This window comes from Melanotaenia boesemani, chromosome 7 (assembly GCF_017639745.1).
Source record: "Melanotaenia boesemani isolate fMelBoe1 chromosome 7, fMelBoe1.pri, whole genome shotgun sequence".
Taxonomy (NCBI): Eukaryota; Metazoa; Chordata; class Actinopteri; order Atheriniformes; family Melanotaeniidae; genus Melanotaenia; species Melanotaenia boesemani.
Window position 1 is genome coordinate 2,751,813 of NC_055688.1, and position 72,089 is coordinate 2,823,901.

The 72,089-nt window shown below is 40.2% G+C and overlaps 1 protein-coding gene and 1 long non-coding RNA gene across 2 annotated transcripts; both read left to right on the forward strand.

Annotated features, from left to right (window-relative positions):
* The first annotated feature begins 16,546 nt into the window (after positions 1-16,546).
* Positions 16,547-34,267, forward strand: LOC121643248. The gene is made up of 3 exons (XR_006011075.1): positions 16,547-16,717; positions 23,605-23,609; positions 34,256-34,267. It is a non-coding gene; the product is annotated as an uncharacterized LOC121643248 (long non-coding RNA).
* Positions 34,268-46,844: 12,577 nt separating this feature from the next.
* LOC121643508 lies at positions 46,845-60,726 on the forward strand. Its single transcript, XM_041990956.1, has 6 exons — positions 46,845-46,861; positions 47,694-47,890; positions 58,659-59,521; positions 59,786-59,941; positions 60,037-60,129; positions 60,396-60,726. Exons 1-6 carry the CDS (start codon positions 46,845-46,847, stop codon positions 60,720-60,722), a joined length of 1,653 nt encoding a protein of 550 aa, XP_041846890.1. The 3' UTR covers positions 60,723-60,726.
* The last annotated feature ends 11,363 nt before the right edge of the window (positions 60,727-72,089 follow it).

The following is a 72,089-nucleotide window of genomic DNA, read 5'->3' on the forward strand; positions in this document are numbered from 1 at the left end:
AAAAAAATAAAATAACATTTAAAAAAACACAAAAAAATTTAAAAATAAAAAAAATTAAGAAAAAAAATAAAAAAAACAATAAAAAATTAAAAAAAAAATAAACCCTCACACGGACTCTGCCTTGGCGTGGCGTGAGGGCTTCAGTGCTTCTTTTGTCCTCAAACATTCAGGAAAGGACTGCAGCAGGCAAAGCTTACTCCTGCCTTACCAAACAGAAGTAAGCTTTGCTTGCTGCAGTCCTTTCATGAAATTTTGAGGATCAACTAAGCCAAACTAAAGAGTCCCTGAAAAGGAAAAATGTGTTTTTAATGATTAAAAAACTTACCTAAAAATACTTATCAGTACACTTACCTGAAAACCTGTTTTGTAGACTCCAAACACTGAACACAACCACAAAGACGAAACCTGTAAAGAGAAGAACATTATCCAATGTCAAATAAATTTTTTAATAGATATAGAAATACACCCACTATGCTAAACAAATAATAGAGATTGGAAAACACACACACCATAGCCGTGGACACTCCCACTTACCTTCTGGACACACACAATTACTTTTAGGACACTTTCACTTACCTCGTACACACTCACACTTACCTTTAAGATGCCCAGTCATCACACACACACACTTACTAATCACACACTTAGTACCCTCAGTTTTTCTCAACGAACTTCAGTTCCCGAGATATGGCTTAGGAGACAAAAAATTGGAGAAAAAAACTTTAGAGGCTACACAATGAATTGGTTTTAAAGTATTATGTTTTATTTTTTCAAACATATTAGAAACACAAATGAACTTCTTCCAAAACATTTACTTATGCATGTTTCAAACTATAACTTTTTTCAAGAGTTTTCTTTGTACATCTTTCCAAAAAATACTTTTTACAAATTTTTCTTTGCACATCTTTCCGAAATACAGCTTCTTTTTAAAGTTTTATTTGAACATCTATCAGAAAATACAACTTTTTTTCAATGTTTTGTTTGCACATCTAGCCAAATTTTTAAATTGAGCAAAAGTTTTCTTTGAACATCTTGGAAAAAATGACATTTTCAAAGTGTTATTTGTACATCACCGAATAAATGAACTTTTTGACAGTTTTTCTGGTAGCTCTCTGAAAGAACGCAATTTTAAAAATTTTTTAAACAACAGATATCATACATAATTAACTTTTTGAAAAGTTAGCTCCAAACATATTACAAACATAATGTGTTTTTCACAAACTTTGCTTTCAGTATCTCACAAACATAATTACCTTTTTTAAACAAAAGTATGATTACCTATAAACCTCAAATTATTTCAAGTGTTACTATAACTTCACTTTTAAAATTTTCCTAAAACTTAAATTTTTGACTTCCACATATTAGCTTCACAGGTGCGCTTTTCAAACGTAAAAATGAGCTTTTAGCATTGCTTGTAAAAAACTAAAATTACACAAGTATTTTACACTTTCAAGATCACTTCTGTACACATAATTTCAATAAAACAAAATGTGGTCATCTGTGTTTTGGACCACCTTTCCAGAATAAAATACTCTTAAAAGTCTTTGGATAAAAAATACAATCAGTAATACCCATTCACAGTAGTCCAAATCACTTTACAGTGACATTTACAACAATGTTCAGGGCCTGAGCAATTCTTGCCTCTTCTTCCAGAATGACTTGTAGGAACGGGCAAGAAATTTTCCTTCCTACACTTCTCCACATACTCTTTATAGGCCACTTTTGGCTTGATAGATGTGTCCAAGTTCACAAAAGCAACTTCCTCTGCTAGCCACCTTTTCTTGATGTTTGCTGGCATAAAGATGCTTTCTGACTTCAAGAAGGGCTGCTCCATATCCTCGTCCTCAAGTTCTGGGGCCATTTCTTCCGTGAACTGGTCTTCTTCTGGGTCCCATGGCCATTTGGACAGAGGTTTCTGTCCTGGATTGGCTGTTAGTCTGTGGGGATGGTGTAATGCAGCTTCCAAACCGTCAACCCAAAGACCTTGGGGAAGAATGCGGTTAATTCTCCAAGGTCGCCTGAGTTGTTCCCATCTCAACTATGAGGTTCTTCAGTTTGTCATAGGAGATGTAGACACGATTTATTAGCATCCCCACACAAGAACAGAACACAAGAGTTAAAAAATGTTTCTCCTTTTCAAGGCTCTTGGGCATCCTCTCCAACACAATGCTCAGCCAGGGCTTTCCATGCTCACGATAGACCTCTAGGTTGCGGGCAAAAGTGAGCCCCCTTCTCTCCATCTCCATGGCGATGTCCCCTACTATGCTAGCTGCCTTAGCAAAGTAGGACGATTCCACAGACTCATGATGGACTTCAACGTAGTCACCGAACTTCCAGGTCGCTCTCTTCCCCCCACGCAGGTCCCGGTACTTGATGTCAGGGAAAAACTTTATTTTCAGGGACTCTAAGCCAACAGTCAGGCACTCATCCACATCCTTTCCTGACTGTGTGATGAGTTCCCTGGCTCTCTGAAATGTGAAAGGCCTTGGAAAGGACTGCCTGATGAATAAGTCTTTCACTAAGGCCTCCACAGTTATTGCCCCTTTGAGTTGGCCAGGACACTCTTCGCCTCTTAAGCAGACATGGGGAAGTTCTCGTTCTGCTGGTACAAGTCTTGCATGAGGAGAACCAGCAGAGTGGGACCAATGACACATGGCTCAGCACACAGTGTGTTGCTAAGGTGAAACACACATATGATGCGTAGTACCTGGAAAGAGTCTTTCGTCCAGTGGTGTAGTGGGGGTGGTGCTGTTAAAACTGCAGCAGAGTTGTACGCTCCGAGGCAGATGAATCCGCGCTGGTTTGTAGCGCTAAATTCGTGTAAGCTGTTAGTGCCGAGGGAAACGGATAAGGCCTGGTCAACGGCGCTTAAGGGGTGGCCGTAAAACATTTCCTCAAGTCCGAGTTCTAGCTGAAAAGCCTTCCACGATGGCTCAAAGCCACCCCTGTGGCAATTCCTGTCACCTAGCTGCCGAAGCTCATCGACAATATAGGTCGCACACTGGTGGACTACGCTCATGACACTTGGCTTTTCGGGATCGTGTTTGAAGGGAATGACAATGGTATAGTTTTTAAACAGTTCCTAAAGTCCTGGACCGTCAAAAAAGTACTTCTGGATTACTGCCTGTGGGAAGTTTGGTTTATATTTCGCAAAGTCTTCAAACAGAAGCACTTGCTCCATCCTGAGCGAATACCGACACTGCAATTTCCAGGCCAAGTCCTCCATGTGTTTGATGTAGTCTTCAGCCCTCGTGTCCATTGCTTTATGGTAATTGGGGTGGGAAATTCCGCAAGTGACGATGTTGCCACTGACCGGGTGACGGAATGCTGACTTGAGATGTACGTGAGGGCTGTAGACATACATTTGGAAGAATGTAATCTTGGGTCCAGGAAAAAGCCCCAGTAGTACTGGACTTAGGTCAAAGCGCTGATTGCTGATGCTTGTTTGGAGGTTCATTGCCTCGTGCATACCAAGACAGGTGAATGTTTTGGTATTTGGACCGATCAACTTCTCTAAGCCGCTCCGTGCCCAGAAAAGGGTTACATTGGGATCCTCATGCATGATGTTCATTCCGACAGGTAGGCTCAGCGAGCCGATCTTGTCCAAATCCACAATTTCAGCAAGTACAAGTTCCTCTGAACCCTTCTGGCCAAACTTGTACAGAATGGGGACCAAGTCCAAGGTTGGGTGACAGTTTGCTGTCTCCAGGGCATGGTCCAGGATACAAAAAACATATTTCTGTTCCTGTGGTGGCACACTGAACTTCCCTTTTTCTCTGAGTATGTTTTTTTGCATTGTTGGTCTGGCAAGATCTTCCAGTTGATGCACTCTGACATACTCCATGAAAATGGCATTCATGTTGTTGAGGATCCTGACAGTATCTTCCATTTTTTTGTCCTTGTCCAAAAGGGTGCGATCGAATGAATGCCTTGGAACAGCTACAATGTCCAAGTAATACCCCCCATCCAACATTCCCAGGTTGCAACTCAGAGTTCCACGCATGGCTCCCACAGCCATAGTTGTCATTCTTGGCAAGTCATAATGTTTCTTTATTAAATGCCAGCCGTTGTGAATGGTAAATTTGTTGTAAGGCGTCACGTTGAGGTATGGCATTGAGAGGTTAATGCCACTCATTTGCTCCAGCTGAATGAACGTCGAAGTCGTATGTGGGGAAAAAGGCTGACCTCTAAAATGTTCATGGTGGTAGCGTGTAGTGGGACAACTCCTCTGTCAAATCGTGCGCAGTGAAAGCATCGACCAATGACTGAGCATTCATTGTGGCGACATCATTGAATTCCATAGTGTAGCTGGTGAAATACAAGGACATTAAACATAAGTACAGTTAAGTGTATAACTGAGGTTTCAAAGGTAAGAACATGCATGCTTTATTATATTTCTATTTATTTAAATTAAATTAAACTATTTCATTTGTCACCTACCTTCTCTTTCTGTAACCGGTGAGTCAGGTTGTTGTGAGTCAGGTTGTTGTGAATCAAGTTGTTATCTCTACAATATTGAAATACATTAAATTGATTATACACATACATATACAAATACATTAAATCAATTTTTTTAAATTGATTGATTTTTTAATTGATTGTGATTTTTAAGAATTGGGATTTTCACCCCACAGTTTAAGACGACAGACCCCGGAAGACTACTTTATGGTAAGCTCTACCACACACTCTCACAATTCGGTTGCGGGCTCCTGGGGTTGTGCGGTGTATGGAACACAGGGCCTCCTTTCAGCTGACCCTCTGGGTGCCTGGGGATCCCCGGGGCACCCATTACCCTGGTGAGGGGCGGGAAGGCGGCAGCTTGCTGTGGCTGGTCCCTCTTACTCTCCTGGGGGGCACGGGGGCCGTAACAACCCGGGGGAGCGTTTAAGGCAGCAGCTCGCTGCGGCTGGTCCTCATCTTTCCCCCGGGGGGGCTCCTCAGTCCCCGAACGGACATGCTGGAGGGGGCCTTAACTGAATGCCATGGCGCTGGCTAATGGTGCTCTTCCGTCACCGAGTGCGCAATCCCAGACCCCCTGTTTAATTACATAAGGCAAAAAGGCTCTTAGCTCTAATTTTCACCATTAATCCAACTGCTTTTCGCAGCCAACTTTACAAATTGCCTACATAGTAGCACCTGCTAAATCTTGTGCCTTGCCCCGTATTTTATTCCCAACCCTAACCACTCGCTGTCAATGTCTAACCCTTAACCAAATCTTATGCCTTTCCCTGTATTTTAGCCCTAAACCTAACCACTCGCTCTCGGTAGCTAACCCTAAAAATAGCCACTTTGTTTCCTCCTTAAAGCTAATCTCAATAAATGAGGTTTAAACAGCACCTCCTGGATCTTATTACCTTCAGATGTTTTCACTCCAAAGGCCCAATTGGCCACATTTTACTGATGAAAACCAAATCCAAAATAATGTGCCAAACACTGGACGAAAAGTACCAAGATACGCAATGATCCAATACCGCCATCTGTCCGTAACTGTCGCAAATACGGACAAGATACGGGGAAATCCCCACCCCAACCCTCATGGATCCTATTTTTAGATCCCTCCAGATCCGGACCACTAAAGATCCAAAAACCCGGATTTTCATCCGTGAGGTATCCACAAGATGCGTGTTTATGTGATCCCTCGCGGATCCAATTTTAGATCTCCTCGGATACTGACCGCATCATTGGCGGATCATGTTCACAGATCACGGGAAATACGTCGAACATCCGTGACAGATGCCCACGGGGTATTTGCGGATTTTTCATTTATGCAATATGTCTGATTTAATAGTTCTCCTAATTATTCATATGGTTTGGCATGTAACCTTTCATGTAAAAGTACTAACCTAGTTCTTATCTTTTAAGATCTTAGCAGGCACGTTAAAATCACCCAGTCAGTTTCAAACATCACAATAGTTATAATGTGACAGTCTTTAATCTTGGTTTGTGTACCATCATCATGTTGTACAAATCATTTGACCAAATTACACATTACTATTTCAGCAAGCATTTATAAAATTACATTGTCAGATTAAGCTGTATAAAAAATATCAGCATTATTAACTGAACAGTGGGAACAGAATAGAATGAAGCAGTATAATAAATCAGGTGCATCTACATATCTGCATAGCTGAATGAAAACATGTCAGACATGAAAAACAGACCAATGTTTTTCTTTTTTTCTTAATTAAAGCACACAGTTTTATTTCAAATAAAAGGCTGCCCCTGGCTATAAACACCACTGGGCACTCTCCGGTGCACCATCCTGGAGGACATCTTTTGTAGGTCAACAAGGTGGTGCTGACACCTTTCTAACATGTCCGTGAGTCTCACTGCCCTCCATTCAGGTGGATACACTTTCCACATGCCTTTGTCTTGAGTGTCTTTCTCCTTGTCGCTCATCATGCATGCAGGCGCCCGTTCCAGGTATCTGTACTCCTCATTGGTTAAGATGAGCGAGCAGCAGATCGGCGTGAATTGAAAAGCTTTAACAGAAAACATTAGATATTACTCTCAATGGTGAATGACACTTAGAGGTCATTGAGAACACTTTTAAATGTATACATTAAAAAATGAACATTATAAAACATTTTTACTGCCTCTGCACTGCCAGAAACTTCATCTTTATGCATAGTTCATACAACACATTTCAGTTGTTGTATCCAGAGATAAAACTGCTGACTACAACACTGTAATGTGATACAAAAGCAAATCAGAAATCTGATGCATTCTAAAGGAACTTAAAAATAAATAAATCTATAAGTTATTCAACTCACTCTATGTCTTCGGTTGTTGAGAGCTTTGGCCCTCCGATCCTCTTCCACTTTGTCGTCTGACAATTTAGATTCCCTCCTGATGTTCTCAAAGTATCTGTTGCTCCTACGAACACAAAAAGTGACACATTAATATGTGAAAGATCTTTTCAACAAATTGTCTTTCTTTGGAGAGATAAGCATTATTTTTAGAAGTAACCTTAAACCAGTTTTAGAGTCATAACTTACTTCTGATCAAAGAGGTGTCACATTCCTCTTCATCTGCAGTTGTCCACAACATTGAATTTGTGACACCGGAGTTGTTCAGACGTGAACCTGCAGATTACATGACAGAAAACACAACAAAGCAACATGAAACATGACAAATACAAAATCTGCTCTGAACATTTGTTGGTGAATATGTAAAATCAAAGTGCCATTATTTTGTATCCGAGTCAATTTAAGATGGACTAAAGCATCATTAGTCTATGATCTGATGAATACGTAACCACTCAAGGTGATGCTGCATAGAAAATACATATCTTGTAATCAACTTACAGACTACTAAATGGTTTTAGATGTCTTACCTCTCATTTCCTCTGTATTTGTGCTAAAACAGCCAATATCACAAACAGATAAAATTTAGATCATGTGAGAAAAATATTTTGACAAACTTTTGAAACACCACATTACAGCGGCTTGTACAGCTGTTTTTTGTTTGTGCCTGTGTTTGCAGACATATTTTAACTAAGGCAGTGGCTCCATAAAGTTTAACATACAGCCTTTACCATTTTTTCCTAAAATAGGGACAATGTGTGGATATTTATCACAGTGGTTCTGAATGTTCAAAGCCTCTGGGGGGGTGGTCCCGGATCCCAGGTTGTAACAGTAGTAACAGTAGTAACAGTGTATGAAGATGCACGTTAGATCTGTTTTACTGAAATCTATGAAAACAACAAGGCTTAGTGAATAACTTACAGATGGGTTGTAGGAATCTGCTGCAGAGTTGCTGATGTTACTGCTCCTGCAGCCAATCTGTTCTCCACAGCTTCAGTCAGTTCAACCAGTTTCTCCATCACCTTGCCAACTTTCAGGTGTGCACTGCACACACCCTGAAACATTTGCAAGTGTGTTTTCCAACATGTCAGTTTTTGTAAACATTGGAACATCATTACAGAGACCAAAGCATATGAATCCCATGTTTCTAAGTCACTGAAGGGAACAAAGATTGGGAACAATGCTTGTTTCTATTGATTTTTTTTTTTTTTTTTTTTTTTTGCATATTAATATGCATTTATAATCTAATTATGAATGACTTTAGCAAAGCTAATTTCCATCTTTAGTCCCTTATTGTTTAAACCACTTCAGAAAAAGCATTTTTTATCATATGTACATAAATGTGCAGTGTGCTACATAAACTGTTGTGAGGTAGATGGTAAGATGCATGTGCAAAAGATTAGCAAAAAAGAAAAAAAGTGAATTCATGTCATTAGTATTTTTTATGCAGGGGTGGAAAAAGTACTGAAAAATTGTAATTAAGCTAAAGTATCTTTACTTTGCTTAAATTCTACTCAAGTAAAAGTTATAGTACACGCCAAAGATCGACTCGTAAAAAGTACTAAATTTAATCGAGTAAAAGTTACATAGTTACTTTAAATTATTTGATGTAAACAAAAGAAGAGTCATAAATCCAATCCAACACTGTTTTTAATAAACTTTTAAAACACTACAGTAAAAGAGAGAAAATAAAACCAAATCAAAGTATCCACGATGCTGAAAATGTTGAGCAATTCTTTAATAACAAAACTGTGCTCTTTTTTCTTTATATCACAAACATAAATAGTCAGTTGTCTAAATTAACAAACACTGACTGGTGATATAAGAAAATAAAGTGCCATGCCCCACAGAATATTCTGCCAAATGAAAACTACAACATTAGACTGTAAAGCACTTGCTCAGCTTGAGCAGGGGATGATTTTCAAAGTTTGTAGCATTAATCTGCTCTCTTCTCTCTGAACAACAAAGGCCGAAAGCTGTGGCCGGTGTTGAGTTTCAAAGAGTTTGTTTTTATTTTTGGAAAAGAGTTCAGAAGATCCATACGTTCTAGATGCAGTAATTTGAGTAAATATGTTACTTTGTTACTTTCCACCTCTATTTTTATGTAGTAATACATGTTTCTTCTCATGACCTTCTCATGTAGAGTTATATTATGGAGCTTTGGGACCACATGGGAACACCAAGATTTTTATTTTTTTATTTCATTTTATTTATTTTTTTTTTGGTGTGAAACAAGTTCGTAATTGACATCTAAATCAACATGTTGATATTCAAAAATAATACAATAACACAAGCAAAGAAATCACTGATTTGATGCCATAACATCACTGTGGAAAATACCAGGATTTCCTCTATCTGCCTACAATGTGAACAATGTACAATAAATATACAATGAAAAAAAAAAATCCATTTATTTATTTATTTATTGCTAATCATGGACATGTCCAAAACTCCAATTGTTATATATATATATATATATATATATATATATATAATTTTTTTTTTTTTTTTTACATAAAAAAGCAAATAATTAGTAAATAAGTCATTCAAACAAAATGTCATTTAAAGGGGTAAAAATGGACGAGGGACACCAGAGAAGACAAAATTCAGTTGTGTACGAGTTGGGTTATGGAATTTGTTATGTATTTTAAAATGTATACCTAATGCCCGACGACGTATCCAGGCGGAGGCGTTCGCGTCAGACCGTTTCTGATATTGGACACCTTGAAGGGAATTATCGCATTTATACCATGGTCACTTACGAAATAAATTAATATCAAATCAATTATTAATACGTTATTATTGTTTTTTACTGTTAAAATCGTAAGTTTTTCACAAGAAGCAGCTGAGTGGACTATTTAATATGGCTCGTTGTGACCCGTTTCCAAGACAACCAGCTCTGACATGGAACCTGCAGCTTGGTCGGCCGCAGTTGAGTGACACAAACATAACATTTCAGACGGCAGGTTCAGCTCTTACAGCTTGTGTGTGTCCAGAGGATGATGCAACATTTTGTTTCAAACAGCCAAAGTCCACAGATAGTTTCCTACATCGTTAAATGCCTGCAGGCTGCTTTCACAGCGACGCCCCGTCACAGACGTGATCTGACGTGTCTCGGCTCTAACACAGAACCTGCAGCCCAGTCGGTCATCTGTTGTATTAGACCTGATCAGTGGAGAGAAGGGAGATGATTGCTTAACCCCTTGAACCCTAGGGTTTTTGGAGGTGTAGTTTGCCTGAACAGACCTACCCAAATTAAATCAACAATAACTCTGCTATTTTCAGGTCAATATACATAACCTTGGTCTCAATGGATAGGTAAGACCCTATGGAATATTAATCCAGTGTCAGAAACATTGTGAATGTTAATATGCCTGTGCAAATTTGTCATGGCTCTGTGTATGTGTGTGTGAGTTTGCAGGTTGGGTTGAGCAGGTTGCCGTGGGGACGGAGGGCGGAGGCTGGAGCCTCAATTGACACCACCTGCAGATCGTCAGCCGGCTTGTTAGCCAGCTCTTCTCCCGGCTATTTAGAGTCATGCAGGAGCTCCAGTCTTCGCCAGATGGTCATTCAATGAAGCGTGGTAATCAGGCCTCTACCTACGATCTATCTTTGCCTTGTTCTTGGATTATTGACCTTGTCATTTTTTCTACAGACTAAGACCTTGATCCCCTCAGTTAACCTCAGCACCCAGGATTTGGCCTACTCCTCGCATCAAGCTACCTGCCTGCCTGCTCGCCCTGCCTGCAACCAAGCTCACAACACCATCCACAGATAACATCTCCTGGTTCACCCCTCCACAGTCAGTCTCACGCAGAAACACAGTAAGCCGCTGTCAAGCTGACACAACCCAGCACCTTTCCCTGCAATAACCCTCTGCCCTTTCCTTGGAAGAGTTGCCCGGACCTGGACCAAGCCACCAACACTTCTCATTAATAAACATTATCGCACCTTTCTCCCTGCTGTCTAAGTGTTCTGCTTTTGGGTCCACTTCCTGGTACCGCGGCTGCAGGCCGTGTCAAAATTGTGATAATCCATAGGTAAAAAAAAAAATGTCCTCGCCTAAATGTTTTTTTTTTTTTTTTTTTTTTTTTTTTTTTTTTTACACAGATGAAAACATCATGATAGAAATCATTCTGTGCATAAAAATACTACTGCATGGATTCAGCAACTCCTTGACTACAACTGTACAAAGTTTCATGAGAACAGAACAAAACTCATAGCTTTTATGCAGGTTTTAGTGTGGATAGAACCACTCTCCATTTGGCCACTTGGATACCCAAATTGTGCCAAATGGGGTTTTGTACGTTTTGGAAGAAAATCTGCCTACAAAACACCACTATAGGAGGCTGTGTGCATACAGTCCACCATTTGGCCCTAGCACAATATAAAACCAATAGAAACATAATGAGCTGTAACCTTTTTTTTTCCAGTTGAAACATATTTATTTTAATGGTGCACTATATAAACTGTCAAAAATAGAAAAAAAGAAACACCAAAGCAACGTGCAAAATGTAGTAACAAAACACAGTGAAGACAACTATGTACAGTCAGTATAAAAAATGAGAAATATGTCAGACAAAATAACCAAATGCCCTTTGCATTATATGTCTAATAAGCATAAAAATTGTTTAGATTTCATGAATTAAATATATGTAAATAAAGAGCAAAATAAGAACTGTTCTGTTCTAAATAAAGCCTCTCAAATATAATAATGTAATAAATAATGTAACAAAAAACAAGTGTGCAACATGTAAACACAAAATATGTGCCTTATCAGAGTGCAAAAACTGCAGACTAAAATAAAATAAAGAACAATCTGAAGAGTTTTATTTTTTAGGTGGAAGTCCCTGAAACAGTTCCTTCCTGGGGTGAGACAAAGTGGCACATTACATTTGATGCAATATAGTGGTGTTTTCACCGTTCTCCCCTGGGCCTTGCACTCCACACAGACTCTGCGAGCTTCACCAGCTCTTTCTCCAAAGTACATTGGCAGGCAGGTGGTGCTGAGGGTAGGCTGGGGGGCAGAAGCAGCATCTATTGCTTTAGCCTCCTCCCCTAGCTGCTTCAATAGGATTTCTCTAAATCTTTTCTATGTTATGGGGCTGTCACCCCTACCAATGGCCAACTGCTTGAAAAGGATGAAAGCGTTTACAATTGCGATGTCCAGAAAATGGTAAAAAAATGGCTTATATTATTTCATTGTCTTTCCATGCACAGAGTAGTACTGGATGAGGGCATCTGAAAGGTCCACGCCACCCATGTACTTATTATAATCCCTCACAGCATCAGGAATCATAATGTTCTTGATGTGCCACTGTCCAGCCTCCTTCACCCTCCTTTGTATTGTGTGTCCAGTATATGCCTTGTGTATTGAGCTGCACACAGTTACCTCCTTAGTGTCTTTCCATTTGACAAAGAGGAGGTTGTCCTTTCATAACCACCTCATGTCTCCCCTCTCAGCCTTCTTTGGCAAGGCATTTACATTTGTTTTAGGAAATCCAATGTGTGTCTGTCTTATGGTGCTGCAGGCCAGTGTGTTGTGGGCAGAAAGCTCATGGAAAAGTGCAGAGCTGGAATAAAAGTTATCCACATATAGATGGTAACCTTCTCCCAGCTGCTTGAAGTCCATCAAGTCCATTACAGAGGTGTAACTGAGGCCCTGGCCCCGAACATTTTCTGTTTTGCCTTGGTATACAAAGAAGTTCCAAGTGTAACCAGTTTGAGAATCTGCTAACACAAACAGTTTGTATCCAAACCTGGTGGGCTTGTCCTTCATGAACTTCCTGAAACCAATTCTGGCTTTACTAGCCATCATCCTCTCACTGATTGTAATTTCCCTCCCTGGTGGATAAAGGGAATTTCAGGCATGAATAATGTCATTATACAGGGGCCTTATTTTGAGTAGTCTGTCATAGGCTGATGTTCCTTTTCTTTTTTGGTTCTCTTCATCTTCAGTTATGCTGCAAAGATGAAGAGACCAAAAAAATGGACTCAAACCTGCCCCTGGTCATATGGCTCCTTGGAAAACAAAAGTTATGTGACCACTCTCTACGCCACATGTCAGATCTGGCATGCACCAGTACCAAACCAAAAAAAATGATAACTGCCAAGTATACATGTACTTCTTTTCCTGAGAAGGGAAACCAAGGAAATTTCATCCCTGCTGCTTTTCTTTTGTCTGCATTGGCTTTTGTGTTGTTCACTATGTTGTGCAGTAAACTGGAGGTAAAGAAAAGCTTGAAGAGGCTGAGCGGTGACCACGTTGCTGTAGTGTCAATTCTAGGCCCTACTGGATTTTTGAGTTGAAATTGGGAGGATGGTGGCTCCACATCTGGCTCCTCTGCATTATGCCACCTCTCCAGCACATCGTCAGATTTGGAAGCAGCCAGTTTTGGACGTTTGCCTGCAGCTCCACGCCTTGTCTGCCGGGTCGTCTTATGTTGTGTCGATGACCCAGTGATGGGTGATGGAGACATTGAATGTGATCTCTGTGTTGATAATGGGACTGAGGATCCACGTGAACAACGTGTAACAGGCCTTGAGGTGGATGCACATGTCTGGCTTTGCCGTCTAGTTGGAATAAACTCCTCTTCAAAATGGAAACAAAGAACATAGTAAGGAGCCAATTTACATTGGTTCATGAAAATAACGTACAACATCTACTGCCCAATAACATGAGAACATACTTCTACAATGTGCTGCTATTTAAAATGAAAAAGTTTAATGCACAAACCTTGAAGAAGGAGATTCCGCTTGAGTCTGGGTGGCTGCTGTACTTGAATGCTTGGACACAGCAGGGGTCTCCTCTTTGTCACTACCTTCTTTGCTACAACAATAGTTTTTTACAACAACTAAAAGCAAACAGACTATACTACAAATTTATTCAAAAGACAAAGAACATATATACCTACTCATAAACTGGATCCACGCTTGATAAATAAAAAGCCTCCTCATCTGAGTCATATATATCATCACCGCTGTCTTCAGAACTGGAAATCTCCACATCTCTGTATTTCCTCCAGAGCTTCTAACACGGTTTATTTGGTTTTTTGTCATTTCTTGGCCATGTCTATGGCTTTTACCCTTCGTTCTGAATGGATAAAAAGTTATAATGAAGCAAAGAAATGAACGCTGTTTGATATTCGCTCTTTCTGGTGCGCCCACGTGCGTAACTGCAGCAAAATGGCAATGATGCTCCTTTGTTTACGCGCAAGTATTTATACCTGACAGATAAAGTCTCGTTCAAGTGTAAGATATCGTTGGAAAGCTTGCGAGATGTAGAATTTGAACAAACTTTATTTACACTGTCAAGACCCACAACAAGACCACAAAATGGCTGTGAAAGGGAGCATATGACATGTTAGCGCATGACGAAGTTCCACCATTATAGTGTATATACCATCAGAGTGTGAATGGGTGAATGTGATGTATAATGTAAAGTGCTTTGGGTATCATTCCAGGTACAGTAAAGCGCTATATAAATACGGACCTTTTACCATTTAGACTGAAAATGAAAAAAGGTAAGGAAATAAAAAATATCGCTGTTTGTGAGAATAGCTTTGGGATTTGGTGTATTTGTTGATAAACATGCTATCTGATAAGGCTAGCTGTGATATGCGACGGTTAGCTTTGTGTTTGTTTTGAGACTGACGTGAGGGGCTTGGCGAATATCTTTTTATGCTTGGTATCATATGAAAGTGCAGCTTTTCTAGTTTCATTTGATACCCAATATGTTGGGGTGGAGTGAACGGATGACGCGTTGTGTTGCACTTTGTTTTGGGTGTTACTCGTTATGGTGGCGCTGTTGTTTGTGGCATACGTATCCTAAAGTTGTAATTAAACAAATTCTTTGTTGACTAAATGCACTTGGAGAGTTGATTAAGTGGCATTAGGTATTCTTCTTTAAGACACATTATAAATAAAATATCCTAACATCACTAAAGTAACTTTTTTACACACATGAACTTGTGTTTACACCCGTCAGGCTTAAGAGGTTAACTATGTTACGTGACACAAACATTTCAGAGAGCGGGTGCAGCTCTTACAGCTTGTGTGTGTCCAGAGGATGATACCACAATCTGTTTCAGTCACAGATAGTTTCCTAAATCGTTTTTATTGCAAGAAATATTATTCACCATTAACTCTGATCATTAAATGTGTATCAAGCCAGTAAGTCTAAATTAAATCGTTTTTATAATGTTATCCACCATTCACTCTGTATCAAGTAGTAAGGTAACCAAGACAGAAAGACAGGGGACGACCTATTTCAAATTAAATGCAACATTGTCGTTGATCGTGACGTTTCATAAAGATGTTGGCGTGTCATGTTTGAAGGACGGAGATTTAACGTTTGTGGACCCTGACCGCTGCTGGTTGGGACATTGCGGCCTGGACTGACGGAGCCCTGCACCTGCTTTCACAGCAATGTCTCACAGACATGATCTGGCGCGTCTGCAGCCCGGCATCTGAGTTTCTGTTGCCGTGGTTATAGTGAATAATAAATAAATAATTCAAACAAACTGTCTTTTAAAGGGGTAAAAATGGACGAGGGTCACCAGAGAGGGCAAAATTAAGTTGTGTATGAGTTGGGTTATGGGATTTGTTCCAGACGTATGTATGGAGGATATCTCATAGGATCTGTCACAGATACAAATGCAGAGAATATTCAAGGATTCAAGGAACTTTATTGTCATACCAGCTCACATTTATATGTTTATGGTACGAAATTAGAACTGAGGTCCCGGTTTGAGCCATAAAAAGGAGGGCAATAAGTAAAATAAAATAAGACATGACATATATAGGATGAATATAAATACAATATAAGCTAAATACAATAGAATATAAACAGCAAATTTTTAAATAAAAATAACAGTAAACACTAAGGAGCCCAGTTAGCATGTGCAGCCTAGATAAATATGTGCAAGTATGTATGTGCATGAGGTAGTGATAGTCCAAAGTATAGCACTTCTGATGTGCAGGGGAGGAGTAGGGTGCTTATCCTTCCTGAAGCCCACCACCATCTCCTTGGTCTTCTTCACATTGATGCAGAGGTTGTTTTCTCTGCACCACTGCACCAGGTGTTCCACCTCCTCTCTGTATTCCGACTCATCGTTGTTGTTGATGCGTCCCACAACCGCTGTGTCATCTGCAAACTTCACTATATGACAGCTGGGATGTCTCGCCGAGCAGTCATATGTCAGCAGAGTGAACAGGAGGGGGCTCAGCACACAGCCCTGAGGAGAGCCGGTGCTGAGGGTGATGGAGGAGGAGGTGGAGTTATGGATCCTGACAGTCTGAGGTCTGTTGGTCAGAAAGTCCAGGACCCAGTTCCCCAGTGTGTTACTCAGACTAAGGGTGGAGAGCTTCTGCACCAGTGTCAGTGGGATGATGGTGTTGAAGGCAGAGGAGAAGTCCAGGAAGAGCAGGCGGGCGTATGAGTTTCTGCTCTCCAGGTGGGTGAGGGTTGTGTGGACCACTGATGAGATGGCGTCATCAGTGGAGCGGTTCTTTCTGTATGCATACTGATGTGGGTCCACGGTGACGTTGATAGAGTCTTTGATGTGGGCCATAACCAGCCTCTCGAAGCACTTCATGACTACCGGGGTCAGGGCTGTGGGTCGGTAGTCATTCAGGCCTGTCACTGTGGGACACTTTGGGATACCATACACTAGGATTTCTTAAAGTTGCGTATATGGAGGGTATCCAATGCTAGGATCTATCACAGATGTGTATCCGCGGCATATCCTATACTAGGATTTATTATAGATGTGTATACGGAGGGTATCCTATAATAGGATCTTTTACAGACCGATCTTCCCGTATATACCCGGAAACAGTCCGGATATGCCGCGGATATGGAGACTTGTATCCTCTTGGATCTCTCCGGATCTTAGGTGTTTTTGTCCAGTGTCCAGAGTCCACAACTGATGATGTGTCCTAAATTTTCACTCATCCAACAGGGTATGTACCCAAGTTCAGCTTAAATTATAGTGCAAAAGACCTAAATGTCTGCAACTGCAAAGACTCTCCAAAACAGAGAAAGCCAAAATCCAGTAGCACTTTGCTCCCTTCACTGGCTCCTATACTTTTCTTTCTTCTCCTCTATTGGATGGACTCCACAGGAGATTGAGACCCAGAGTGACAGGCGGTGGCCTGTGCATTGCCTTTGGCTCCCTATCCAAACTGTTTCGGTTACTGAGCTGATTCAGGGGGAGTCATCGAGAAAAGATGCCAATCCCTAACCCTAACCCACAAGAAATAAGACCGTGAAAAATGACAGAGTGGGCTTGTACCAGCTACGCCTCCTCAGTAAAGCTTTATGTGCCGCGGGCTGATCTGGAGCGTGTAGTCCATGCCTCTATCTCGTGCTGTCGTGTCTTATACTACGTCTGGGCCAGGCCGTCATCCATCGCCTGCAGCTGGCTCAGAGCGCAATGGCTCGTTTGCTCTGAGGCTCACGGAAATATGAGCAAATAACTCCTGTTCTGGCCTCTTTGCTCTGACTCCCAGTTGTCTGCAGGATTCATTTTAAAGTCCTTTTGGTAGTTTTTAAATGTTTGAATGGGTAGCTCCTGCCTACCTTTCACAGCTTTCCTCTTCATGTCCCAAGTAGGGCAATGAGGAATATTTTTAAGTCTCTTCCGAAGACCCATCTGTTTGCTCTGGCTTTCAGCACAAGCTGAGCAGAATTCTGACATCTCTGGTCTTATCAGGTTTAATAGCTTAAGAGATTTTAATTGCGTGATTTACTCAGTGTATCTGTATTCTGTGTATTTTATAGTCAGAATGCACTGTGTACTATGTGCAGCACTTTGGGCGGAGGTGGCTGTTTTAAATCTGCTATATAAATAAACTTGACATTGGCATTGAGAAATATAATGTCTACAAATACTTGGTGATAATATTCAGGATATTAAATTAATTATTTTATACGTTTCCAGTCTGTTTCTATGGGGTAGTTTATAAGACCATACCACCTCTCTCTGCCTCCTCTCCTGCCTAGTGCTTAATAAAACATATAATTCTACAGTTTATATGATGAAATATCAAACATAAATAAAAATCACACTTTCAACAGCTTTGAGCTTTGAACAAAGAAAACAGCTTCTGGTCTATTATATTTTCTTTACTCCAGTGTGTTAAAGCACGGTAAGCAGTGTCTGCGAGTATGCAACATTAGTTACGGTGGAAATATCGGCTGGTTAAATACACAGAAGCTTTTATCAAGCTGGATGTCGGAGTCCACAATTTCCTGGGAGGAATCCAGAGGTCATGGTGATGGCCAGAGGTGGGTTGGAAATTAAATGATTGTGGGGAGGAAGCTGAATTTAGTAGCTCAACAGTAACAATGCAACTGAACAATGCTGAGTAGAAGAAAATGAAAGTTTCACACTGAAATCTACTGAGTGATGTAAAATGAATACTGCATCAGTATGCTGAGAACATAACGGACCATGTAAGCTCTAACAGTGCACAGGAGTTCTTTCGCTGCCTAATTACTTCTTAATCAAAGGTATAACGAAGATAAAAGTTACAAGTTTCCATCCACATCATTAAGCTTTCTCTTGATCTTGATATTTACACAGATAAATACATTTGGAGAAGGCTTAAAGGTACAAAGTGTGCCAACAAGCTCTTGATTAATCACTTGTTTCTTCTCTGGATGTTGTCTATCAAGCCAAACGTTCAAAGACACTGTCTCTTTACTTCACAGTGTTTTTTTCTCGACTCCAACTGAGATTTCGAGAGAGCTTTATTAACACGATTAATGGAGCTGCTGAGACCAGTCCCACCGACAACGTGTTGTTGTCAGGTTCTGCTTATATACCACTTTAATGAGGTTCCAGTGTAGTGCTTCCCACGGGAGAATAGCATCTCAATTAAACATAAGATCTTTTCTCCACAGAGTCTCCCATTTTACTTCCACTCACCCACATCAGGTGTGGCAGCATTTGTGTTCACTAGTCAGTAATGTTAGCACAGCCACACAGTGCACGTCTTCTTTTAGTTCCTCCTATTAAGTTCAGTGGTCTACACATTAGCATGGAATCCAACAGAAAATGAACGGAGGCACTGAAGAGGAGGACAGAAAGGAAACATTTGTTTGTAGTGACATGTGGAAGAAGCTGGCATATTATTACCAACATGAAGAAAATGTAATGACGTCAAACATCCTCAACAAGAGGAACTTCCACGAGACACATCCTAATGAGGAATAAGAAAAAAAGTCAGACATTTTAATTTTTTATAGGCTCAGCAGGCGGTACATTGTTAGACAAACCATGTGTCAGTGTGTTGATTCCACCCCCCACACTCCTCTTCCTTTTCTTCTATTTATTCCTTCTGAGCCCCTGCGGTGTGTTTTAACAAGGTTGTCGCTTTCTGAAGACTTTGTCCATCACTTTGTATCAAAAGCAGACACAGGCTGTAAAACCCACCTTCCCGACACACAGGTATCAGACATCAGCACACACACACAAACACACACACACACACACACACTTCACTCGGACAAATACACACCATGACATTATTGTGCAGAGATGCATTTTAAAACAGTTTAAATCAAAATATAATTCATTCCAGCACATGTATGAGTAACCATGCACAGTCCAAGGCTGCAGGCATTCATGTCCCAAATTTTATTCAGTGCACAAGGTTAATCGCACCTTGAGTTTGGCCTTCAATGCTTCAGTGATATCTCATAAAACAGAAGCAAGTATGGCCATATCTGAAGAACAGTTGTCCCTAAAAGTGTCTTTTAACTCACATGATTTGAAGATGGGTTTAACTGAAAGTCTGCTCAGAGTACTGAATCGTTGCATGCTTTAATTCTTCTGAGCAACTTTTAATTGCAAGTTTCTTAGCTCATATTTTTCCCAGGAGAGTCTGAGCGTCCTCCGCCGAGGCGAAACTCCCAGTGGACACTTCCTGTAACAAAACCAAATGACTCCAAAAATACAACAAAACACACAGAAGACAGCGGACACGTGAAAAACGAAAAATCCAATGCAAAGGCAGAAGCTCTTTCCAATGATTGGCTCAGTAAATAAATTCAAGCATTTTCATTGCTTTTTTAAGTTCTAGAATTTGAAGAGGATGACAACAGTAATACGGTGAGGAGTTTTTTCCGTATTGTCTGCTGTTAATATAAATGCAGCTGTATTGATGTGTGATGTGAACGCAGCAAAGTAATCAAATGTGGTTATTTATTTCTTCACAGAAATCAATGCAACACTTTGATGCATCTATCAGTGCTCATTGATTGAAGCCTTTCATCCTGTTTTCCTTTTATTCATAGTGTATGTGAGCAGGGAAAAAATAACCCACCCACATACACACAGGTTGGTGTTAATGAAATCAAATGATTATGTTTAATTAATTGTAAAGATGGATGTAGATATCCTTATTTAAACCTGAAAATCTCTGCTGCATGACCCCTTCCGATGACCCTCCCCCCTCACGCTGGGGTCTACCAGAAGTCTGGGAACCTTTTAACGTAGCATCTTAGATGTTCATTTGATTGCATTCTTGTAAACACAGGTCATTTCCCAGGGTTGGAATCACACAGGGGCTCTTAGGGAGCCTAATCTTTGGGCTTGCATCATGATTTACCAATTTACATGCACAACCATTTACACTATGCGAGTGCACGAGTCAGAAACAGATTTTTTTTAATGATTTTTAAAAATTATTTTAACAATTTTAAAATATTTAACAAGTTTTTACAACAGAGCAATAACTGATCAATGCCTTGGTTCCATGGAGTGGTATACAAAATACCTTTTTCTCTGTTTTATAGGTGGACTGTTCATTTATTTATGCACTAGTTGTCATGGCCCATGCTTATCCTCATTCCATGCTTCCTGATGACCATATTTGGACCACTGATTGTCACAGCTATTAGGACGGCGCAGCTGGAGGACATCAGGCCATCATCTCATCCCCATATAAACTCCACACGGACCTCCAGTCATCGCTGGATTATACTATTCATCATGGTAACCAGTCATGCACGCTATCTTGTCACTATCGTGTTTAACCTTACTAACTTGTAACCATCTCTCTCCCAAGAACCTTACCATGACCTCGTCCGCGTCACGGAGAATCCTGTCTGCCCGCTCCAGCCCGTCCTCCCAGCGAACCCTTCATATTCCTCTGCACAATTCCAATAAAGTGTTCTTTGATCATTCTCCGTGCTCTCCTCTCCTTGGATCCATACACCAAGCCCCTGACACTAGTGATCTTATTCTGTGTATAGTTGTTGATACAGCGTTTCATTTGTATGTCAATATAATGATGAAGATTTATCTAATTTTAAATCATTCTGCTGCTACAGCACAGAGATTTTACAAACAGAAACATCTCATTTCGGAACAATAATAATATGCAAGAACTTCAATAATATATATATATATATATATATATATATATATTATTGAAGTTATCCCTCAAAGTTGGTGCACACCAACATCAGGAAAAAGGAACATGAGAAACTGGAGAAATACCAAGGCCTGAAGAAGAACTTGAGAAGGCCTGGAAAGTGAAGGCAACAGTGGTGCCCGTGGTCATCGGAGCACTCGGGGCAGTAACCCCCAAACTGGAAGAGTGGCTACAACAGATCCCAGGACAAACCTCAGACATCCCGGTCCAGAAGACTGCAGTCCTAGGAACAGCCAAGATACTGCGCAGAACCCTCAAGCTCCCAGGCCTCTGGTAGAGGACCTGAGCTTGGATGGATGATATATATATTATATATTATATATATATAAACATATATATATATATATATATATATATATATATATAAATAGTCTGGAGCTATATAAATATTTCTTATATATATATATATATATATATATATATATTACTTTTAAAGACCTTTTTACTTAAAGACCTAATATATAGTATGTTTTATTATATTTCTTTAGTTTTTAATTCCCTTTTTGTCATAAAACCCCCAGATTTTTTTACTGAAGAAAAAACAGAATTATTTCCAAAAATAAAATCCAAACTGGAATATTTTATAAAAGATTATTACAATCTTGACTAGGTCAATAAGTTTTAAGAACATGGATTTTGAGGCATTATTACTTTTGATAATATGAACATTTATTTATAAAAAATTACACCAAAACAGTACTCATCATAAAAGTATTTTTTTTTCCTACTATCAGATGTTTACAACAACTTCAGACGGAACCATAGATATGAAATTTTTCTTGTGTTAATATTATTTTTTTTGTTTTGTTTTTATGCCCTTAGGCTTAAAAACCCCCTCTTGACCAAGAAAAAGCATAAAGAAAGCTCATTTAGCCTTTTGTCATTCAAACTTTACATGCGTGCAAACACACAGACAAAATACGTTCCCATCCACATGCACATACCACGTTTATGTGTATCCTAACAAACCAAGATTTTTGTCCTTTTCAGCTTTTTCACTGCCGAGCATTTTGCAAGGTAAGAAAAATAGGCCTCTATTGAAACTCTATGTAATTAACGTCTGCTGCACCTGGTGGCTGAGCGGGTGGAGTCATCCAACCTAAAACCCATTGTCCCTGTATTCTGGAGGTACAGAGTTAGATTTATTAGGTATTTTTGAGAAAAACGTTATCAAGTGTCGTGATAACAGTGTATGTGGGTATAATGGGAGTTAATTGGACCAAACTGGTCCTGAACGCAGTGTCAGTCTTGTACATATCTCCTCGTCTATACATCTTGCAAAAAAGTGATCATGGAATTAAAAACATGATAATCAAGGAAAAGTCCTTTTATAGAATTACCTTTAAAGTAAACTATACATTGAACTCAATAAGCAGAAAGTACTTCTTTTTTTTTTTGGTACAGCCCACACGTCTTCTTTCAGTTTTTGGTATTTTATAAGCTCCTTGGGCTTTTTCTTGTTGTCTTTCATGTTGCTGTAACTTGGGATATCTATCTGTTACTGCTTCCTTCTTCAGTAGTTTGTCAACCACCATGATGTCCAGTTTGTCATCACCACCACCACCACCAGCTTATCAGTCCAGGTCGAAAGTCTCACCGGAGCTTGGGTCTGGCATTCCTCGTTAGTTTTGGTGGCGTCTCTCACTTTAACTTTAGGACTTTCAACTCAAACTTGGTATAGGAGTTTCATGTAGTCAAACTCAAGCACTTGGTTATGACACTCCATGTATGTACCTGGAGTTGTGTCTGTGGTGGAAGACTTTGGCCACAGTGATGTTGATGGTTACTTCTTCAATCTTCTGATGAGTGGTAGCAGTTAGTACCACTTAGGTTTGAATCTGGAGGACTGGGTTTGAGTCTCTCAAGGCCCCTGAGCAAGGCACAAGCTTGCTCACTGGTAGCCAAAACATGGCAGCCCACTGTTCCCTAGACAATCTTCTCATATAAAAGATAGAGATATTTAAAGGATATGAAGCTAATAATGATATCTGTTGAAAGCTATATATATCATAAATTGTGATTTATTGTGAGTAGAACCATTGTGTGTTGTGTAAGTGATACTGTAATAGGACATAATGTGTAATATTATGCAGAACTGCTGTTAAAGTCAGTATTTAAGATGTTATTGACAAAAGGGTTTTGGACTAGATAAGTGCTCGCCTTCTTCCAAAACCATTTTTGAACTTTGAAAGCTTATTTTTCGTTTGTTTGTTTGTTTTTTTGTTGTTTTGTTGGTAAATTTTAGTTTGAAATAAAGAAAAAAAAGAAAAAAAATGCTTAATAAGTTGACTGATTCTCCTGACTTCCATTAGCTCCCTATAAATATAGGTTTTGTTTAAAAACCTTATTTCAGGCTTGGTTTTAATTTTCTCTTCAATAAACATTGTTCATTTATTCCTTAAAAAAAAAAAAAAAAAAAAAAACCTAAAAAAGCAGGACGCAGCCTGGTGCCCACGATTCCTCCCTAGTGGGTGGGGGTAGTTTGGGGATGTGGGAGGGATCTGGCTGGGTGGGGGTGACGGGGTGGGGCGGTTGTGTAGGCTGTAGCCTCGTCTTCCTCCTTCTTTCCGGACTGTATTGGTTCTGCTTGCTGCTGGTAGGGCTGGGTTTAAAAAAAAAAACGATTTATCAATTTGAATGGAAGGAAATTAAATAAATTCAATATCGATTCATAGAACTTGGAGATCGTCATGGAAACGTGCACAGCTGAACAAGCCGAATCTACGTTATTCTAGGAATTTCTGAGTCGTATTACCTGTTTGTGGTATTCTCTATAGGTTTTATAAACATCAACACGTTTTCTGAGATCTGAGCTGAATATTTAGAGCGACTCCGCTCAATGAAAGGTTTCATCATGACATTTAAAACGTTTCATTATGCTATGTTACTGTGTTGTTCTGGTTTTTCAGAAATGAATGTAGATGTGTCAGATCACACTATTACTGTAATCTGATTACTCCCAGAGTTTGATTGTCAAGTTAATGCACTCAGTGTTTTAAAAAAAACATTTATAGGAGGACGTCCAAGAAAAACAGGTGGTGCTACACAATTAGTTATAAATAAATCGATATCAAATAAATTCAGATTTAATCGAAACTGAATCAAAATAGGCTGCTGTGAATTGAATCGTTTCAGTGATGCCCCAGCTGCTGGTGGCCGGGACTCGAGGCCAATGATCACTCAGCACAACCACCCCTAATGTTTAATACACACACCAACACACCTACACAAACACACACACACACACCTACACACACCTACACACACACACATGCACACACACATATACTAGTTGCTGTTTGTGGTTTGATAGTTTCTCTTCTAACAGGGTCCTGTAGATGGTGTGCTGGTCTGTAGAAGCCTCCAGGATGTTTCCTGCTTCTCTCCAGGTGTAGCAGCTGTTTAGTTTCTCTGTTCCGCTTTGATTGCAGCTGCTGTGGTTTATTTTCTGACTTTTGTTCTTCCTTTTCCTTTCTTTTCTCATCCTATTTCTCCTCTGTTCACTTTTTTCCTTCTGCTGTTCCCCTAGTTTGGTCCAGCAGTTATAAGCAAAAACATATTAAAAAATAATAATAAAGAATAATATTTCAGATTCCAGGAGACTGAATCTAAAAGGCACCTCTTGCCAGAGTTAATTAGTTCAGAACAACACGGCAGCCAGACTTTCATTCTGCTGTCATGATGCTGGACAGGACAGGCAAAAAAAACACAAAGTAAATCTAGAGATGGGCAAAATGCATGGCTGAATTCCCCAGTCTGGATTAATAAAGTAAAAAATAATATTATTAAAGCTTGTGGGGGTCCATCCCATGCAGGGGTTTATCCTTCCATGAAGGTTCCTCCTCTTTCACACAGCATTTCTGTTGCCTAAAGCATTCACTTAGTAGTTCATCACCATGGATGAAACAGGAGTCAGGTGAGAAGAAAAAATATCAAAGAGAAATCACTGATTTGTTTTAATGATCAATTTGAAAATGTCAGAAGATTTAAAAGATGTAGAGACTGGTGTGAATGTACTACTGTCCATTAAAGTGCCTTTACTTTCAAACCTCAGGAACTATTCACACCTGATTTTATTCAGTCTGCAAGATCAAACCTGTCTTTAGTTCATGCTGAATGCTTCCCAGACTGATCTGGTTGAATCCAGCAAAAAAAAAAAAACAAACAAACAAATAAATGAGCCAAGTAAGCAGGCAAGATACGGAGATGCAGTCTAACTGGAAGGAGCAACAAAATGACCTGCAGCTGTCGGATCTTGTTGCATTGACTGCCTTTAACATGAAAACAATGTGAGAAAATTGGGAAACGTTCATATTTTTCATGTTTTTTTTTATATCTTGATATGTCTGTGTATCAAATTATAAATTTCATAGTTGTACTTCCTGGTTTTCCTGGTGTATGCCTCTTAACCAGGTCACCCTTGTGAAAGAGGTGATGATCTCAGTGGGTTCCTTATCTGGTCAAATTAAGGTGAAATAAAAGAAATAAACATTTGGATTGTTTATAACTGGCCGATTTCATTACTTGCGTGCAGGCTGCCTGTTCATGCTCTTACTTGTGACTTCTGTATGCGGATTCAGCTCAGCTGTACAGACGCTGATATTTGTGCTTGAACATGTTGCCAATATTGTTTCCCAAGACAGGAATGATTCTTCGTATCGAGATAACAAAGATTGTTTTCTTTAGATAACCGAATAATTTATCTCTATAAAGCAAAGAGGGTTCGTGTTAAACCTAAAGAAAGGCAGTGCCAAGAAGTGGAAAGAATAATGTGCTTGCCTCCCTTATCCATTGATTGGTGATTACATTGATCGGGTTGTGAAAGCTAGTAATTACTTACAGTATCATCTCGGCAAAATGCTGATTTCTCGAGATAACAAGAAAATTGATCTTATCACATGGTTATCTTGAGATGATGGATTGATACAAATTAAAACAGAAATGTCCGATCTGGGCTTCCGTACAGTTCTTACACTTCTTTTCTCTGTATGTCTTTTGGAGATTTTTAAATGCTCTTCAGCCAAAGTAACACCTGAAATCTTTCCTATGTTCCATCCTCAGTTAGTTCAATACAGTGTTGTGTGTGGTGATGCTTTCACCTCTGATAAAATCTCACTAGTGTTGGCTTTATTTTGATACCAAGATTGTTTATCCAGCATTTATAATCACAGAGAATCATCAATTCTTTTAGTGCATGTCATTTCCAAGCAGACAACCCAAAAGGACCCCCGGGTTTAAGAGGTGAAGTCCTACTCTGCTTGCCTTCTACTCAGGTTTGCTGGCTTTGTCCTGTTGGTGTGTAACTGTACGATAGCAGAGCTACATCCTTGGCAGATTCAAGGTCTGTGGGAACTGTGCTGCTGCCAAAAAAATCTGACTCATGATAAAACATGTTTAACATATTATCTGTCAATGAAATGTTAAAATTAAAGCACAGCAGATTGAATACATGTATTTGAAATGTAATGCTACAAGTGACAGGGTTATATTCTAACAAGATAAGATTAGATTAAGGAACTTTATTCGTCCTTGGGAGGGAATTTATCTCAGGACACAGCTGCATACATTGACATATAGTACACTGAATACAAGCAGTGATACTTACACATGGTGGGCTTAACCCAAACAGCAATAAGCAATAATAACACAGGAGAGGGGCAATTACAATAAGCAGTGTTACGACCCCTTTTGTATCCAGGGGTATTCGGGGTCCGTAACAAAAACACAATGGATCAATTTAACGTATTTACAATTATTTAATAATAATAATAAACAAAAAGAAAACAAAAAAACAAACAAAAAAAAAAACAAAAAAAAACAACTGAGTTTGAAATACTACAGGACAAGCACAGTAAGGCAAGGCAAGGCAAGGCAGTTTATTTGTATAGCACATTTCATGTACAGGACAATTCAAAGTGCTTTACATAAAACAAAGACATTACAGATATTTAGAATAGTAAAAGGCATCAACACATAATCAACACATAATCACAATAAAATAATAAATTACATTAAAATGATTAAAAGCAAGATAAGTTAAAAAAAAAAAAAAAAAAAAAAAAAAAAAAGTTACCGTGCAGATTTCATGCATAGGCACATGAGAAAAGAAAAGTTTTTAACCTGGATTTAAAAATGTCTACATTTGGGGAAAGTTTAATCTCCACTGGCAGTTTGTTCCATTTGTTTGCAGCATAACAGCTAAATGCTGCTTCTCCATGTTTAGTCTGGACTCTGGCCTGGACTAGTTGACCAGAGTCTTTGGATCTAAGAGCTCTGCTAGGTTTATATTCTCTGAACATATCACAGATGTATTCTGGGCCTAAACCATTCTGGGATTTGTAAATGATCAGAAGGGTTTTAAAATCTATTCTGTGACTGACTGGAAGCCAGTGTAAAGATTTCAAAACTGGTGTGATGTGTTCAGATCTCTTAGTCCTGGTTAAAACTCTAGCAGCAGCGTTCTGGATGAGCTGCAGATGTTTAATGCTCTTTTTAGGAAGTCCTGTTAAAAGACCATTACAGTAATCCAGTCTACTGGAGATGAACGCATGGATGAGTTTCTCTTGGTCTTTCTGGGAGACTAAACTTTTAATTCTGTTGATGTTTCTGAGCTGGTAAAAAGCTGTCTTAGTGACAGCTTTGATATGGCTGCTGAAAGTCAGATCTGAGTCTATCAACACTCCCAGGTTACGAACTTGGTTGGTAATTTTAAGAGCCCGAGTCTCCAGGTGTTTACCAATGCTGACTCTCTTCTCTTTGCTACCAAACAGAATAATCTCAGTTTTGTCTTCATTTAATTGTAGGAAATTCTCCCTCATCCAGGTGTTTATTTGCTCCAGACACTGACACAATAAGTCTATTGGACTGCAGTCGTCTGGTGACAGAGACACATAAAGTTGTGTATCATCTGCATAACTTTGATAACTAATGCTATAGTTTTGTAATATTTTACCCAAAGGGAGCATATACAAGTTGAACAGAAGAGGTCCAAGGACTGACCCCTGGGGGACTCCACAAGTCATGGCCACTCGCTCGGATTCATAGCTGCCGATCGTAACAAAATAACTCCGGCCTTCTAAATAGGACCTGAACCAGTTAAGGACCGCTCCAGAAAGTCCAACCCAGTTTTCCAGCCTGTGCAACAGGATTCTGTGATCTACAGTATCAAACGCAGCACTGAGATCCAACAGAACCAGGACTGATACTTGACCAGAATCGGTATTCAACCTAATGTCATTTAACACTTTGACCAGAGCTGTTTCAGTGCTGTGATGAGGTCGGAAGCCGGACTGAAATTTATCAAGATTTCCACTTTCATTTAAAAAGTCATGAAGCTGGTGAAATACAACTTTTTCAATAATCTTGGAAATAAAAGAGAGGTTAGAGACAGGTCTATAGTTGTTCATTACAGAGGCGTCTAGAGTCCTTTTCTTTAGGAGTGGCTTAATAGCAGCTATCTTTAGTGACTTGGGAAAAATGCCTGATGCCAGCGAGCTGTTAACTATCAGTAGGAGATCACTTTCTACTGAGGTAAAAACTGTTTTTAAAAAGTCGGATGGTATCATGTCCAGAGTGCATGTTGTTGATTTCAAATGCCAAACTGTTTCTTGTAGGACTTTTAAATTCACCATTTTAAATTGTGACATGACATCAGAATTATTTCCGGGTTTTAGACACAGACTAATTTTCTTGTTTGACTGTGTGGAATTAATATTTTGCCTAATTGTTTTAATTTTTGGGCTAAAAAAGTTTGCAAATTGGTTGCATTTCTCAGTGGAAAGGAGCTCTGGGCTTATCTGTTTAGGAGGATTTGTAAGTTTTTCAATCATAGCAAACAGAGTGCGAGAATTGTTGACATTCCTGTTAATCATTTCAGATAAATGCAGCTCTCTGGCCTTGCACAACTCATTGTTATAGTTACGCAGGCTTTGTTTGTACAGCTCATAGTAAATTTGAAGTTTATTTTTCCGCCATTTCCGCTCAGTTTTTCTGCATTCTCTTTTTAGGCTGGTAACCACAGTGGTGTTTCTCCATGGTGTTTTCTGTTTGCTCAAGTTGCTCTTGATTCTTATCGGTGCAACAGCATCCATTACATTCAAGATTTTCAGATTGAAATTATCCAGGAGTCTATCAACTGACTCTGCACTGGTTGTTGGTAACATAGCTATGGCCTCCACAAACTTAGCACTTGTTCTTTCATTAATGTACCTCTTCCTAACGGAGAAGCAGGTTGGTTGAACATTCTGAGTGATCAGTAAATCAAACAAAATACAAAAATGGTCAGACAAGGCCAAGTCAGTGACCGCAGCAGAAGAAATATCAACACCCTTTGAAATAACCAGGTCCAGAATGTGACCTCGAATGTGGGTCGGTTGTTTTATATGTTGCCACAAACCAAACATGTCCAATATGGAACAAAATTCCTTGACATTACCATCCGTCATGTTATCTATGTGAATGTTAAAATCCCCAGTTAAGATGAAATGGTTACAATCAGTAGAGATAACCGACAATAATTCAGAAAATTCATCAATAAAATTTACACAGTGTCCTGGACGTCTGTAGATGATTAGAAATAGGATTTTAGGAATGCCCCTTAAAATAAAACTAAGATATTCAAAAGAAGTAAAATCACCAAATGACATTTCTTTACACTGGAATGAATCTTTAAATAAGGCAGCTTCTCCTCCCCCTTTCCTCCCGTTTCGACATTTATTCATGAAACTAAAATGAGGGGGTGCTGTTTCATTAAGAACTGTAGCACTTGTGTCTTCTGTTAACCATGTTTCTGTCAGAAAAAGAAAATCTAAACTGTGAGAAATGATGAAGTCATTAACTAACAGTGACTTGTTGGACAGAGATCTAACATTTAGTACAGCTAGCTTTATGAAGTTTACACTGGTCTCTGTTGTATTCTGAGTTATACAAGGTACAGTTAACAGATTAGATCGATTCACCCCACAAGCTGACCGTGTTCGATTCCTTATTTTACTAACTAACACAGGAATCCTACTGGGTCCAGGCTTGATCTCAGAACAGCTGTCAGTAGTAGCAAAACTACAGCAAGGACCCTGAATGCATCATGGCATGTTATCTTTGTTGTGAATTCTGCTGCTCTGGGAACCTCCTCCCATGCCCTGCTCGGTCAGGACAGATGATCTAATAGGAGGATGAGGAGGGGGAGGGGGGGGAGCCCTGTATTTCTTGGTAGATGGTGGTCGCTGGGGTTCAGACCTGGATAGAGACATCCTTTTAAGACCTTGGGTGATGTGGAGAAGAGGGTCTGGTGAGGGGGGAGAGCTGGCAGTTGATCGCTTCTCTGCTGTGTCCTTCGCTCTTATCTGTACACTCATGTTTGGGTTTGCCGTCCCAACAGCATGACGCAAGTGTGCACCAAGTAATCTGCATCCAGTTAGATTTGGATGCACACCATCAGGTCTGAATCGCTCCTTACAGTTCCAAAAGATATTGAAGTTATCAATGAACTTTATCCCATGGGTGATACATGCGTTTGATAACCATGTGTTCAGGCCAAGAAGCCTACTGAAAAGTTCAATTCCTTTACCTGCTGTAGGAATGGGTCCTGAAATGTAAACATGGTGTGCTCCCAACTGACACAGTCTCTCCAACAGCAGAGGAAAGTCTTTTTTCAGGATCTCAGAGCCAATTTTCCTCCTCAGAATATCAAAAGACCCTGTGTGGACAATAATCTTCATACCATCTGGATGTGAAGACAGAATGGTCGGCAACATCTCTGTCAGTTCCCTGACTGATGTATCAAAAAGTGTTAAATTTTCCGTCTTTGCCATCCTGACATGCTGTGTTATAGAGTCCCCAATCAGAATTGTGTCTATTTGTTTTTGTGTGGAGGTGCCGATAGCTTCTCTAGTCCTCCTGTTTGTGGGATTTTGGCCTCTCCTCCTGGTCTGGTTAGCCCTGGGCTGAGTTTTAGGGCTATTTCTTGAATTTTGATAAATCCTTGCATTACATTCATCATCATTCATTTTAATATGACTCAACACATCATATTTATTATGCAGTGAGACTTCAGATGGTGGAGTGAGTGCTGGAGCTTTAAATTTCCTGCTGGATTTACCTCTGCGACGAACAACATCAGACCAGGTTCTGGCCGGGGTTGATGACTTTGGTCTGGCACCAACAGTGTTCCAGAAGGAGAGATCAGTCTGATGGTCCGGTTTGGGATTTTCCTCAGCTATTCCAATGTCATTTGAACACATCCAGGGAAGTGTATCAGCCAGGTCTGTAGCGGGAGGCTCCACATTCGACATGCCTTCGCGTATGAAGATGTGACTCAATCCATTTGACAACTCAGTAGCTTGTACAGAAGCTACTACAGAGTCAATAAATTCTTCATTCACACGAATGTCTTGCAGTGTTTCAATCCTCTTCTCCAGCTGTGTTATCCTCAAAGAAAGTTGCTCACACTCAGTGCAGCTCACTGATACTGCAGGGTTAGGAGACATCGTTCCACTAGTTCTCCGATGGAAATCAACTAAATTTATCAAAAAATATATTCGTTCCAGTGATTTATAAGTGACCAGGAGTCCTTGTTCCTAAATTTCTTGCCGGTAAAGATAAGAAAAAAGAAGAAAAAAAGAAGAAAAATGCAAGCAGAAAGGAGAGCAGAGCAGGAAGCGTCCGCACGGCAGCAAAGCAGGAAGCAGGAAGTAATCAAATTCAAGAAAGAAAATCCAATTAGCATAAGGTGTCCTCACTTGAGGTAATAAATTAACCAAACAATTATCAATAACAAAAATCCTCTTAATCTTATCTTTAATATATTTACAAAACTAAACTATACAAATCCAGTACAAATCAAATACTACACAAACCAAAATATCAAACTTACAATTAACATTAACACAAAATAGAGCTGCTTGTAATTATCCTTCTAACAAGATAGAGATTAGCTTAATTATGCTTACAAAAGGAAGGAGAGCTCAGAATCTCAATATCCAACAAACTGTGGGCCAAAGGAACACAGCTGCCCAGATTCCAGGAGCTGTCCCTCTTTTAAAGGCCATCCTGGACTCTGGTTGGCTGTGGAACAGGAAGTGCTGTGGAATCTTCGTCCAATGAGATCCCTATGTTGATCTCCCTCCAAAAGGAATGCGGAAACATAGGTGATCCATCACCGTAGAGGAGGGAATCCTCAGAGGCAGTGTTGCCAACTTGGCGACTTTCTCACTAAATCTGGCGACTTTTCAAACCCTCTTAGCGACTTTTTTTGTCAAAAGCGACTAGCGACAAATCTAGCGACTTTTACTGTAGTTATTGGAGACTTTCTGGTGTTTTGGAGACTCTTTGAAAGCACATGTTGTTCTGCAGTTACTGTCGTGAACGAGCAGCGAGTGCTGCAGGAGCCCTTCCCCGTCCCAAAGCACTCACACAGGCGGCCAGTCTCACAGTAGCTCTGGCAGAGGCTGCAGTCAGAGCAGCAGAGAGGAGACCCACACCGCTCCGCTTACACACTGAAAATGAATTGTGATGCGCAAAGGCGCCGCTGATCCCACCCTGGCTTACAGAGCGGGATGTAAATGTAAATGTTTTTTTCGCTGTCATACTAAAATAAATAATTGCAGTGAATAAGTCCAGTGAACACTGTTACATGGCTGAAGTTTTATACTCCATGTACAGTGATCCTCAAAACATCTTGTATCTGACTTTTTTGAAGTCAGTGCTTGGTGAGGTACAGTTGGCCATCAAGGCTTTTGAGGGTGAGCAGGTAGATCCTCCTAAACGTCTTGACAGCTTGGTTAGCCTGATAAAGTCTGGGAGTAGCAGGGTGCTAAATCCAATGGCAAATATTGATGTGCTCAAGGAGCCAATTGATGGATACATCAGTTGTAGGCTTCTAAGTGCAGCATAAGGTTAGAAACTAAACTAAAAGTAAGAAAACTAAAGAAAAAAAAAAAAACTAACTCTGCCAAAGTGTCTCTTTTGTGTTACTTTGCCGGTCCCAAGCCCGGATAAAGGAGGGGGGTTAGACATAGAGCAATTCCACGCAACTTAACAGTCCTTCGGTTAAATTTGATATTCTAACAATTAACAATAAAGGACAAAATTGATTTATGTAATGTGGATCTCGACAAAGGTTATCAAAGCTTATTTTTTAAAAGTAATGGCCTATTTCAATGACAAAAATACAAAACAAAACAAAAAAACAAACCAAGAATCAACAGAAAAAACTATTTGTAGTTCTAAACATATTTACGGTGTTTTTGACTCTCCTTTTGTCTCTCCATGATGTTATTTCTTTCTCCTACAATGGCCATTACATTACATGCAAATTGCCAATTATGCAAATTAGGCGATGACGTCATTTAGCGACTTCTAGTGACTTTCAGGACAGCCAATAGCTACTTTTCTTACTGAGGAGTTGGCAACAGTGCTCAGAGGTTCAGCGGGCCAGGTGAAGGGTTGCAGACCAGGCACCAGATTACACACACACGTACCAGGGGATGTCACAAGCAGCAATAACGCTGCAGCAGAAACGTGCAAAGAGCCTGTGATTGCAAACCTACACACATAACACAAATACATACAGTAAGTGTACCCAGTTACACAGCAAGTTTTCATCCATTGAAACTGAAGGAGGCTGTATTCACCACCCTCTCATGCAGCAACTCCACTGTGAAGCAGACAGGGTCTTTTATTTGTTGTTGTTGTTAAGGAGTGTTATTTTGGTACAAAGGAATTCTTCTATTACCTTTGCATGAAACGTCTACTGGGAGGGACGAGTTGATAATCTACAAGTAAAATATTTTTTGGATCTTTGAGATCTCTGATGGAACTCTTCTATCATTTAAAACAAAATAAATAAATATCTGAAGCCTCTGAATGTCCAGTTTAATCAAAACTGTATGTGAATCATGCCGTTTGTGCTAAAGTGAATAACTTTAATTCACACATATTGTAAAACGTCTGCTCCCGCTCTGTCACATTCCACGTGATTCCTTTTTGGGTCATCATTGTTCTCAGAGGAGTACGACTTGTTTGCTGCTTAAAGGCAGAATATTTCAGTTCACATGCAAGTTGTGCTTCACATTTCTGTAAAGATCTTAGTTTTTATTTATTTATTTCTCCCTCAGTTGACATTTACAGAAAACTCTGTGACTACTGGTTTTAACATTTTGCTTGGAGACACTGTGACAACATGGTATTCCTCCATAATTACCAGCCTCATGTTTACCCTGACTATCCAGCTCTGCTTCTCCCTGTGAAAAATAAGCTAGTTTCAAACATTTGGCTATTACATCCTTCAGTCTTTTACACCTGTACTTTTATTTGTGCTCATTGTGGTGTAATCATTTCAGTCTGACCCTGGCAGAACCGCTTCTCCACCATTTTCTTGGTCACTGGGTTGACATTTTCTGCCCACATGATTGGCTGTCTGAAGTGGTTAGAGTGGTGATACCATCACATTTCTGAATGGTTTTAAAGTTATAGCTCAGAGATTGGCTTTAAGAAGATGGAGCTCTTTGTAAAATGGTGGTTACACATCTTTACTCTTGGCAGCTTACATAAAAAAATATGATGATGTTCCCAAATTTTCAGCATTAGATACATAGGAACCGCCACTGGATGAGCACGAATTCATGGATTTTACTGCTATCTGAATCTGGAGGTTAAATATCTCAGAGTAAACTGAAGAACTGCATTATTAAGTATTGAGATTGTCTATAACAAGGGTCCATTCTGGCTGGTGGGAAAAATTTGGTGAACCCACAAACAGCAACCAAATAATACCAGAAAACAAAGACTTGAATCAAACAGGTCAACCTAACCCAGATTAAGAAAACACAACAGACTTCACACATGGTAAGCTGCTCTGAAAACCACAGCTGAGCTGAATGATTGTCTGCCATATATACACACAAGCATAAATCTATCTATCTATCTATCTCTCTCTCTCTCTATCTATCTCTATATATCTATCTATCTATCTATATATATATATATATATATATATAGTGCTGTTACCTTACTGGTTCAGCTGGAGATCCAACCATGCTGAATGTGGCCCCTCAGCTAAAATGAATTTGACATCCCTGCGATAGAAAGTCTATTACACAGATTTGAATTGTGGCTGGTGAGCAGGCTGATCAAGTTAACCTGGAAATGTGTGTGAAGTGTGTTTCCCCAGCATATGAACAGTCTGTGGGCATTTAAACATTACAAGGATGATAAATAAGCTCTTCATTTTGAAAGGGGCACCATGCTGGTCACAGCATGGACCCCAGGGATGTCAATCACTGGCAGAGCATTTGGCAGAGCATGTGGTGCCGCTTGTCGAGACCATGGACTGCTTTCTTTGGTCTACACTTTTTTGCTGGGAGGCAATGTGTTATTTGGCACTGAATTAGCTAACTCATGACAGTTTGGATCTGAGAGGTAGGATTTCTATGTTGTCTTTCCGGCAAAAAGCCTGACTGGATGTCTTTGGCAGTATGAAACTTCAGAAACTTAACTTCTTTCTGCCACTTTGCCCCCCGACTATAACTGCACTAAAATATTGTTTAAGGAAAGCTCAGTTTTCTCTGTTAGTCGAAACCTGATTAAATCATTATTCATGTAATTTTTTTTACTGATATTTAACATTTTAAATGTTCCCTGCAAAATCAGGACATTGTAAAATACAATGATTTCCAGATCTCATCAGCCCTTCCCAGTAGAAAATAAACACCATATGAGATGATGAAACAGACATTTTACCGTTTCATGGAAAATATGAACTGATTGTGAATCTGATGGCAGCAACGCATTTGTAAAATGTTGTTGTTTACTATCATGTTTCTGATTTGGTCCAGAGAAGACGATGGTTGGTGGTGATTCTGGATCACATCTGGCTTCTTCTCTGCATGATGGAGCTTTACCTGCGTTCGTGGACTTACAGACAGTGGTTTCTGGAAGTCTTCCTGAATCCACGCAGTGGTTTCCAGTAGAGAATCATGTCTGCTTAATGTCTTAACTGGTTGCTGCCTCAAGACCACCAGCATCCAGTTTGACCTTCAGCCTTGTCCCCTGCAAACGGGGATTCTTTATTATTCTATTAATCTTTTAATAATACTATGAACTATAGATGGCCTTCGAGGTCATGGCAGTTTGTCTCAGATTGGTGAACCTCTGTTCATCTTTCCTGTTACGGCCCCAGGCACGCCAGCCTGAAGCTCTGTATGTAAATTGGACTGTGCCAGTGCTTCCCAGTGATTGGCTGAGGGACTGCTCCATGGATTTCGCCTTACTTCTTCAGGATTGGTCACTCGCTGCTCCAGCTCTTCAGCGGCTGCCCAATCAGGTCGACGCTTTGCCTTTAAATACTCTGGATCACCCTCATTCATGGCAGCTGTGTATGATTGGGACACAGTTCCCAGTTTGGGTGTGATCTCTGGACTGTTTGCTGTTTCTTACCCTGTGTGGGCTTTTTTGTGGTTCCACTTAGTGATAATACTCCAGAGCATATTGGCTCTTTTGTTTCTTTTGTTGTCTGTTTTGGATTCTGACATCCTTCCTGAGTGCAGTTGAGTAAAGATAAGGTTGATACACTAAGTTGCTTTGATTGTAGTGTTAAGTTGGTTTTGTTTTATTTGTTTTATTTGCTAACCGCCAGTTATGTGAGCTTTAAGTTTGTTGGATTTTTATTTATTTTACCTTTGGGGGTATTCAGGAATAGTTTATGTTGACCTATTGATTTTGTTGGTTCTGTACATATATTGTAAATGAATAGGTTTTTAATATATATCTTTCAATCTGACTTGCGTTACTTACCTGTTCCAACCCTAGACACAAAGGGTACGTAACATTTCCATCTGAGAGTCTCTGCTTCTCTGAAATGCTCCTTTCATACCCAGTCATGTTACTGACCTGCTGCCGATTACTCTATTTGTCAAATGCTTCTCGAGTTCTCCACAAAGGCATTGGTTGCTCCATTAATGTTGGGTTTATCTCTATCGATTGAGATCATTACAGTAAATATTGTTAAAGTGATAAATATGTTAGTTAGGCTCAGAAAAGTATTTTTATTTAAAATGGTAATTATTTATCAGTTAATGCTTTATAGACATGGTGTGAGTGGGTGATTGAAGACAGCAGCTTTATTATCACCAGGTTACTATTTCATAACGCAGACAGTGTGGAGCCAAAACAGTAACACAGTAATAAGACTCTGTAAATTCAATTGTTTTTAAAAGAATAACTTTATTAAACTGTATTTTTGTACAAGATATAACAGTATCTCTATGAAAAAGTTTTGTTTGTTACTAAGACTGAACTGAAACTGAAAATGTAATAGCTGAAAAAAAGAAAAAACATCTAAATGCCCAAATATTTTTTTTCTTTTTCTAATAAAATTGACAAATCTAAAAAAAAAAAAATGCTAGATAATTTTCCTTTTTCATGCCCACTGAGGTTTTACCACATTGACTTTTACATGAAAGGTAAAAATCTGTTACTCACTTTAAGACCTTGTTGTTCTCGAAGTTTAGGACCAGAAACTTTCAGCGTTTTTATGCTGTGCTTAGAAATAAAACCTGGAGACAACTCCATTATCAACAAATTTTCTGCTTCTTCAAGTGTGAAGTGTTGGTGGGTGTTTTACATTGTTTGGCAAAGCCAGTGTGCAGACAGAACACAGAGCTCAGCAGAGCCTCGTCCGTCCAGTGCTGGCCATCTCGCCCATGCAGCTTAAATGCCCTCATTCATATCCACAAGGTTTGCATCTCTGTCTAATTGCTGCACTCCTACAGCAGCAAGGGTTAACCTTTCTTCGGAAGGGTTCTTCATCTCTCCAGAACTCCTCATTAGACGGTTTTAAACCATATTTGGCCCAGAAGGTTATATGCTGCAGTGGGACTGACAACTGAAAGCTGTAACATCTAATCTTTAGCAAAGTCTGAATTAGAGAGCCACAAAAAAACATCCAGTGCTGTTCTCTTTGTTCTGCTCATTTTGTTCTGATTTTCTCGTTATTAGAAATCTTTCTGGCATTTTTTTACCAATCTAATGAACTATTTCGGCATCAGTGACTTCACATTCTCATATATTAACTTTTTATCACCAGATAGCTAAAGATAAAGCAAACGGAGGACAGTTGGAAATGATCATAGATGTGATACTGAATAAGAAGACAGATATAAAAAGAACATCGAATTTGGCTTCAAACTGAACAACATACTGGACAGCAAGTGGTGCGTGGGCACTGCAATGCATCCAGAAACTCTTCATCATAACACAGTGTAAATACAGCGTAGTTCACCAGTAACATTACTATGAAAAGTAAAAACCTAAGTGACTTTTTACTAGACCCCTTTCAACAGAAATGAAATTATGCAAGTTTGATTTACATCAGTAAAATATTCTTCCTGCTTAACTTGTAAAGAGACTCATTTTAATTAAATTAATACCTCCCAGCTCCCAGACTGAAGACAGATACGTTTATGCTTTTTCTCACAGAAAAATCACATGTGCTCCACCTGTATTCCACACATAGACGCACATGTGAACTGCATGTGGTCCACACATACACACACATGTGAACTGCATGTGTTCCACACATACACGCACATGTGAACTTCATGTGGTCCACACACACACGCACATGTGAACTGCATGTGTTCCACATGTGGTCCACACATACACGCACATGTGAACTGCATGTGGTCCACACATACACACACATGTGAACTGCATGTGTTCCACACATACACGCACATGTGAACTACATGTGGTCCACACACACACGCACATGTGAACTGCATGTGTTCCACATGTGGTCCACACATACACGCACATGTGATCTGCATGTGGTCCACACGTGGTCCATACATACACGCACATGTGAACTGCATGTGTTCCACACATACACGCACATGTGAACTGCATGTGGTCCACATGTGGTCCACACATACACGCACATGTGAACTGAATGTGGTCCACACGTGATCCATACATACACGCACATGTGAACTGCATGTGGTCCACACATACACGCACATGTGAACTGCATGTGTTCCACATGTGGTCCACACATACACGCACATGTAAACTGCATGTGGTCCACACGTGGTCCATACATACATGCACATGTGAACTGCATGTGTTCCACATATACATGCACATGTGAACTGCATGTGGTCCACATGTTGTCCACACATACACGCACATGTGAACTGCATGTGGTCCACATGTGGTCCACACATACACGCACATGTGAACTGCATGTGTTCCACATGTGGTCCATACATACACGCACATGTGAACTGCATGTGGTCCATACATACACGCACATGTGAACTGCATGTGTTCCACACATACACGCACATGTGAACTGCATGTGTTACACATGTGGTCCACACATACACGCACATGTGAACTGCATGTGTTCCACATGTGGTCCACACATACATGCACATGTGAACTGCATGTGGTCCACACATACACGCACATGTGAACTGCATGTGTTCCACATGTGGTCCACACATACACGCACATGTGAACTGCATGTGGTCCACACATACACGCACATGTGAACTGCATGTGTTCCACATGTGGTCCACACATACACGCACATGTGAACTGCATGTGGTCCACACGTGGTCCATACATACACGCACATGTGAACTACATGTGTTCCACACATACACGCACATGTGAACTGCATGTGGTCCACACATACACGCACATGTGAACTGCATGTGTTCCACATGTGGTCCACACATACACGCACATGTGAACTGCATGTGGTCCACACGTGGTCCATACATACACGCACATGTGAACTGCATGTGGTCCACATGTTGTCCACACATACACGCACATGTGAACTGCATGTGGTCCACATGTGGTCCACACATACACGCACATATGAACTGCATGTGTTCCACATGTGGTCCACACATACACGCACATGTGAACTGCATGTGTTCCACATCTGGTCCACACATACACGCACATGTGAACTGCATGTGGTCCACATGTGGTCCACACATACACGCACATGTGAACTGCATGTGATCCACATGTGGTCCACATATACACGCACATGTGAACTACAAGTGTTCCACATGTGGTCCACGCATACACACACATGTGAACTGCATGGGATCCACATGTGGTCCACACATACATGCACATGTGAACTGCATGTGTTCCACATGTGGTCCACACATACACGCACATGTGAACTGCATGTGGTCCACACATACACGCACATGTGAACTGCATGTGTTCCACATCTGGTCCACACATACACGCACATGTGAACTGCATGTGGTCCACATGTGGTCCACACATACACACACATGTGAACTGCATGTGATCCACATGTGGTCCACATATACACGCACATGTGAACTACAAGTGTTCCACATGTGGTCCATGCATACACACACATGTGAACTGCATGGGATCCACATGTGGTCCACACATACATGCACACTTGAACTGCATGTGGTCCACATGTGGTCCACACATACACGCACATGTGAACTGCATGTGGTCCACACATAGACGCACATGTGAACTGCATGTGTTCCACATGTGGTCCACACATACACGCACATGTGAACTGCATGTGGTCCACACATACACGCACATGTGAACTGCATGTGGTCCACATGTGGTCCACACATACACACACATGTGAACTACAAGTGTTTCACATGTGGTCCACACATACACACACATGTGAACTGCGTGTTGTCCACCTGTGCAAACATGTGGTTTTGGAACATTGACTTGTGAAGAAGATGTGAACCACATGTTTGCACAGGTGGAGCACACCGAAGGTCCTGTCTACTGCGACAAACAGCAACTCCAGTTGACTCAAGCACCTCCAGCAGCTACATGCCTCCATAAAGCTAGTTGAGACTGTGAACCTGTGCGAAATGAGGCAGGCCCTGCCACCCAAACAACAGTGGTTGGATTTGAACAAGACTGGTGTTAGCCAGGAGCAGACCAACAAAGCCATCACACGTTTTATTGTTGAGATCATGCAGCCAAATTCAGCTGTGAAATCGCCTGCTTTTAGGCAAATAATAAGTTTGATCACATGTGCAAACAGCACACACTAAATGGGATGAAAAACTTTTTCCCACTACTTGGATAAGGAGTAGACAAAAATGGAAACTAAGGTTAAGGCGACAAAGGACGTCATAAATTACATTTTGACAATGGCAGTTATTTCGTCCATTCACAACAAGAGCTACCTGGGGATAACTGCTCACTGGATAAAAACCACTACTTTTAAACGGCAGAAATGCATTGAAAAATATTCTATTCTATTCTATTCTATTCTATTCTATTCTATTCTATTATATAGTCATTTAATTTTTATCCAAAGCAACTTTTTTTTGAGAGTAAGAACAACACAAGCATGAATTCAAACAAGACATGACGTCATCATTAAGTGATAGTCAGACTGCTTTGAGTCCAGTTGGATCCAGGTGCTGTCATGTAGTGCTAGAGGCAGTGCATATAATTTATTTATTTATTATAGTTTTGTGAGTCATTTTGTTTAAATACAAGTTCACGAATTCATCAAACAATATCATCTTGGGTATAAGTGCACACAGCTTATTCAGTACTTGTTAGAGCCAAAGAGCTGGAGAAATCTTTCTAACTCATTCTGAGTAGAAGAGTTAAGCTAAGTGTGGAAATGCTCCTTAAACAACTGAGTCTTTAGCTTGCTCTTAAAAGTGGATAAGGACTCTGCGGATCAGACGGGGTTTGGTAGATTGTTCCACCACCGGGGAACAACAGAGGAGAAGAGTCTAGCTACTGATGTGGCGCCACCTTGTGGTGGGAGCACTAGGCGTCTTTCACTGGCAGAGTGTAACTGTGGAGAGGGAGTGTAGCTCTGGATTAAGGAGTGGAGGTAGACCGGAGCCGTTTGGGTTATTGTTTTGTAAGCCAGAAGCAGAGCTTTGAATTTGATGTGTGCTGCAACTGGAAGCCAGTGAAGAGCGATTAGCAGCGGAGTGACATGAGCTCTTTTGGGCTGGTTGAAGACCAGACGTGCTGCTGCATTCTGGATCATCTGCAGAGGTTTAACTGAGCATGCAGGCAGGCCAGCCAGTAAGGAGTTGCAGTAGTCAATGCGTGAAATGACCAGAGCCTGGACCAGGAGCTGGGTCGTGTGTTCAGTCAGGTAGGCTCTGATCCTCCTGATGTTGTAGAGAGCAAATCGGCAAGATCGAGCAACCAAGGCAACATGGTCCTTAAAGGTCAGCTGGTTGTCTACCATGACACCAAGATTCCTGGTAGAAGACGTAGGAACAAGCAAAAATAAGCAATAATAGTACAACAATTCATTTTTGCCCATTTTGTCCAGTCAGTTGTACAAATATGTTGCATTTTTGTTTTTTAAATTATTTTAGAACTCTGCCAACACATGATGTACAGCTATCATAGAACGTACATAAAGGGAATTTTTATACCTTTTTATATTAAGCACTGTTGAAACTGATGTACTGACATACTTGAGAACAGTGGAAACAAGGATGGAGATTCTCAAACAATTCCCCACAATAAAGGACATTTCTCTTAAGAAAAATGCTGCTGCTCCATCCCCTGCACCAGTTGGGAGACTTTTCAGCTTGGGAAGTCTGGTGCTTTCTCCAAAGAGGAACAAACTGACTGACCAAAGATTTGAGAGGCTTCTTCTCATGTGGTACAACCACAGGTTCGAAGGTTAAACCTCAACTCAGACTTCATTCAGGTCCTTGCTTATAAGCATTTTTTGTTGCTTTATAGCAGACATTTCTATGTAAGAAAGACATTACTCCTTTTACGAGTCACAGTGACACATTCTGTTACAGAACACATTGCTTTGTATTGCTCCAAATAAGGCTGATTCATTTCAAACATTTTGATGAAAATATAAAACAACACTTGCTTTATGTGTATGGTGTTTAAATCAGTTTTTTTACATGACAGGATACATAAGGATCACTTTAAATAAGTTGCTGGCATGTAGCTTTATTTAATTTCAATATGGTTTTTCACTGCCTCGCTTATAAAGTTGGAAGTTCTGTCTGTGTTCTAATTTCATTACAGATTTCAAGAAAATTGTGAAATTCAGAGAGAAATTGAGTTAAATTTTCTTTAAATTTACCTGTTGGGAGTAATTGCAAATCTGTTTTCCTTTAGTCTTGTGTTTGTCTCTCTTTGACTTTTATATGTCCCCTTCAAAACATTTTGTGCATGTTGACTTTTCAAGCACTTACGGGGGTCTTACTTTCTTTGCTGTCTGCAGTTAACAAAAGCATTTTTTCACTTAGTGGTCACAATGACAGTTTTATGTTACATTTCAGAACATTTATTTAATTTAAAATGCATTGTGTGTCTCAGAATAGGCTGTTTATTATTATTTTTTAAGAAAATGTTGTGGACATAGCAGATTTTAATGTGTATGATGTTGCACTTTATTTATATTCATACATACTTTAATAATTTCAAATAATTTGCTAGCCTGCCTTAAATAAACCAGTGTTTAAAGATTATTTTGTGTATGTATTATATTTCATAGAGTACTGAAACAACTAAAAAGTTACTTTTAACAGTAACTCATTACTTTTTGGTCTAAGTAATCAACAAAGTAACTGAGTTACTTTTTGAATGAGGTAACTAGTAACTGTAACTAGTTGCTTTTTTCCAGTAACTAGCGCAACACTGGCTGCGGGCTATGTGAAGAACAACAGGTCTGCATGCTTTGCGAGTGGAACCACCGGGTCCATGTAACATGATACATGCGTGTATTGTCCTGCATAACATTGCGACCAGCCTGTTTCTCTATGTGACGATGTTTTCAGGACGGCGGATCACGTAATCCGGTTTACTCTTTTATTGTGATTCTTGCTATGTTTTGCTGCCTTTTACTATTTTTTAATATCTGTAATGCTTTTGTTTTATGTAAAACACTTTAAATTGTCCTGTACATGAGCCCCGTGTGGAGGTAGTGGCCCAACCTCTGGCATTCTTTCAGAATGAGGGACGGATGGGACATGTAGAGGGATGCAATCGTTAGAAATTATGTTTAAACAGCCGGCCCATGAAGATCAATAAATGCTGATTAATATAAATGCTGCACACCAGCAAGCCCGTCACAAAACCAGGTTGAAGAGGAGCTAAATGCAGGTTCACAAGCAGAGGATGGACCTGTGGCAAACTAAGACTTTGTCACTAAAATTGCTGCAAAACTGCATTGACGTGATTAAACAATATGGAGAATAAAACAGACACAACACTGTCAGGACCAAGGCAGGACTCAACAGTGACAAAGAACAGAAAGAAGAAGTTTCCTTATTATTTTTTATTATTCATCATTATTATTAATACTATTTTTATTATTCACTAGCTATCTGTATGCATTATGTTTTTCTGAGTATATACTTGTGTATTTTAAGTCAGATTGTTATGAGAGAGAAACAAATTTTCTTATCTGGTCATCCCTCCTAAATAACACAGAGTTAGGAAACTTCCCAACTCTGGTTTTCTCTCTGAGCCTCCTGCAACCACGGATGTGACGCTCTCCTTGTACAAGTCTTTATTTTTCTTTTCTGTAATAAACTTTGTTAAACTTCACTCATCCTGACTCTTGGTAATTCGTTTTTCCATAACAAGCCTAAAGCAGGGGTCCTTGAACCTGGTGCTCAAGGGACGGTGCCCTGGAGGTTTTAGAAGTTTCCCTGCTGCAACACAGCTGACTCAAATCAATGGCTGAGCAGACTCAGCCTTGTACATTTACTTGATGCTACTATCTGTCCCCAAATAAGCATGTATATGTATATGAGGCCATATAGAGTATAAATTTATATATATATATATATATATATATATATATATATATATATATGTAGAGAGAGAGAGAGAGAGAGAGAGAGAGGCAGTGATTCATTCATTTAGCAAATGGAGCACTGTTAACAAAATGTAGAAAACACACTCAATGTCACTCACACACACAAATTGCACGAGTCTCGTACATTTATGTCTGCTGTATGAAGCCAAAAATCCAAAAATGGCACTAAGCTAATTTCAGCCTGAGCTCAGCATCGGCTTCAGGTCTGATGTTTTTTAGCTCAGCAGATTACAGTAGGTTGGATCTGTTTGTGGCTGGAAACTGAAGAAACTGTCTGCATCCTGGGCTTTTATGTGGTGATGATTGACAAGCAGTAGAACTCTTGTGTACATTAGACCTGTACCTTACGTACTCTGCTGTTGAGAAAAACACGAATGTAATTAGAAATATTTTCATATTCCATATTTTCCACTTAGAAAAAAAAGATTAATTCTGAGAACAGCGACTCCTCTGCAATTTTTGCTTTGCCTGAGCCCCTAACTGAACAACATGATTAAAAGGAAAAGCAGCCAATTTCCATTTTTAAAGGTGGAGGAGTTAAATGTTAAACACTGATTGTGTGTCTCCTCTCATCCCTGATTAATTCTGCTCACCTCAGATTCAGTCCTCTGTCTCTGTCTCTGCCAAAGCTCCTACAATACAAGCTAATCGTCAACTACCTCAGTGTATTTCTCAGGAACTACAGATGAAAGGCAAAGAAACGACTTGTGTTTGACTTCTCCGCTACATCCTGGCTGTGAGATCACCATGACAAGTCTCACTTAAGACATATTTCCTTATGTTTAAAAGAAGTTATGTCTCATATTGAAACTTTCACTGTTTGAAGAAGAACCTAACAAGCATGTACTTATCAGCTTTAAATGTCAGCCGGAGCTAACTCAAGTGTTCATCTGGTCACTGCAGTTAATAAGCTCTGCAGCTTACAGTTGGATGATTTCAACTGTCTTTTTATATTTGAATAATCAGACTCCACTAGCCTGGGTTCAGCTTTTATTCTGCAGAAAAGTTCAGAGGAATCCAATTAAACCTTCTGACGTTGTGTTTGTGACTCAACCTTGTACTCTAACCCCAAACCCAGACTGACTGAATCAAATGCATAATGTATTCCTTCAGTTCAGCTTGCATTACATGACAGTGATTGATGGAGCCTCTTGCCAAACACACACATACACACACAGTCAAGTGAGTAGGATTGTTGACTTGTTTTGCACTTTGACATTAACAAGGTAAGATTTTAAACCTGTTGGTGTAAAATACACAATCTGCCCTGGTCATCGTCAGCAGCCACTGGACAGAAAACAGATTAAAAACAACAGCAATGGAAAAAAACAAACTATATATACAATACTCCTCATTAAATCAAATATTCATAGCTCATTTTAACAGTAACACTTCATGTATATCTTTAAAAAAAAAGCTAAGTTTTAACATAGTCCATTTATTTACCAACTGCAAATGAGACACTTTATTCAGACAGAGGCAGAGAAGTAACTGTGTCTGCTGGGGAAAAGCCACAAATTTAGACTTTAAATCTGACCGGCTCCTCAAGATTTCTACCAGTATCTCTAACTCAGATACTACTTACACAAGGATATTGTATACTTGAGAATTACACAGATGCTTTTTCAGGCATACAATTCTGAATTCAGAAAGATAATTGGATAATCATTCAAGTTTATTGATCCAAAATGCTATTCAATTAATTATATAAAGGTAAAATGGGGAAATTACTCCGGTAAACAGGATTAATATATTAAGACTTCATACTTTTACTACCACTGTTTCAGAGAAAACTTTACATTACAGCTCGGTAATTATATGGTAATAGTATGGTAATGGTGTGGTAATTTTACTGTAATATATAAGAAATAACCTGGTAATACTCCATAATTACCAGTAGTATTAACCTGGTAATATCCTAGTAGTAACACTGGGAATAACAATATACAAAAACTGAAGTTAAAGGGTAATAGCCTGCCTATAACCTACAGCAATAGGAGGGAAACAAAATTAACAAGAAAGTGTAATTATTTGATAGTACTATGGTAATATTACCTGGTAGCTGCCTGGAAACGTCTACTAATATCAATACATACTTAAATAATGGAGTAATTATGGTGACATAATGTCATTAGTACCTCATTATTATTTGGACAGTTTCTATGTGATAACCACAAATTATCCATTGAATGGTTCCATTTTATTTCATCGTAACATTATTTCATTACATGACAGCAGACATCTCCATAGAAAACAATAACATGGAAATAGAATAATACACTGTGTGAAACGTTTGTAAGCTAAAAGCAGTTAGCCCATTAGCCCGCTTGTCATGTTTTGGTGTGTGTCTGAGTTTGCAGGTCAGGGTGAGCAGGTTACCATGGGGACTGAGGGCGGAGTCTGGAGCCACAATTACTACCACCTGCAGCTCATCAGCAGGCTCGTTACCTGACTCTACTCCCTGCTATTTAGGGGCAAGCAGGAGCTCCAGTCTTCGCCAGATTGTCACACTTTACTGCGTGGTAACCAGGCCATTCTCCAATTCTTGTGTTGTGTCTTGTTCTCAGTACGACTCACTTTGATATCTGTGTTCCTCAGCCCATGATCTCGATCCCTCGGTTAACCACAGCACCCAGGATCCTAGCAAGTTGCTTGCCAAGCCAACTGCCAGCCTGCTCGCCCTGCCTGCAACCGAACACTCTCACCACCTCCGGAAACCAACTCCTGACAGCTCCCTCCATCTCTCGCCCCTCGCTGGACTTCAGTAAGCCGCGGCCACAACGGACACCATCAGGCTCTTTGTCAGACCCACACTAACCCTCTGTCCCTTCACAGAAGGATCTACCGGACCTGGACCTTTCCTCGCACATTCATTGTAATAAATAACATTTGCATCTCTTACCTCGTCTCTCCGAGTGTCTCTGCATTTGGGTCCAGTTCCTGGTACTACGGTCTCCGACCGTGTCACCGCTAGCTTTGTGTGTGTGAGTTTGTGTGCGATTATGTGTGTGTGAACTATTATGAGGTGTGCCTTCTTTTTTTATGTTTGAAGGCTTTTAAATTTTGTTTTCAATATACATAATTTGTTTCTGTTATCTACAGCATTTTGTGTTGCTCTGTGCATGAAAAGTGCTCTATAAATCAAATTTGATTTATTTGATTTGATGAAATGTCCCTTGTGTTGTTTTCGGTGGGGCATGAAGAATGTCGGGTCCAGCAGCTGTACCATGAGGTGGTCTTCATCCACTGAGGTGTGTTCTCATTGTCCCCTCACCAGCTCAACGCCCAGATGATCCACCTGACTGCTTAAAGAGGTTGTGAGAGACAAACTTTTCCACATACTTTGTTTACATTCAGATCATAACTGCTTATGCAACGGCCCTTTCAGTGACAAATTAAATGTTTGGTAGAGTTTGAAATCACAGATTTCATTTCTTTTAAATTTGTGTTTGAGAAGGATCTAAACTTTATTTTACTTTCCTAACATCTCTTTCAATTATTTTAATTATTTTTACTATTGATTTGCATTTTATGCTGGAGTGAATGATAATCAGGTTCATAACAATGTAACATTCATTCATTCATTTTCCTAACCGCTTAGTGCATTTCTGGGTCGTGGGGAAGCTGGAGTCTATCCCAGCAATTAGCAGGTGAGAGGCAGGTAGACCTGGACAGGTAGACCTGGACAGGTCTCCAGTCTATCGCAGGGCCAACACAGAGAGACAGACACAGAGACCAACAATCTTTCGTGTTCACTCCTAGGGAGAATTTAGAGTAATCAGTTAACCTACACTGAAAAAAGTAAGTCTAAGATTATGTAGTTGTGACACAATAAAGCCTGTGATTATAACAATACAAAACAATGTTGGTCCCTTGACATGAACATATCAAGTTGTGAATTAGTTTACATTGGTTCAAAAAACAAGTCATTTTGATTTTTGTCCTGAACAAGATGTATGTCAGTGGCTCAACAAATTTTCTTATGCAGACCTACTCAACAAAGAATTTGCTTGTTGTATTTACTTCACTGCGCCCGTGTGGTGCATTCTGGGTATTTCGCGCCAACCGTTAAGGCAGCGGTCCGAGAGAGCGGGGAGGTAAGAATTACTTATTTTTAATGATATAGGTGGTTGAGTACTACAGTTTTTTAGGTTTTTATATTGTTTTATAAATGCATAATTAAGATAACCGAGGCTCCTGATGTGATTTGTATAGAAAGTGGCTTCACAAGACTTCCTGCTAACATCACTGGAAAGTAATGTTAGCAAATTTTATTTTTTTTTAAATTTTACTGACTTCAAATATAATTCTAAGCTGTCTTTTACAAGTGTCTTAAAGTAGGCAGGGAGGTGTTTTGTTTCCTCTCAACATTAATCGTATGACGCCCGGTCGGCAGAATATACCTGTGCAGTGTTAGCCGTGTGGCTGTAGGCTGTCAACCTGCTAGCCACTGAACCACAGTAGCGGGCAGAGCGAGTCCAGCCACAGGTGGGTGGCTATTAAGACTCGGGGCTCTCAACTCTCTCACATTGGGCGAGAGGCACACGCATTTCGACCTCGTTCACACGCCGCATGTAGCATTTCTCATTTTGAGAAATCACAGAACAATGCTGCTCCCCAATTGTACTACAGGTCCCATCATGCACTGCGGCGGGTCTGTAGCGCGAGTATCCGCAGCTCTTCAGCTTGAAACAGAACAACAGCGCTGAATCTGCACAGTGGGACGCTCACATTGACTTGAATTGTAGCGAAGTGAAGCCACAGCCTTCCTTCTGCATGGGACCAAGAGATTTTACCGTCATTGGTAAAGATACAGGAGGAAAATGATGCAGGTGAGCCAAGTCATACACCAGGAATTATTGTGTGACAAAGCCGTTGAAATAGATCATGCAATGAACACGAGCTGTTCACTTTTAGGAGTTAAATGTTCACTCAGTTGATCTTCTGGAGTTAACCTTTAGAGGTCTATTAGATTACACATTTTCAACTTAATAACTATAGCACACAGAACTAACTTCATTAAAGTGGAAACAAGATAAACTCTCTGAGTTTTTGTTCGACTTTGATGGACCGAGTGAAACAATGTAAAGCTGCAGATAAAGCCAGAATGTACCTAATTCAACCAATTTGGCCTGCTTCCTGCATTTGGCCCTCCTGCCCTGTTTTAGAAAGCTTTACAGAGCAAAACCCATGAACTGTAATACAAATGCAACGTCTCATAAAACTAGTTAAACAATCATGATTTAAAACTTTTTAAAAATCAGCTTTTATATGTTTCATTTTTTTAATATTGATATTCACACCTATATTTAAACAACTGCTGCATTATGTGTATTGTTGTTAAAAAACAGATCAAAGTATCACCTCAACGTACAGTACTTTCATTTCATCATTGAAGTTTTAATGTATAAATGCAATTCACAGTGCTTAAAAATTTACTGAAGACACTAAAGTCAAGTCAACCTGACACTATAAGCCTGTATTTGGTGTCTGGTGGACTTCCAGACTTTGTTGAGCTAAACCTCATCCTCATTGTGTGTGGCCAGCTTGCATTTGCTTCCAAGTGTCTTCATTCCTGGTATTGGGAGCACCTTCGTGCTTTTGAATTGGAATCCACCAGACAAGTGACAATCCTCAAGCAACAGGAATTAACAGACTTCTTCCCTCTTGCAGCATACACTTTTGAGCAGAGGCGATTCGTCACTTTGAAGCATCACATTCCCATTCAAGATTAGGTAATTAAATACACAGTATATTGACATGTTTTCAGTTATTCACGTATCATCAATTCAATGTCATGAGTATTTCAGATCATTTTCAGTTGAGTGACGGTCAGTAGTGAGGGGCTAAACGTATAAAGATTTAGTCTAAAAATGTGAAATAATAAAATAAAGTGGTGTTTAAGGAGGTGTTCTGATGGGTGAGTGGTCCCAGAGCACAACCCATATTGACTCTGGCCCTTGTGGAATTTATCACTGCTTTGACTTCTTTTTTTTTTTTTTTTTTTTTTTTAACCTGTCTTGTCCAGCATTGTTACAAACAGAATGATTGTCTGGCTGCCGTCTGGTGCTGGGCAATTTTACTCTATCAAGCAGGGATTTATACTACATGTATAAAGTCCCTCTTGATGACATGAGAAACTTTGTTAAATCAGACTCTTAATGCTGGACTCGACCGGAGGGGACAGAGAGAGAGAGAGAGAGAAGAAAGTAGAGAGAAGAGGGAGGGGAGAGAGAGGGACAGAAAGGGTGTGGGGAGTGCGGGTGGGGACTTGAAACATCATACAGAAGACCATGTAATCCATACTACTTACAACATATATAGCTAAGATCATCCTAGCCAGTAGATCATTACACAACTAGTTGATAATAGTAACAATAATAATAATAAGAGTAAGAGTAATAATAATAATAAGAACAGAAATAATAAAAAAAAAGAAAAAAAAATATGATAATAGATATAGGTGAAACTGCTGTATTCAAGAACACGCGCAGAGAAACCTGTGTGGATGTGTTGGAGAACTCGGCCACACGGCGACGCAAAGACTGTGTGGAGACGTTCAGGAAGGAGTGACCATGCAGAGTGATCATGCAGATGCCACCTCACTTGAACAGAGGCCAGAGTCAGGCCAGCGGTCCCGAGACCCAGGCCACCAGCCCCCCCGCAGGCAACAGATCCCGACCGGTCCACAGAGACGACCACTCGCCCGCCCAGGAAGGCAGCAGCAGGAGACCCCAGCAGGAGCCGCCCCGCGGACACAGGGCACCGGCCCCGGCGGGCCGAGGCCAGCAGTCCCCGACCCCCCCGGGCACCGGCCGCCCGGGACAGACGGGGCAGAGGGCCCGGGCCCAGGAGCGCAGGGACACCCCCCTCCCCCACAGGCCGAGGGCCAGCACGCCACCCGGGGGGACCCGGCCCGCCCAGACGGCCACCACCAGAGGCCAGCCCCACACCCCAGCGCCCAGCCGCACACCCCGAGAACCAGTCCTGCCCCCCCCCAGACCAACACACACACACACAAACACACACACTCTCCTTCCACTCCTCCATTCATCCTCCCACGCATACACCATTCAACCCTCACATACTCTGTCCTCCCACACACACACACCATCCTTCCACCATCCATCCTTCCACACACACACCATCCTTCCTCCCACACACTCACCATCCTTCCACCATACACTCTCCCACACCTACCCCATCCTCCCACACACACATCATCCCTCCACCACTCATCCTCCCACACATACACCATCCTCCCTCTCATACACCATTCATCCACCTTCACACCTCCCACACACACACACACACACCATCCTTCCACTACCCATCCTCCCACACATACATCATTCTCCTACACATACACCGTCCTCCCTCTCCTACACAAAACATCCACCTTCACGTACCCCATCCTCCCACACACACACACCACCCCTCCATCACCCACTCTCCCAAACATACACCACTCCCCCACACACACACCATCCTCCCTCCCATACACCATCCATCCTCCCGCACACACACCATCCTTCCACCATCCATCCTCCCACACACTCCCCCATCCCTGCACCATACATTCTCCCATACATACCCCATCCTCCCACACATACATCATCCCTCTACCATTCATCCTCCCACACCCACACCACCCCCCCTCCCACACACCACGCATCCACCTCCACACACCCCACCCTCCCACACACCATCCCTCCACCACCCATCCCCCCACACCCACACCCCTCTCCCACCCACACACCACCCCCCCCCCCAACACACACACACACAAACACCATCCCCCCACCACCATCCTCCCGCCACCCCACGCCGCGGGGGGACAGCCCCAGCCAGGAGGCGAGGAGACACGAGCCAGGCCCGACCGGCCACCCGGCCAGGGGCCGACGGACACCGACCCAGGAACCCCGGCAGCCACCCCACACCGCCACGAGGCAGCCCCACCCCGGGGCCCACCCAATGCCGCCCGCCCAGACCGGAACCCCCAGCCGACCCAGCAGCGGAGCAGCCGAGATCCCCACCCAGGAGACAACCGGAGACCCGAAGCCACCAGTGACCCCCCACCCATATCCACTCCCATCCCAGCGAAGCCGCAATCCTCCACCTACATTAGGTGATGTAGCCAGTCACAGGGGACCAGAGGGAATGAAAGTCATCTGATTGGTTCCTGGAGGAGGCAGACATTGTCTCAATGCTGATGTGATCTAACAGGAGATTTCTAAACTGCTGGATAGACAAATTATTCTTATCTTTCCAGTTCACAAGAATAGTTTTCTTTGCGATGCATAAGACTGCGAGGACCAAGTTTATGGAGTGTATTCCTATGTTAGTGTCACCCAGGTCGCCCAGTAGGCAAAGTGTGGGGTTTGCAGAAAAACTGGTTTTAAACCATTTTGAGAGATCTTCACACACCTTAATCCAGAACCTTTGGACAGGTGTGCAGGACCACAGCGCATGGATGTAGCTATCAGAAGTGTTCTCAGAGCAGTGCTGGCAGATATCTGATGGTGAAAGGCCCATCCTGAACATCCTGTGTCCTGTATAATGAGTTCTATGGAGAATTTTGAATTGTATTAGTTGTATATTTGAATTCTGAGTCATTTTAAACGTGTTTAAACATATTTGTGACCATCTTTTCTGATCAAAGTTATTAGATAAATCATCTTCCCATTTTGAAGTTGGGAGAGATATCCTGTCTTCTAGCTTTGCAAGTAATCTATATATTTTTGATAATAATTTTGGAGTATTAAGATTCAAGAATTCTGCTATTCTGACAGGAAGCTGCAAGTCTAACTGTACAGGGGTATACTTCTTACATATAATTGATTTTAGTTGGTGGTACTCTAAGAATTTATTGCTGTTGATTCCATACTGTGAGACAATTGTGTTGAAAGATACAAAGTTTCCATTTTCTATTATCTGTCCTAACTGTTGTATTGCTTTAGTCTTCCATTGAGTGAAGTTTATCATCTTTTTGTTCTGCAGGATGTCAGGGTTGTTCCAGATGGGTGTAAGTCTACATGGAAAGAGGGAAGATCTGGTTATCTTACATAATTCCCACCAAGCCATTAAGGAAAAACGGATGTTAAGGCTTTTAAAGCACTTATATGGTTTAATGGTTGAGCTGATGAACGGCAGGTCAGAGATGACTAAGTCCTCACACAAAGCCTGCTCCCCATCTAGCCACGGCTCATCCAGATAACTGGGTTTGAGCCACTTTGAGATGTACTGCAGCCTGTTAGCTATAAAGTAGTGATTAAAGTTTGGTAGGTCCAGTCCTCCTCTATCTTTAGTCTGCTGTAAGGTTTTAAGACTGATACGTGACGGCTTGTTTTTCCAAAGAAACTTAGATATGAAAGAGTCCAGAGATTTAAACCAACTGGTGGAGGGTTTAGTGGGTATCATTGAAAATAAATAATTAACTTTAGGTAGAATCATCATCTTAATGGTGGCAACTCTCCCCATTAGTGAGATGGGTAAGCGCCTCCACCGTAAGAGATCATCTTCTATTGTTTTTAGTAGCTGAACATAGTTTAATTTTGTTAAATCTGATAATCTGGGGGAAATATTTATACCTAAATATCTAATGTTTCCTGTCTGTATTTTGATATTAGGGATGTTTTGTAGGTCACAGTTGATGGACATGGCTGTAGTTTTAGACCAGTTAATAGAATAATCAGATATTGATGAGAACTTATTAATAAGTGTGATTGTCTCAGAGAGTGATGTTTGTGAGTTCTGAAGGAAGAGTAATACATCATCTGCATAAAGACTTATTTTATGTTCTATATTTTTGCCCTGGATTCCTTTAATTTCTATATTTTGTCTAATAGCAGCTGCTAACGGCTCTATGAAAATGGCAAAAAGTGAGGGGGAGAGTGGACAGCCCTGTCTGGTGCCTCTCTGTAAGCAGAAGCTTGGAGAAGTTTGATCGTTGGTTTTCACACATGCATTTGGGTTATTATATAATATTTTAATCCACTCTATGAAAGCAGGTCCAAACCCAAATTTGTCTAGTGTTGCAAATAGAAACTTCCAGTTTACCCTGTCGAAGGCTTTTTCTGCATCTAGAGAAATGATTGTGGATTCTAGATTATGTAAAGTAGAGTAATCTATGAGGTTAATTAGCCTACGCGTGTTACTAGATGAATGTCGACCTTTTATAAAACCTGTCTGGTCCGGATGTATTATAAGAGGGGTTATTTTTTCTATCCTTCTGGCAAGAGCTTTACTAATTATTTTCAGGTCTACATTTATTAAAGATATGGGACGGTAACTGGATGGAAGTGTGGGGTCTTTGCCTGGTTTTAGCAATAGTGTTATATTAGCTAAGTTCATATTTTGCGGTCTTTTTTGTTTTTCCTGTATTTCTAACAACATATTATAAAATGTAGGAGCTAGCGTTGTCCAGAATTCCTTGTAAAATTCTGCTGAGTAACCATCTGGACCCGGGGCTTTATTGTTGGGCATATGTTGGAGAGCTTCGTGGAGTTCATCTACAGTAATAGGTGCATCTAAATTCATTTTATTTTCATTTTTTAGTTTTGGTAGATTAATGTTGTTTAAAAATTGTTCAATATGTTCATCTGTTGGATTAATCTGTGATTCATATAATGTTTTATAGAAGCTTCTAAACGTGTCATTTATCTTGTCTGGGTCATGGCTGATGTTTCCGTCTTGATCTTTAACAGAGGAGATTGTTGTTTTCTCCTTGTTTGTTTTTAGTTGATTTGCTAAAAACTTTCCAGATTTGTCACTATGTTCAAAGTTCTCCAAGCGAAGTCTTTGCACTAAAAACTGTGTTTTTTTATCTATAATTTCTTTAAGCTGCAATTTAGTTTTCCTTATATTATTCATTGTGTGCTCTTCGGGGGAAATGCGGTAAGCCTCCTCCAATGATTTAATCCTGAGTTCTAATTCTAAAACTCTTGCTGTTTCCTTCTTCTTCTTATGTGAGGAGAAGGAAATTATTTTCCCTCGCATGACTGCTTTTCCTGCTTCCCAAAGGAGACACGCTGAAGTTTCAGGCATGTCATTTTTTTCTATATAAATTGACCATTCTTTTTTAAAATAATCAATAAACTCAGGATCTTTCAATAAAGAGGTGTTAAATCTCCAGCTTTTACCAATCGGTTTATTATTTTTGTTTCTCAGACTGAATGAAACTGGTGCGTGATCGCTGATGCTGATTGGATGTATCTGAGTCTCTGAAATGTCGCCCATTAGTGAGTTACTATTTAAAATATAATCTATTCTAGAGAAGGAGTGGTGAACTGAAGAGAAGAAGGTGTATTCTCTTAGTTTAGGATGGCGAGAGCGCCAAGCATCGCAAAGACCAAAATCCTTCATGTACTGTTTGATAGTTTCTGACGACTGCCAGACTCGATGACTACCTGATGTGCTGCAGTGATCTTGTTCAGTCAAGACTACATTAAAATCACCAGCTAGCACTATTCTGTTATCTGAATAATTCTGGAGTGTAGCAAACAGGGAGTGGAAGAAGGAGGGATCATCTGCATTGGGGATGTACACATTGGTAATACATAATTTGATATTACAAATAGATAATAAAGTTATCAGAAATCTGCCTTCCGGATCCACTACTGTGCTATCTACGTCAAAATTTAGTCTCTTATTAATAAGAGTAGCTACTCCTCTCTGCCTAGAATTGTAACAAGCTGAGTAAACATGAGGAAACTGAGCTGTTTTAAGAAGATCTATGGTTGAGTTTGTTAAATGAGTCTCTTGTAGTAAGACAATGTCAGCCTGCAGCTCCTGTAATTTATTAAAGATCTTCAACCTCTTCTCCCTGGAACCGGCTCCATGTACATTCCAACAGACGATTTTTAACATGGTTATTGTGAACGGTTGAATGCTTCATGCGTGTTACTGACGCGTGTGTCTTTGTGCACCCCTCTTGCGTGTTCGCGCGTGTTTGCATGCAGCCTGATTGCGCGCGTTTGTCCGTATGTTAAATGTCCGTATATGTAGTCTACCTTAATGCGTGTTCTCTCATACAGTAAACGCGAGTGTTTATATGTATCATGTATGGTGCGGCTGTGCGTCCTGACGGTGTTGCGTGCGCTGCTGATATTACGAGCTGGATTACAATTAACAGTGAAGACGTGAAATAGAAAGATAGTGAAAAGTGAAAAGTGAGAAGAGTGGTAAAACAGAAAAAAATACATCGATCTAGGTGTAGAGGCTGTGGTGAGACGAGCAGTGTGTTCTACTGTCAGTGATCTATAATGGCGAGTTAAGAGTGATCATTTGGAGAGATTGACTTACAGCACCTGGGATCAGAAGAGCCACGGAGTGATGTCCGGGTCGCGGTACAGTTGTCCATTAATAAACAGTTTATCCACCGCGATGACAGCGCGAGCGCCGTTGGCAATCGATTTCCTCCTGATGGGAAACAGGACTCTCCGTCGGTCCAGGATCTCTCTCGGATATTGGTCGTTTACTCCGAAGTTGGTCCCCTTCAGTTCGCGGCCCTGGTTCTTCACCTGCTCCTTCTGTTTGAAGCTGACGAACTTCGCTACTATGGGTCTTGGTCTGCTGGACCCGGGTTTCCTCCCGCCGAGCCGATGGACTCTGTGAAAGGAGATGTTTTTCACCGTTTCCTCCGGAAGCTTCAGGTGGGTTTTGATGAAGTTTTTCACCGTGATCTCGGGGTCCTCCTCCGTCTGCTCTGGAATCCCTGCAAATACCAGGTTCTCTCTCATGCTCCGCGCCTGCAGATCGATCACCGTTTCCTTAATCTTCTTATTTTCATCTGAGAGACGGGTCAAGCCCTCGGTGAGGGATTTTACCGTCTCTCTGAGACTGGCATTTTCTGCAGCCAGACTTTCCACCTGCTTCTGGCTGAATTCTAATGATTCACGTAGCGCCTGGAACTCCTTGTGGAGAATTTCTACCAGACTCAAACGCGCATCAAAACTACTGACTTTCTTATCTATGGAGATCAGAACATCTGTTGAGTCGTTCCCCGTTGGTGAAATAGCTCCAGGTGAATCCTCATTTCGCTGTCTCTTGGACTTGGATGAGGTGGAGGGGGTGGAGGTGTAGCTTGGTTTCCCCATGACGATTCTGTCGTAACAATGATCTATAAAATCTGTCAGGCTGGCCAAATCCTCCCCGCTGTGCTCCAGAGTGTACCTTTTAAAGACACTATAGTCCTACTTTAAAGAATATTTTGATTAAGTTGGCACAAAATACAATCGAATGAAAGTAGAAATGTTTGGGCGCGCCTAGTTTGAATCTGCCGTCTCCCCCGGAACTACGTCACCTACAGCATTAGCGTCACTTACCTGCCACCAGCGACACTTACCTTAGCTGCTTTGACTTCTGACCACGACCAACCTATACTGCCTTTATGTTCCTCCATTCTCTGCCGGATCATAACACAAGGGTTAAGATAAGAGCTTTTAGTCTTTGTTGTAGGTTGTGATTTTATTGTTTGTATGCCTGATTTCAACAGAATGATGGTCAATTTTTTACTCTTCTTGAAATTAAAGAAGTAAAGGACAAAGACACTATCAAGGTGGTTCTTACTGCACCAGTGATCACACTGACGCTTGAAGATTCTTTGAATGCTAAAGGACTACAGGAGAGCTTTGATAGTAGTTGCCCTGAGTCAGAAGATGTCCGTTCCAGTTCCTCCCATCCATCCAGTGATACCATACTTCTGTCTTCTCCGGAGACCATAATTCAGTCTTCTCCAGAGAGAACCTCTTCTCTTCGTTCTTCACCTTGGCCAGCTCAGTTTGACATACCTACCTTCTCCTTTGACACAGAGCTCATTCTACAAGCTGCAAATGAAGCTTACAGAAAGGACGGAACCTTGCTCAGCAATCCATCAGTAAAACCCAACATTCTAGACAAACTTGCAGACAGCATCTTTGTCTACACTGCTTATCCTTCACGAGCACAAAGGGAGAAGGTTGCTGAGGCTCTGGTCATGAAACACCCCTGTTTAAGGGACCCAGTGTCATCAAATGGAATATATGGATGGCAGAACAGCCTGAAATACAAGGTTGGCAATTTCAGAGCAAAGGTGAAGCACCTTGGATTACCAGAACTAAATGTAAACTGTCGGAATAGAATATCAACTGCAGATGAACCTCCAAGTAAAAGCTTGAAAAGAGCTAAGAAGTCAGAGGTAAACTATCTCCCACCTCATCCTAAAAGCGAAACTGAAGAAACTCTTGAAAAGGAGAGAGTAGAGCTTCTCTATGAGTACAAGAGGAAGGACAACAACAAAATCATCAATGAGAAGATGGCGAAAACCTTTTCTCTCCGTCGAAATGATGTAATCCTCAATAAACCAGCTGTGATTAGCTTCAAAGCTCGATGGCCTGCCCTGTTTGAGGCTTCACAGGTATGTTGTACATTTTATTCGTCTTCTCCAATAGAGGCATTTAAGTAGAAGTATATCCCAGCCCTAAGGTGGTTTAACCTGGCACTTTGGTCTGTTTTGGGTACATACAATTTGAACACAAACTGAAGCAGAGAAAGGTGTGAACTAATCGAGAAGTCTCCAGACTTTCCTGGTGTGAATGCACCCTTGGTGTTCTGTTTTTGTTACTCTGTCTCTATAATTTTCATGATGTTTCTCCATCGCTTGTCTGACTGTTTTTTGTAGATTGAGGAGGAATTCCGGAGGATCACACTGAAGCCACTACAGTCCACATTCCTGGGGAAGTTGGACCAATATACGCCCAGACTACTGAGCCTCTACAGAAGGAAGGGAGGCGCTGTTGGGAAGAAACTTGATGAGACCCTTGACATGTTAAATGAGGCATGTACTTTTTACACAACAGTTAAATAATTATATGTATTAGCTTTCTGACATCTTTACTTAGCATGATCTCGTTTTTTTTTACATTTTAATAGGACAACAGTATTGAGTGCAGAAGAGAGGCTGTGATCAGAGGTCTCAGTCTCTACCTTGGAGAAAAGACAGAAGAACTAATCAAGGACTACAAGGTAAAGAAAATGGAATAAAATCAGTTTTTAAATCAAATTGAATGGGACAATTTCGCCAGTAGGTCTTATATTGGCTTCAAATGGCCTTCAATTTCATTGAATTTAAATCTGTGATACCCATTGACAGTCTTATAAAGCTATAAAATTACCAAAGCAACCAAATCAAATTAGTCTGATCTTTCTCGAGGGGAGTAATAGAGCTCTACTGTATGAATCTTTCACATTAGAATACAAGAGGGTTTTATTCTTTCTGGAATATTTTACAGGTTTTTGATGATGACGATGCTGCGACTGTCCAAGAGGCCCTGACTACACACGTTCTCAACATCTTCGTGGTCAGCAAAGCCAGAGATGAAGATCACCCCAAGCAAGCTGGAATAGCCATTGAGGGAACAGAAGTCCTTTTTGGTATCCCTGATGTGGCACTCGCTTGTACCTACCTGATGGGCCTTATCTATGCCTTGGACCTAAGGTACCCTAACAAACTAAAATACACTTTTGAGGTTTTTCAAAAAATCTTCCTAGAGCTGGAGGATGTCAACCTAAAGGTGTCCTCCAAAGTCCATGATCTCAAGGTCAGTTTACATGCATAAAAACCATGAAGACAGAGGTTTTGAGTCAGCTCCCTCTTGTCTAAGATAAGTTGTTGGGTTTTACAATAAATGTTCTCAGGTTTTCCACCACACTTCCTTAGTTTACATTTCAATTCTTTGAAGCTTGTATATCCTTAAATTTGTTATATGGTATAAGTTCCATCATTCTTCTGCACTGAAAATGGCTAATATAATTCAGCTCAGCACAAGGAAATCATTTTGGCCAATAGAAATCATTATAAGCGACCTGAAGTACTTTTGAGGTAAATACTTGAGGAACTTTTGAGTTACTGCTACAGGAGGCCGATATACAACAGGAAAATTCTGTGAAGTTTCATATTTTGTATTTGTGAGGTGCTTGATTTTTTTTTTTTTTTTTTTTTTTTTTTGTTAAATCAATATATTGGGTAGATTTTTTTTTTTTAATTAGACTTTTCAGTCCTATATTTTCTTGTGTTATTTATTGGTCAGATTTTAAATGTAGCCATCATTAAAGTAGGATGAAATGAAAATGAAATGAAAAATACTTTATTAATCCCTTTGCAGGGAAATTCATGAATGGATGTTAAAACCTTTAAAGTCAGACTATTGATTGCAGGGATGAAGCTCAAATACTTCCTCAGGATAGACAGAATGTTTGTTTGGATGTTTGTTTTTTAGAATATGTTTGGAAGTTCTCTTAACATTAAAAAACCAGTAAGCAATAAGATGCTAAACCCATGATTTATGTTTTGGGTCATTGGTATTGTGTTATGGCGCACCTGCCACTTTCGTCTCAAGTGTTTCTATGTTGTCAGATGATGGAGTTTATGGTCTTATGTTCCTATCAAAGTGTTTTTGTCATATTGTGCGTTCCATGCCATAAAGTAAACTAAATTGTTACCACACACCTGGAACTATTGTTTAACAAGGAAAACAAGCATTTTTATGAAGTTGAATAGATGTTTGAATAATGTGGGCATTGTTGCAGAGTATACAGTATTAGAGCTGCAACTAAAAATGTCGTTCTTGCAATTAATTGTTTTTTATTGTGACAAAATTGTAAAATGTTTCCCAAAGCCAAAGATTCAACTCAAAATGTATTGTTTTAAAGATTAATTGATTAAAAATCCCTTTTAAAATCAGTGAATATAGTAATTAGCAACTTAGTAATAAAACCACTAATAGTTGCAGCTCTACACAGTACACTCAGTTATTGCCCATTGCAGTGGCATTACATGTATGACATGAGTTTTGCGAGAAAATAAAAATGTCAATTTTGGTGACTTAGAACCTCTTGATTGTGTTGATCCTTGGACTCTCCATCTCGTGCTCCATCTCACACAATTTGTACCAGGGAATTTATCTTCTTAATTTTTTTGTGGTATATCATTTTTGTAGTAGCATGAGGCAAAAATATCAATTTCTACTTTGGATAAATTGACCAAACAGATATCTCACTCTTGATTTAAGTAACTCACGATGACAAAGGTATACAGTGTTTTCTCTACTGATAAATAGTAAGGCAACTTTTTGCATCATTTTGTCACATATATGAACAAAGGTTGTCTTTGTAATTACAACATTCATTTTGCAAGTCAGGTTAACTTACATTTGTAAGTAAAGTTAACTCACTTTTGCTAAAAAAGTCAACTTACTTTTGCAAATACAGTCAACTTACTTTTACAAGTAAAGACGAGTTACTTTTGCAGGTGAAGGCAACTTATCACAAATGAGTTGCCTACGTTTGCAAAAGTAAGTTGACTTTACTTGTAAAATTAATGTTGTACAAACAAAGACTTCTCTTGTATGATCTACAAGATAAAATGATGCAAAAAGTTGCCTTACTTTTTTTAAGTAGATCAAGCCCCATATTTTTATCAGTGTAACATGCATGTCTTTGGATGGTGGGAGGAAGCCGGAGTACCTGGAGAACCCACGCATACACGGGTAGAACATGCAATGTTACATTCTTTGTGAAATTTAGCCATTATTTGGAGACACCAAATTTTATTTAAACAAATACAGTTCAAAGCCTCAGTCATGATGGAAAAGAAGACAAAAACACAAACCGAGCGGCCAGGGCTCTTCTGACAGTGTTATAACATATGTTAACTGAATATAGATCAGAGTTAAGTGGGACTGGTGCTACGCCTGAATAAGGGTTGTCCATTTTTAATCTAATCTTCATAACTGCAAGGCTGTTGTTCCGATAGCTGCCATTTATGTAATCCTTGTTTTGTCCTTGTTTCTACTGCAGTTTGTAGGAGGGCAACTTGTTACAACTCAGACAAGAAGACGCTGGGGATTGTAGGACTGTTAAGGACTATTAAGGACTATTAAGGACTAATAAGGACTGTTAGGACGTTAAAATTTGCTTGCACACTGAATGATGAAGGACTTCTGCTTAATACAGAAATTTTTCAGACTGCAAGTACCATTCTGAGTGACCACTGGAGGCCTAACTTTGTATATACATTATCAAGTCAATCACCAGAGTTTCTGCTTCATCCAGTTACAGGAGTACATACTCAAGTGCTTTAGAGATCCTAGTTACTACTGATGTTGTTTCCATCTTATTGTTTAACAAGGCATTGTCTGCTGTAATGTCATTATTAGCATGGAATAACATAAAAACAGGTACTATGTCACTTGGCAGCCCTGATTCCTGGTTATTACATAGAAACTACTGATGTTCTCTCTATATGTTATGGTTTTACATGGCAATGTCTGCTGTAATGTCATTATTAGCATGGAATAACACAAAAACAGGTAATATGTCACTTGGCAGCCCTGATTCCTGGTTATTACATAGAAACTACTGATGTTCTCTCTATATGTTATGGTTTTACATGGCAATGTCTGCTGTAATGTCATTATTACCATGGAATAACACAAAAACAGGTAATATGTCTTCAGTTTGTCTATTATTGTTTCCAGTGTTAATGCTAGGATATTACCTGGTTAATACTACTGGTATTTATCGAGAATGTCCAGGTGTAAAGTGCAACCAATTTCCTTTAAAAAAACTATGTTAGTTTTCCTTTAGCACCACAACCAAAGTCCAGATAGACCAGTTTACAATTAGCAGGGATAATGTTTTGTTTGGCAGACTATTTTCATGTCTTCTGGAATTGTCCCATCCTTAAACTGTTCTAAGACACCACGATAATCATTGTCCGGTCACTCAGTTTTCCATCCAGCTCCCTTGGGACCATTTCAGTCCCAGCGACCATGAGTCCCTGGATAAGGCAGCTTTAGAAAGAGAATACTTTGAATGGCAATCAATCATATTGATTAGAATGTAAATAAAGAAGGCTAAATTGCAGTTTCCCTCTAGAATTGAATATAGAATTGATAAAGTAGTTTTCATTTTCATTCAGTTTCACTTCATTTCTTAATTGATGATAGCACCCACTATTTCAGCCTGTAGTCTTTAATGACAGACACAGAAAGTTCATACTTAATGTTAGATAGTTACATAGATCGCAGCTAGCTAATTTTAAAGTATGCTAATACCTACTCTTTCAAATAGGAGTCATAAATAATAGATAGTTACACATATCATACTTTGTTAGCTAGCTTAGCAAGCTACCTGTGCTGACAATGAGAAAGCAGATGGGCCATCTAACAGACATGATAGCCACTCCTTCACATAGAGGTCATTAATAAACAGCCACAAACAGTGCATTCTTTAATTTTAGCTAGCTTAGTTATTTCCTAGTTTTAAATAACTTTGAAGTGGGCTAATGTGTTGATAAATGATCAGTTTGTAATTTAATGTTAGCTTGCTAAGTTAGCTCACTAGTTTTAGCTAATTTTAACATAGGCTAATTTCTTGATACATGATAATAACTATTTTTTACAAAAATATTTATGAATGACAGACACACATACAGTGTGCATTATTAGCCAGCTATTATTAGCTAAAATAGGCTAATTTCTTGACACACGATATTAACACCAACTGTTTCACACAGTAGTCATGAAACACACACACATATGATTGTGCAAGTATGCTGTTGAATATAATTTCTTGACATTAAATATTTTCTGAGGTCAGATATGAAGATGGGTAATTTTTTCAAGGGTTAAAAATCTCTAATTGGTTATGAGTAATAAGACTGTAACAAAGGTCTGGCTTTACCAAACCTTCCACTATCAAACAATTTGCCATAGCTGAAGATATTCAGATTAGGAATAAAGGAAAATGTGACAACCTGGTGCTTTGTTCTGTAAAAGTTATAATGAAAATAAAGTTTGAAACCATTATATGACTTGTCAGTATGAGTTAGATTTTTTCAGTTATGGATGATGTAGTGCAGGGGTCTCAGGCCTGTGGACCACTATTTTGTGGCCCCCGACTTTGAAATCAAAGCTTAGTGTTAGTGCGGCCTCCTCGTTTTTTCTCACGTATACTGTGTGATTCGTTGCCTTCGGTGTTTTATATTTTGTTAACACCTGTGGGCTACTGACAACAAGATGAATTAGCAATGTTGGTCATTACAAATGTGTTTCGGGAGTGTCACAGGGTGGAGGGAAAATATATCCTGCCACCCAGTGCAAGTAGCCTACGATTTTTTGTCACTCAGCCACAGTCATGTCTCATTCAAAACCTGCTGTGAAAAGAAAGGTTGGCAATGAGCACAGACAATTTCAGGAGAGGTGGGAGACGTAATATTTTTTTGTAGAGCACAGGGGCATCCTGAGGTGTCTAATATGCACAGAGAAAGTTGCGGTACACAAGGAGTACAACATCAGACGTCATTACTAAAAAATACCATGGAGATGAGAGAGTCTACTGAGACAAACTTTTTTTCAAGAAAGCAAGAAAGAGAATGATGCATCAGTCGAAGCTAGCTACGTGGTGAGTGAGATGATTGTGAATGTGGTGGAAAACATTTTCACCTTGTCCCCTCTTCTAAATTGCACTTTCCAGGTGCAATCTATTGCAGTGATTGGGGGGCGGAGCTGAGGGCCTGTATATTTAGCAAGAGCTTGCTGGTCGGTGTGCATTCCCTCGGTTCTGGATGGCCCTGGTGGACCTCTAGCCGTCATGGCAGAGGTGGCTGAGCGTTAGCTGCGGACACTGTGAGTACTTTGTCACTTCCATCTCTGTTAGGTACTGGCAGTTTTATGCTCACTTTGGACTTTTTGCTGCTGGGTGGACAACTGATCAGGTTGGTGTTACCCTGGGCAGGTTAACCGCAGGAGTCATTTGGCAGCCAAGTAAGGGGAAGATTGTTGGCAGTAGAGTGTCTGCTTAATCCCTCCTCCTGTGGAAAACGATATATATGGGTAAGAATCTGGTTCCACTAAGAGTGATCCGTGAGTATTGACATCGGTAACCTGGATTTGTAAATGTGTGTCCCTGTAGGCCGACAAACGAGCGCGAACTGGGGCGCATCACGTTCTGGCAGAGGAGGACACTGCTGTTTTGTTCCTGCCTTTTTCTGTTTTTATTTTACACAGTCAAACAGTTGGTCCTGACCGTGTCCTGGGGTAGTGGGTGTGTCACTACAGATTATTACCTGGAGTTGCAGACCGTGTTTTATTTTCTTTTATTTATTGGGAGGGCTCTATGTTTTGTGGTTTGTGTTTTTGCATGTGTTAACCCTCAGTGTTCAAGGTTGCAACTCCCAGTCAGACCACCCACTTGCTGCTTGGGTATACAGTAAAAGGAGACCTAACTGTAAGAGTTATTTTAGTTATGATGCGTTTTTTTTACTAATTATGTGTAAATAAAATTATTGTTTTGTAAATTGTGAATCCGTCTGCCCTGGTGCATTGTTCAAGCCTTTGTTTTTTTACTGGGGTATCCAGTTGGCGTTGTCGTCATTTTCTCTGCTGAGTTTAAATCTAAACCGCTATGGCCTTGCCACCTTGCCACACTTGGTTGGGAAAACCATTCAAAGATGGCAAGTTTATCAAACAGTGCATGTTCCAGGCTGCAAGTTTAGTCTGTCTGGAAAATGGTCAGTTTAGCAACATCAGCCTTTTGGCCAACACAGTGGCAGAGAGCATTTCTGACCTGTCCGGTAACATTTATGATCAACTGCGTGAAAAACCTAAACATTGCCATTGATACTCAGTTGCTTTTGATGAGAGCACAGACGTCACTGACACTGTGCAGCTCGCAATATATGTCCATGGTGTTGACAAATTTGAAGTGATTGAGGAGTTGCTCACAGTGATTTCAGTGGATGGCCAGACCACCAGTCAGGACATAGTCTGCCAGCTGTTTGATGCCATGGTCAATGCCGGCTTACTATGGAAGAGTTTTGCTGGAATAACAAACCGACGGATCAATCAATGACATCAATGACAGGGAGGAGAAATGGATGGGTGACACTTGTTCAAAGAAAACTGGAAGAGGAGGGTGTGGAAGAGGCCATCACTCTACACTGCATTATCCTTCAGCAGGCCCTTTGCAGCAAATGCCTGAAGTTTGACAATGTTATGTCTGAAGTTGTGAAATGCGTCAACCATATAAGAGCCAGGGGCTTAAAGCACAGGCAGTTCAGCGCCTTCTAGAAGGAATATAATCAGCATCAGGATGTGCTCTACTTCACTGAGGTACGTTGGCTTGCCAGGGCGAATGTCTTGAAGAGGTTTTTTGAGTTGAGAGCAATAGTGAAAGCCTTCATGGAGAAGGATGGGATGACTGCTCCTGTACTAAATGATCACACATGGCTAATGGCCTTAGCTTTTCTTGTTGACATCACACAGGAACAAAATTTACTGAACAAGAAGTTACAAGGCCAGGGCCAGCTTGTCAGTGCTGCATATAACAATGTCAGAGCATTCTCCACAAAACTTGTGTTACGAAAGGCCCAGCTTTCCCAGACAAACCTCTGCCATTTCCCAGCATGCAAGGCAGTCCTGGATTCAGGCATACCATTCAGTGATAAGCATGCTGATACCATTATAAAGCTACAGGAAGAATTTGATCACAGGTTTGCAGACTTCAAGACACATATAGTCATATTTCAAATTTTTTGCTGACCCTTTCTCCTTCGATCCTCAATTCTGACAATTTTTGAGAGAGTTGCCCCCACACTTTCCCTGAGCTTTCAACGATGTTCAAGCAGATCATGAGCCTTTTTGGACGCACCTATCTGTGTGAAAAGCTCTTCTCCACAATGAACTTTATTAAGTCCAAAGTTCAGGTCCAGACTTACAAATGAGCCTCTTCAAGCCTTACTGAGGGTCTCCGTTGCTTCCTCCTTTAAGCCAAACGTGGCTCAGCTGTGTAAGAGGAAGCGCTCCCAGGTCTCTGGCAGCAAGGAGGAAGTAAGAGAAGCTTATGTTCCAAAGAACCTTTCATGTTCTGCCTGTTCTAATTTGTTATTAGTAAAGATTGAGAGGATTGGATCAGTTTTGTTTTTTTTTTGGAATACTCGAAGACTTTACCTCCAGCGGCCCCCAGATAAGTTGAGTTTGAGACCCCTGATGTAGAGGGAGTGACTGTATGAACTATTTACATTCATCTCTTTAATATGGCTGTTTCTCTATCTTTTTTTTGTAAAAGTGGTTGTTTCCTACAGAATCACTGAGTTCTAGTTTCTCTCAGTGTGTGTGTCCTGTCATTCTCAGTTGTTCTGATGACAGTGAACACACTGGACCACCCAGAGTGCATTACCTTTTACAATGGAGCTTGCAGAATTCTGTGGACAGAAAATATCTTAACCCTTTCATGCATGTTTTATGATAAGATTTGTCAAGATTTTTTTCAAGTGTTTTTATACATCTTTAGGAGTGTAAAAAAATGTTTAAAAAAAAAACTCTTTTTCTATCTTTATTCTATAAAGATGCCTTTATCTGTCCACTCAAGTGTACTTCATGCATTTTGTATTGTAAAAAACATCAATGTAATAACATGGTAGTTATGTAGGTATAGTTTTAATTTAGTTATGCAGTTTTAATATGGTATTATGTTGAAAGAGCCTGTAGGCTTCTCTATTTTGACAAACCTGTCAGCATTTTTGGGGTGAGTAGTTGTCAACAAAATGCATGTATCTTAGAATTTGCTTGAATCTGTTCAATGGCATTGCATCGGCTATCAGATCAAGACGAAGGCCTCTCTGTGATGACCAGTACATTATGGATCTTGGGTATCTGACATATGACATTACCATATTAATTCCAAGAAATGTTTTGAACTTCTCTGAGGTCAATGCCAGCTTGTCTTTTCCTTTCTGGACAATGTACAGGTTTGTATTGTATACAGTGTCATCAATCATATCCTGGGTGAAAAGATGCATGAAGAAATCTTTTAGGTCTGTTCCCTTAACATTCATTTTGCTTTCTCCTAAGAAAGGAGGCAGGTCTTCCTCAGACTGGTTATCCTTAGCTTTCCAAACATTTCTGACACTCTTTTCCTTTGCTTTTTTCCCCTGAGCTCTGGGAGGTGGTGGTCCCTCAGCTTCATCAGCATCATCTCCTTCCTGCCAAAGCATTATAGCAAATGAATTATTTTCAAGAACAACATTGGTGGTAATTGACATTGCATTTAAGTTGAAATATAGCTTGTGATGCATGATGTACAACTGAGTGGACAGATGATAAATCTGTATTTCCTCCATATATAAAATCAAAACTTGGAAAAACATAAATATGTCACCTTAGATGTTGCTTGTTGTAATTATATTTCTTTTACCTGCAATGGTATCTTTTATAGAAGGTAGAAAGTAAAATAGCTGGGTGGTTGGTCTTTCCCCCTGTCTGTCGGCCATCTTGTTTTTACTGACTACTTTTTCCCATTGCAATGACCTGCCAGTGGGATTTTTTGTATGTGATGATGCAATAGCTTCCACTAGAGTGGACTATATGCAGCAGCTCCCAAAATTGCAGGCATATACACTACTGTTCAAAAGTTTGAGGTCACTTCTCTATTGAATCCCATGGCAAAGTGACCCCAAACTTTTGAATGGTAGTGTATAGAGAAAAAACACTTTTACACAGCTGTACACTGTAGTGACCTCCATGCATGAAAGGGTAATGCTCATTTCTACAGCACTTCCTTAAGAATTACCAACATTGTTGTTTTACATTCTTCTAAATGTTATTTTGTGACATCAGTCTTAGATTACATTTTGACAAAAGGTAATTCATTAAACCATTTTATAGTCAAAGACCTTTGAGTATGATTCCATTATTTTTGCCCATTCACTCTGATTACGGTAACTGTTTTAGTTTGTTGCAGCAGTAGGCATGACTTCCTGTGAAATGATTAGTTTCAGCTCAACATTGATCTGTGCAGACAATTTAGGATGTGATTGACATTACAAAAACAGGCCAATGTGCTGGCACTCAATTTTAAACCAGTTCAAAGAAAAAAAAGTTAACTAAATCTTCAGTTTTACAGCTCACAGATGCAGGTAGTTGAAGCTTTTTTTTTCCATTTATCTTATTCCAAATAAGACAATGTACCATTAATAGTGTTGAAATACGCATACCGGATGTCCTGTTAAAATTCCCATCACTATGCATAGTTGGATCAATGAATCATACCCACTGTTCCAATGTTCCCTCTAAATATAGCACCTGGTCTACAGCATAAAAACCAGTCCAAAACAAGAAACTGGGTTGTAAAAGAAAAGGCACACAACCACAGAGTCGGAGGCATGTGCTGTAAAGAAACGGTGAGGGATGTGTACAGCTTTACTGTATGTCCTTCTGCATTTTAGCATTTCCTTATTTCATAAAATGACAAAAGAAGAAGAAAAAAACATGAACTGAGATTCTAACTGGTCTCTGAGTGCAGCATTATCCTTGCACTTGAGTGAAGGAAGGCTTTCTGTTCAGCAGAATCATTTATCACAAACCTTTACCTTGAGCTCAGCACTATCCTGGAGGCTATGTCACACTGTAAATGCATAACACTACAGCAAATGTTGCTTTCCTCAGATGTTACTAAATTTGCAGGGCTTTCCTTCTCTAGCAGAATTACCCAAAACTGAACTCACCAAAAAGTTCACACAGCCACTGGTTGTTTCAGTTAAAGTACTGAATCAGGACTGAGCAGAGTACAGAGTGAGCATTCAGTCACTGAGTTCCTCAAAGTGCCGATGCGGTGAAAAACTACAGTGGAGCATCAGCAGTTTTATCACCACTTTTTCAGACAACAAGAGTATTTTCATCCAATAAAGTTTTGTGTCTCTGCTTGGTTCCTCTTTCCCCACTGTGATGAACAGCGTTCCTGAAGGTCAACTGCCTATAGCTGCATCCAGCGTTAACTTCCTCACATCTAACCCCTGCACACATCTGGGCTTCATATAATAATGCAACAGCAGATGCTTCTATAAAACCACCATATAAACTGCTGTGTAAGATGGTTATCCAGCAGTGAGGCAAAAAAATAATTAAATAAAATAAAATCCTTAAGAAATAAAAGAAACTGATCCTGACTGATCCATAGAGCTGAGTTCTGGTGAATGATAATAGTCAGTTAAATGTACTAGAACAGAGATCACCAAATCTGGACTGCTTGGGCCAGTGTCCTGCAGGCTTTATTTTTCCTTTAACACACAATACTCAAATTAATGAGTCATTGTGTGGAACTTCTTAGGCTGTTGGATCCATTTAATTTGAGTCAGGTGTGTTGAAGCAGGGAAACATTGAACACCTGCAGGACACTGGCCCAAGAGGTCTGGATTTGGTGATTTCCCTATTTCCTTTGCACCATAAGGTTTTGATATCCTGCACATATAACAGGTAGGCTATGTGTGCCATAACTTGCTACTAGTAGTATGATTTTGGGAAAAAGAAAAACTGTCTTGGTGAGTTTACTTCTATCTCAATTCAGACAAACAACCTCATAATGTGACTATAATTATTGTTATTATTATTATTTTTAGATCAGAAAGCACAATCAGTTTGAACAGCATGGGATTTACTAACAGCAGAGGTGGGAAGAGAAGCCAAAAACTGTACCTAAGTGAGTGTAGTGTTAAATAACAAGTAGTAGTAAAGAAATATAGTGGTCTGATTAGTTTCTGGTAGCTAATGCTAATTCATTCCTCCATTGAAAATGTATAGTGGTCTGATTAGCTTATCGTTAGCCTCATAGCACAATTGCCTAAGTCATATTTTGGCCAAACTGCAGTACTTTTGACCTCTCGTCTCATAACATTGCTGATTCACTGTGCATCATTAGCTGTGTGTTACAAAGCAGTAGTTCACTACATGGAATCTGTGACATAAATAATTGTATGGCACTGTAGGTGGTTTGCTTAGACACATTTGCACTTTAATTCACATTTTGCACTTTAAATATGCATAGGTGCATACAAATTTTGATTATTTATTGGTATTTATTGAACAATATAATAATGATATATCTGACTCTGTCTTCCAGATACCTGTGAAAGAGAAAGGCATTAGTAA

Bases quoted from the DNA above. Each gene is read 5' to 3' on its own strand.
- LOC121643508 (XM_041990956.1), top strand. The intron at 59,942-60,036 runs GCATGTACTTTT...ACATTTTAATAG, and splicing joins CCCTTGACATGTTAAATGAG to GACAACAGTATTGAGTGCAG. The intron at 60,130-60,395 runs GTAAAGAAAATG...AATATTTTACAG, and splicing joins AACTAATCAAGGACTACAAG to GTTTTTGATGATGACGATGC.